A 72089-nucleotide genomic window follows, 5' to 3' on the forward strand; every position below is an offset into this window, starting at 1 on the left:
TGTCTTAAAGTGACAGCTATCAAAGCCAAGATGAATAATTATATATATATATATATATATATATATATATATATAATATGCTAGTACACACAGGTAAAGTAGGGGTCTAGCAACCAGATTAGTATGGGGTGCGTATACAGTGTGTATCGGTTGCCGATGGAGAGCAGTCCACTGGGCACATAGGATCAAAACCTGAACAATACCAAAATAAGGGTTTATGGGCTAGAGTGCAAATGAGTTCTGAATCCGTAATCAGCAGCCAAGAGACATTGCAGCACGTAAGACAGGAGTGTCCTATCTGCTTATATCTTTATTAAGGTTACTATTACATTGGCAAGATAAAAGCTAGATAGGAACAAGTCTAATACCTGTGATTTAGGTTTCGCTATTCTCAAACCTCCGTTGGTTTAGCTGTGTACTCAACACTTTATTTACCAAAGGTTATTCTCTTAGTCAAGACTTGTCTATTTTAACAAAGCTTATCCTATTGCTCAAGACTTGATTAGTTTAGCATTTACGGTAATATTATCTTTCATACTCAAGGACCCGGTTAACCTTCTAATCTTCCAACAAGTTAACTTAAAGACAAATCTTTTTAAAGGGGAACTGTTAGTATAACGCTTGTTATCATAACCAGACTTGTTAATCAAAACTACCTATAGCTTGTGCTGTTTGCCGATGAGTACACTTTTTAAGATGTGATCTGCTTGTGGTGGGGCCACCATTATCTAATCTAATCTTTTAGAGCGTGGAATATTCTGTTACATTATAATTCATTATACCTACATATGCCATATTAGCCATTTTTTTGAGGAACGCACATATATATGTCACATATTGTTGTTCTGACCAGCACATGTAAAGTGCCCTGTAATATGTGGGATGTATAACTAAATAATTAATTCCCTTCTTTACACATCCGACTTTCTGCAGGAGAGCCCTTGCCAGCAAAGTGTGAAATGTGCATGTGTTCCTCTGAAAGGAGCCAACATGGAAACCCTAGTTATATTCCTCCCATATAAATGTCCTTAAGGGCCCAAGGAGACAGACAGCTGAATGTAACAGGGTGGGGTTGGGTTGCTGGACGGCTAGCAGGACCCGCAGTGACCTTCTATACAAAACACACATTTCATTATCACGGAATAATCAGGATTGGCTGTGTCGGTTGTGCCAGCTGTGCCAGCATCCACTGGGTATAAATCGGATTTGGGTATTAACTGAGCCCTACGTGCCACCTGCATTGTAATACTGGAACTAAGGTGGAATAATTTCAGGAACACATAAAATTGCATGGTGCAGAATTTTATATTTTAGCACAATTGTCTATTGTTGGGTAACTGATCTCTTTTCATATATACATATAATTGAACAACACTATGTACTAAAGTTCCCCATCAAACCAAATCTTTGACACTTTTGAAACTTGATGGGTGCCTGAGAGCAGTGTGTCTGGCCAAATGTGATCTGTGTGGCTGATAGCGACGTGTGTGTTTGAATATGATCTGTACAGGCTAGTGTGGTAGGTGTGAAAGGGGTGTCTGAGAGTTTTGATTTGACAAAAGTGGTCTGCAGAACTTCACCTACACTAACACAGTACAAATACTGTTCACACAAACACACAGCACACATACATACATCCAGCTTTTTTCTGGCAGCTACAGCGCTCACTTATACTGTCACTCTTGGTAAATCTGAACAAATGCTGTGAAAAATTGTCTTTATTGTTTAACCCTTTGATCTCTAAAAATTCTCTGCTTTCATGGATCTCAAACAATGTGTCCAGGTTGAGTTTGGTTTTGCATAAGAGTAGAGACTTTTTTCTTGAATCTCTTCCTAACATTTTGTGGTGATGTAGGTGATGTTGGATTGTAGTTTTGGAGACTTTCTGACCCCAAGACACAACTAACTTCTACAATTGTTTTGGATGCTTTCCAATAAAGCCTTTCTTCAATTGTTGAACTGCTCCAAATTATGTGAATATAAATGTACGTGCACGGAGAGAGAAATAAGACACACGACACACTCTGGGTCAGGTCCAAAATCACTCTGCTTTATTTTGTTTATATTATAGATTATATAGTGTCCGGAAATAGGGACGTCAGGTTACGTAAAGCTTATTAAATGGTTAATCCTGAAACTATGCGGAAATAGGGAAAAAGGCAGAAAACAGTTAGATACTTTCCTGCAACTAGATATAGTCAGGATTGCGCTTGCGGTTAGTAAAACATAGATAATTGAATACACTGCTACTTGCGTCTCCCATGTATCTGCGTGAGGTGTAACCCTTTATTGGTCGAGGCCAGCTTATATTCATTAAAGCAATAAGCGTTTCTTGCTGATATATAGTGGTTCCATAACAGACAATATAGACGCACAGGTTAATTCATAACATTTCCAGTTGACTGCGACTTTCTAATTATTCCCCTGATGGTGTAAATGGGCTTTTTCAATGGTTTTTCTATTTTCTTACATCCACTTCCCATTTTGTGAAGCTCAACAACATTTTCTCGCACATGAAAACTATTTTCCTTGGTCTTACCCATTGTGATCAATGACTAAAGGCATTTAGCCTATGTGTTACCTAGTATTTATACCCCTGTAAAACAGGAAGTCATAGTTAAACAATTTCCTGTTCCTAGTGACCCAGGTGTACTAAAACTATAAAATGGGAATGGGAGTATGCTTAAAATATATTTTTTTTGGATAAACCTGGGTTGTGTTGTCACTTGGTTGATATCCACGAGACCAGAGTATTTTTGTGTATTTTTTAAAGAATAGATCAAAGGGTTGAACAATAACGTTAATTTTTCACAGTATTCTTTGCCCATATTTACCAAGTGTGCCAGCATAAATGGAGGACGCAATATGGATGTGGATAAACAAATTGCATTATTAAAAATGTAACAATTTAACAATAAAGACCTCATATGTTACGCTTCCTTAAAGTAATATTAACAAAACAATGCTAAAATCCCAAAAAAGTGGGCTTTTGATTTTAAAACAAACCATGTCATGTGTATCGCATGCATTTTATTTATTCATTTTGCATCAGTATTACTAATGTAGGACCATCACTGAGTAACCATGAAAGATTTATCCAATTTGAAATATTAGTCTCTAATCGTGGTGCTCTTCTGGAAGCATTTCCGTTACTTTCCTGTCATTAAATCGTCTGAAATTTAACTGCATCATAATGATTATCTAATTTTCTGACAGACATGGGATTCCTAGCAGGCCTCGTTCTTCCATTTGTTTGGCATTCACAATGTTCATTATTGCATTTTTATTACTTTCCAAAGCATCCAAACCTATTTAACTCTTTTAGGGTCAGAAGATGAGGCAATTTATAGGAAAATTGTGTATTTAAAGGAAACAAAGAGCACATTACTGCCCCAGCCACTGACTGGGCAAGTGAATGATCAGGTTCCCACTTACTGTTGACTACAAGGGCTCAGGGGGAAATGTACACAGAATATATTCGGCGGCTGCTACATGTATTAGCCGGGGATGGAATCAGAGGCAAGTGACAATATGTTAGCATTAACCAGTTCCTCACCCTAAATGCCACCCATACTCTCTGACCATAATGCGTTAACATAACTAGCCTAAGCTGGCCCAGGCTGGCCATCAGATACACCCAGTGGCCAGTAGGTCCACAAATTAACAGATACTAAATTAGCAGGTCCAACAGTGTGCAGCCACTGGCAGAATACATGCTGCCGCACCCTACGTCTATGGATGGCGGCTGGCCATAAGGTGCCAGGGCCGTTTAGTCATCCCCAGCTGGCCCTGGTCCTAAGTATCCGTATGATATACCCATCCTCAACTTTATTATTAAACGTGACTTAAAGAAAGCTTCCTCAAAGATCCCTAAATATTGATTTGTTTTATTTTAAAACTTTTTTGCCACTCTTTAAGTCAACTGACTAACAAATCAGAGCTCCATGGTGGTGGTGATTTAAATCCCCAGAAGATAGAATCAATCAAATAAAAGGAAATATGGAATTTACTGGTGTGTATCTGATTGTGGAGAAAGGAAAGGAATGAAAAAGGAAAAGCAGGTGGAGAGTTCAAAAGATACAACTGAGGCTTCAAGTGTGTACATCACCGGGGGACATCCACTGTTGCCACTCCTTAAGTCAACTGACTATTTTCAATATAGGCAGTAAATGTTATGAAGCATAATTTTTACCGTGTATTTTTTCATTTTTGGACAACCCATACCTATTTGCTATCACTGGTGCATGTAGAATAATCTAGAAGGAATGAAGTTCCTCTTACTTTTGGCAACACTCAACAGGATATTATCAGTATTGCCTTCCTTGTCTAGCAAGAATGTCTTTGCCCACGTTACCCACAATTCACATGCAGAATATTTAGTTATTTTGGTGCTACATGGACCTCTGTAAGTGATGACCATCATTGAAAGTTGGAGTTCCTGGTGGACGGGTCACTCTTTTTACAAACCCTCTATGTTCTTTAAGCTGTGGATTCTGTGTGGCAAAAAAAACATACTTTCCCCACTAAACGACATTATGCAAGTGTTTGCATTTTAAATATAATGCTCTTAGACAAAACATTAATTGTGCTCTCTAGTATGTTTAGTAAATAAATTCAAGATCGTCATTTTATTCTTTCCTCTGTTTAATCACATGAAACAATAACTAGAAGCTTTTTCGGTGTCTAGGACAACAATAATCTGCCTGCTTTTTGTGTCACATAAGTCTTCCTGGCAACAGTTTAAAAAAAGTTGTGAAATAAGAAAAAAAAATGTAAGTGTTATATTTATTAGAGTAAGTGGAACAGCACCTTAACAGACAGTAGACTTAATGTCTTAAATGGGCATCACCCTTTTCTCCAGCAGACACAGAGTTAATCAATATATTCTCACCCAGTGTTTGTATGTACAGTAGCTGACAGGCATAGCAGAGATTCCGGAGTATCATTAAACCTTCCTTCCTTAAACTGATATTTCAAGAATTCCAAGACATGGCATCCTGTGTTCTCACACACATTTCAGCGACTCGTGTTTAAAGGCTTCAAATTAAGTAAATGGGTATTTTGGGAAACGTTGGAATGCAAACTTGAAGGCAGAAGTTATGTTGATGCAACAGTTTTTTAAGATGTGTTATCAATACTAAACCAGATTGCAAGAAGTTATGTTTTAGGGTCATGCTATATTTTAAGATATACAGTTCATCGGCAGTGATTGTTTAAAAAAAAAAAATTGCAAAAGTGACACAAAAATGTGCTCTGATGTCCTGAATTTTCAAAATGAGCCCCATGCATTCTTCTGCAACAATACCCCCATGTACCATAACATCCTACCTCTGCTTACACTTTTCATTTGGGTATCATGACTTAACCATATGGAGGATCAGTGTTACAAGAAAAGCTTAATGCATGCTGGAACCATGGCCCTGGTCCAAGAACATTGAATACTAGAGCTACAATGTATCAGTAAATACGATACATATATGGGGAGATGAAACATTATGTTTGGCAAATAATTCCTCCGACAACTTGCTTTGGGGCTGATGATTATATTCACACTTGTCTAAAGATTTGTCTTCTCGGTATGGATGATTAATAACAAAGCACAACATGCTTACATTCTCTTCAATTACAGTTTTATATTATAGGACCCAAAACCAATCTGAGTATACATTTAAAAATGGAACAGTTAAACTGATATTCAACTGTGCTAAATACAACAGTAGAAATCGAAACTTCTTGAGGTTTGGTGGTGCGGCGGTTCTAGATTCCTTTTTGTTCTAGTGAGGATAAGAAGATTCTACTGCAGTCTTAGGTCGCGTTAGTAAAATGTCCAAGCAAATGCTTTCTAGTCTGACAGTCTTTAAGACACCAAAGCCTTAGTTTGACTAGTAATCAACACAGGGTAAACCCACAATTGTGTTTATTCATGCATATTACATTTCCTAAATTGATTAAAGTATTAAGACAGATAACATTTTTACTTTAAAGAACATCTATAGGAGTCAGACAAGTTACCTTCAGATACTTTAGCTTAGTTTCTGGTTTTTAAGAAACTCTATAAACATAGACCACTTAAAGGTGCACTCAAGTCATATGTAGTTTAAATTGTTTTCCTACAAAATGGATAAAGGGAATCTTCATGGATGTCACAACACTACCTGAAACTTAATCTTTCTAAAACTGAACTCATCTTCCCTCCCTCCATCTCCACTCCACTACCTGAATTCTCTATCACCATTAACAACATGACTATCTCTCCTCTAACCAGACCCGATGCCTTGGGGTCATCCTTGACTCAAACCTCTCCTTCATCCCGCACATTCAGCCCCTCGCCAGATCCTGCCGCTTGCACCTAAAAAACATCTCTCGTGTCTGCCCATTCCTCACCCAAGAATCCACAAAAACTCTGGTTCATTCACTTATTTCCCGTCTTGACTACTGCAACACTCTTCTGGTCGGCATTCCATGGTCTCGACTCTCTCATCTACAGTCTGTCCTAAATGCTGCTGCTAGGCTTATCTTCCTTGCACGTCGCTCCTCTTCTGCTTCCCACTTCTATGAAACCCTCCACTGGCTCCCAATTACCTTTAGAAATAAATGTAAAATCTTGGCACTAACATATAAGGCCCTCCATAATACTGCTCCTCTATACTTTTTTGCCCTCATAAGCAAATACTCTCCTACTCGATCCCTAGATTCTTCCCATGGGCTAAGGCTCCTCTCCTCACTTATCACCTCTTAAATTTCCAGTCTACAAGATTTCACTCGAGTTGCCCCATATCTCTGGAATCCACTTACACTGAACCTTCAGCATTCACCCTCCCTCCATCCCAACATTCATGAAACATCTAAAAACCCACTTCTTCGGAGAAGCTTAGCTGCTAGAACTTCCTTGTCATCGATACAACCACCACACTACCTCTCACTATTTCTCTGTGTCTTATGTTTGTCACCCCATTCCCTCAAGATTGTAAGCTTGCGAGCAGGGCTCTCTCCACCTAATGTATCTGTTGGTCTTAGTCTGTCAATTCTTGTCATACCCCTTAAATATACATATTGTATTAATCTTCAGAATCCTTTACGTAGATTTGCCTCTTTCTCCACATCCCAGTTATTTGCCTGGTGTGTACGCAAGAGATGCTCCACTCCATCTAGCTCCAGCACTGACTTATACAAAAGCTCCCTGTACTAAAGGTACTTTCTTCTTTTAGGTAGAAGAACGTAAAATAAAATGCATTGATTATTGATGGGGCACCAAAAAAAACCAACAAAAAACATCCTGTTCCATCACCCTCTGAGATGTTTAAAATTCCTCCCGCTGACCATAAACCCCCTCCTTTAAACACTCCTATTAAATCTGAATACAAACCGTGCAGGAGGACTTGTATTAAAAAGTGTCTTCTGCATTCCCCAATTACTCTTCACTTTTGTAAGGCTTGCAATCGCCTTTATTATTACCATATGCTGCTTCCTGCAAAAAAAAAAAAAACACCAGCAGGCAGGCAATAAGCCTAAAGTACTATAATTTTGTCCCTTTTGGATTCTGTGCCTTATTAATTGTCTGATTATTCTTTAAAAAAAGGAAATAACTGGTTTTGATGTTGAACTGTTTACTTGCAGTGTTTATTTTGTCTGTCAGAGGCAAAAAAATGATAACATAGTAATATATGCTGAAAACCCCCCAACAGAATTACAAATTATGCATTAAAAAGAAGTTCTGACTCCATATCTCACCGTAATCATGCCTGTGTTAACATTCATAATGTGTATGTATTTTGCTTTACATAAAAGGCATCCGTTGAATTTGATAGCACATGGTAAATGCCATATCTTTACTGTTAACCAGTTATATAATCATTTGTGTATTATGTTATAAAACGGACAATACAAACCTCTTCCTTAACAGCACTGTATACATACACACACGCATATATATATATATATATATATATATATATATATATATATATATATATATATATATATATACACACACCATAATACAAAGATTATATATTTCCCTATATGCCCTTTGTCTAAAATATCTGGCATACTCTAATTCAAAAATTCATATTCCATATATATATATATAAATATATATAATCCAAAGCCTATCCCCCCACCCATAGTTATCCACCCTCCTTGTATCAGAGCCAACAAAGTGTCCACTTACACATAAAACAATTTCATCGCGCAAATAAGCAGAGAGAACAGGGTGATTTGTAACATTTTATATACATTTATGGCTTCATACAACAGATTACTCTTGTGTCTGTAAGTACATCAGGCACTTGTCTGCAAATAATGAATCATGATGTATTTATAAAGGAACATGACGATTCCGCTATAACAATAATAATAAAAAAAATAGCAGTTTTTACATGCTATTAACAATATTGCAGGTTTATTGTATCTATGGAAAATGTATGCTGGTTGATAAGACACAAATTACTTTTTTGCTTGCATGAACCACTATAACCTCTATTTCATATACACGATTAATTAAAATCAGTCATAAATTAAGGGATATAACAACTGTATCAGGAAAACATGATATCAGCTAAAGCACGGATACCATTTCCAGTGGTTTCACAAGTGCAAATGTTACACACAAATTTAAAATTTGGTCCAGTCTACAACGTTCACCACTAATTTAAAGAGGAATGCATCTTTTTAAGCGTGTATGCAGTTAGGACTTTGCCGGAACTCTTAGCGATGCAAATGATTCAGACGGTGTCACAAAGCAGGTCTGGCCATTTTAAAGCCATTTCTACTCCTATAACACCAATGGACTGTAAATACACAGCCCTCTGTTCCGTTACATTCTCCAAAAACATACCCGCGTCTGTGTTATCAAATATGTATATATTTGGCTGCGTGGTATTAAACTGGAGAGCGTAAAGAGTTTATAGATACCACATCAAATACCGCCGTAACTGCCTTCACAATACAACTTATTAAAAACATTCCATGACATTAAAAATGATACACTTACATTAAGAAAAATAAATTCTGGAACACAACAGCATTATAGAAAAGGGATGCAGGGTACAGATATATATTATATATATATATATATATATATATATATTCACCTACACATTTTACAGGGAAATCTGTTACAATTATCCAGTAATATTTATGGATGGGACAATGAAATGTATATTATATAGGGGATTAATATGGTATTGAACACTTAAATAATAGTCCTTGTAGTATGACACTCAATGAGAATGCTGCGCATGCCCACTGGCAAGCAGGAGACATGTTTAGCCAAACTAATCTCCTTTAAGAAGGAGCTGGGGCATGTGGGAATAATGCAAAATAACGCATGGGGGTTCTAATCAAATCTTTCACATATTTGCAAGTGGAAAAAACGGCTATCATATATATGGAAATGTATATGATGGCATATTATATATATATATATCACACACACACACACACACACTCCCCCTATGCATGCGCTCCAATGACTAATCAGAGTTGTAAACACCGTATATACACCACGTATGGTGAATGAAAAGGAAACCAAAGCAACAAAAATAGAAACTAACCCAACTACGTGAAATGATAAGCGTGGAAATGTGAACCAGGTCATAAAGGGAACTGTGAACAAACCACTCAGATTTTGGTTTCAGGCGTTTACTTGTCTTATTTGAAAATTCAAACCCCTTTATATAAGCAGGGAATGTGATTATGCATCTAAAAACATGTTTATCTGCGTTGATTAGGGGAAGTATTCATCTATTTAAGGTAAAATCATACAATAAAGTAACTATTGCTCCTTTAAATGACATACTCGGGTCTTGTGTTTTGAATCTTGCATTAAGATGTGAAGTGTTACCCTGTTACCCCTTTCATTTTTGCTGTTGCCTTCAGCGACACCTTCCATTGAGCAAGGGATGCCAATAAAACATGTTGTGTTTCCATAAAGGGACAGGGGGGAAAAGTTCTAACACACAAATTAAAAAGGTAACCCTAACCAAGCATGGATTATCGACCAGTACATAGCTATAATCTTAGTATAGGCTTACTACAAAACTACATGATACTACACGTACACAAACCTTTTTCAGGACAGATTCCCTTTAAAAGGAAGGAAAAATGAAAACTATGAGACCTGCATTAATATTACATTGCGGAACCTCTAGAAAATAAATAGAACCTGTACTGTGTGACGGTGCGCGGCCGGTAATGATTTATTCTACGATGCATTACTGGCCGTGCCGCAGAGGGGGGGGCTTAGCGTCATACAAGCAATCAAGGCATCATAAACACTTTACGGTATAGAAAGCTTGTCGGGGGGGGGGGACACAGAGTCTCAGGAATCTCCTAAGATGCAGATAAGAACATTTATACATACATTTTAAGGCAAAAGGAAGAAAGTTTGCTTCTTATTTACATTTATCCTCCATTTTCCGTTAACAATGTTCATGAAAAAAAAAGTTAACCATAAAAGCCCACAAATCCAGTAAAAAGCACATGATAAACTGGATATCGAGCGTTTCTGTGCCTTTTTTTTTTTTTTTTAACCCCTTCATGACAATGCATTGTTTTTAATGGGTTTAAGGACAACCCATTGTCCTTAAGGGGTTAAACTGTATAATGATGCTGGTTTAAAACCATTAAAGTGAAAAACTACATTTGGGATAAGTGCGCAGAGGTCAAAAGTATTTCTATATTGTGCTAAAAACCAAGAACAGGTCTTTAAAATCAAGACGCTCCAATTGTTTCAGGTCTGACCTTGTATGCAAATAGTTACAGATTTGAATACGAGGCCACATTAGGACAGCAATACTACCAAACTGAGAGCGAATGTCTCTTGATATATATCTGTAAGCACTACGCATAAACTGCTCCCTGCTCCACACATCTGTATCAAGAAATCTGGTCTCGGGTTCACTATATGTAACAAGGTATAACATAACCCTGTTTGTCTCCGTAACTAAGCTTTGTGTATTCATTTATAATACAATCCTTTTGCAACTCTGACATAAAGTGATCCAAAGTGGTGTTCATTTGTATACAAAATGCGTACACTACTCTCAGTTTTGAGCATATATTTGATATCTATATATCTATATCTATTTATAGCTATAGATATATATATAAAAAGTAATTTCGATAAAATGTTTATCTGGGGAAACAAAATCCCATTAAGATACAAAAACAACCTGGTTAGCACCAACTTAGCATGATTTTAATGCTGGGCCAACAACATACATTTGGTAGTCACTGAATTACACACAAAAAACACCTCTGATGTTAGCACTGGTTCTTGAGTCCACTTGGTTGGAAAAGTTTTTGCAATGCCTTTAGAAAGCCATGATGTTCAACAGATGCAAGCATCAATGCAAGCAGATGAAAATGTCGCCTGGGGGCCGGTAGGAGATGCATTGGTAAAGCTGCGAGGGACACCGATTATCCATTCCTGATCCAAGCGGTTTTCCCCACTCTGTTTTGTATCAGGTTTGGCACTTCGTAGCGAAGAGAGTTCCAAGATCATCAAAACTTGTATACATCAAGGAACATCCTTTAGGAGAAATCCATATTATATGTTAAGTTTGAGAAAAAGAAACGGTTCCGTGAAAATATAATCTGTAGAAGGGCATCTTTGGACTTTCTTCTTCTGCTCACCGCTATGACACTAATACCACCTAAATGGGGAAAAAATAAAAAAACAAAAATGAAATCACCTAACAGAAGGTTTACCTTCAATTAACGTTTTCTATGCATTCTGCTGGATGAGCAGGTCTCGGGTGCAGGCTTTAGTATTTTCAAATACAAATATTGCCTTTTCTAAGGTGAATTACACAAGTATCAAGGGTGATTAAACAAAGACTAAACAGAGTATGTGCCAGAAACATACAAGTGAAAATTAGCCCAAACAGTCAAAAATTTGTATTTCAAATCATTTTTAAATATAAACAGAACATTGCCCTATTCTGCCCAAACTATTATTTATTATCTGTGCAACATTTTTCAGGCTTTGCTTATACAATGTAAAATGGAAAGTATGTTGGATATCGCGGTGTGAAAGAAATGGGGTCACTTAACTCTTTTCACGGAAAACAAGGACATTACTAGCTGTTATAAATACAAAAGGGTTTTCTAATGATCAATTAGCCTTTTAAACGTAATCTTGGATTAGCAAAGGACCATTAAAACACAGGAGCGATGGTTGCTGGAATACTGATAATAGGCCTCTGTATGCCAATGAAGATATTACGTGTGTGTGTGTGTGTGTGTGTGTGTGTGTGTGTGTGTGTGTGTGTGTGTGTGTGTGTGTGTATATATATATATATATATATATATATATATACACACATATACACACACACACATAATTATATATACACACACAGTGTATTATATATGTGCACACATGTATTCCAAGGAGGTTTAAATTGTGCTTACCAATTTCCAGCCTTTATCCAGATACCCAACTATGTGTGGTGGTTGTTACACTGTGAGGAAAACTTTGGTTGGGTAATATGCTATCAAAGTTAAAATCTGCTTCATCCTCCATGAGGTGGTCATTGCGGATAATAGACTCCACGTCACAGTCCAAACTTTCAATAAGCATGTCATCTAGGTCACTAGGAAGCATCTCCTGGTGAATGGAGACAATGCCAACTCTTCCATAGCCATTGCAGCTGTTAACAGGATATGGACCCATTCCTGACATCTGAATAGGCTGACCCATAGGCACTTGTAAAGAATGTTTCACTGCTGACAAGTGGTTAATGCCAGATCCGTGCGTCATGGCACCCACTGTATTGGGCAAGGCACGACCATTGATTGACGTCTGCTGGCTATGTGGCTGATGCGAGTGGGAAAAAGTCATTTTGCTGTGAGATGACTGACTGCCATATGCTGGCATTAAAGAACTGGTCACCATCATCGAATTCTTACACACTCTGCCACTGGCCTGTGAAACTGCAGGGTCCACCGGGGTCAAAATATCATTATGGGGTGGTGAATCTGATGTAAGAAGTTCCTTTAAAAGTCCAGGAACAGAATATGGACCAACAGCTCTATACGATGGTTTACTGTCAGGTACTGTTTGCATAGGCATCTGAGAGATTGAGTTCATACTAGCTTGAACATAACTATATTTTCTGTAGTCAGGGTTGGGTGATCCCATACTCGTGTTAGGCGACGTTAATAAATAACCAGACTGCTGCATCATTGAGGCAGGTGAGGACTGTGTAGAAACAGTCAGTGAGGTGTTTGGCGACAAGAGGTTCAGGTTATCTAGCAGATTTTCCATGTTTTCAGAGTTTCCCAATTCTGAAAGGCTTGGCAAAGTAGAAGTCAGCTTGGTTGATGATGTAGGGTACACCAGACTATGCACATCAGCATCCCCAAGATCGTCCTGCTCCGGCATGATCGGAGAAAGCCTCCCACTGATTGTACTTGCGTTGGAACTTGTTCTGGGTCGGAATGTGTTCCATGCTTCAAAGTCATCATTGCTGTGTGAATTTGGACTTCCAGGCCACTTGGAGAACTGTGATCCAGGGCTATCCCCGTTGCCGTCTTGGCTTGACTGGAGGGAGGCTTTTTTCTTGGCAGCTCTTCCTCTGCTTTTGGCAAATTTACTGTTATTGTCCATAGAAACAGCTCTTCGTCGGGGCGATTTCCCATTTTTCCCCCCTTCAGGGTTGAGGATCCACCATGAACTTTTACCTGTTCCTTCATTTTGCACTCTCACAAATTTGCTGTGAAGGGATAGGTTATGCCGAATGGAGTTCTGAAAGGCAACAAAACAATGTATTAAAATCCCATTCATTCACTCTTTGTGCATGTATAACATATGTGTATCTTTCAGAATAAATACTTAAAATGCAACAAATTATTGCCCTTTTCCTCCTCCTTTCTCCTTACACTCAAAAAACACTGCTTCCACTGGAGAAAACAAAGAAATAATGGAATAATCATGATCAGCAAAAGACATAAAACGTACACACTCACGCTAACACCCTTAAAAATTCTTAAACATAGACACTCAATGACATATGATGGGTGAAGCGTCACTTTAAATGCAACCTTCTGCCTTAATGCCCAATTACTTCGCAAAAAGTGATACCACATCTATATATCTAAATGGCTCAAAACAAATCCTCCTACGTCCAATATGTAAACGTGCTGTGCCAGTAGACCATGAAGCATTTCATTGTTCCATAAAAAGATGCTACATATTTTCAGCAACTTTCTTACTCATCAAAAATATCCTAAACTGGTGCTATTGTAACAAGGACATCTGAGGTCACACGGAGATACTTAATCTCCAGCCAAAAACACACACACAAAGTAAATTTCCTAACAGGAAAATAGTCTGCTGGCTAGTTACACAAATTCCTGTTTTTACTTGCAGCAATCAAGGGGGGAAAATGGATTTAATAAAACACGGAGAGAAAATCCTTACCAAAGAGAAAACAAATAAAGAAAAAAATAAATTAACGTTGAAAAGAGAAGAGACGAGTCCAGCGTTTTGTTTAAAGGGACTCGCTTTGCGCAGTTAGACCCATAAAAAGCTTTTTGCTATTTACAAGAAACGATTTTCAAGATTCCTGCCTCGTGGAGAGACGTTCGTGCTACCCCCTAACACAATTTATAAGAGGGGTGCCTGATTTGCTAAATACCTCAAGGAACTGGAAGTTTTCCCACATGCCTCCCCGTCCAGCTCTATATGATGGAGGGAGGAAGTAGATGCACAAAAAAGGGATTTAAGTCTCCAAAAATAACAGCACTTATTAAGCTCATAATATCCGAGAGGCTCAGCAGAATACATTAAGAACCGATACACTGAATATTTTTACACTTTATTCGGATTCTTTAGAAAGACCACTAATCCGATGCTTGGGATACTGGGCAAAAGTTGTGTAAATTGCAAAAATAGGCATTTTAGTTTATTTTTCTCATTCAACAAAATGCACAAAAATGAACAGAAATCAATATTTGGTGTGAAAAGTGATCTACTTAGTAAATTTCCTCAGCAAAGTTCTATAAGGATGATTTATTTAATCATTACTAAGTTCTTTTATGAATTTAGCATTTTTGCATTCCGATGCCGTATAGCATTGCCCATGCATTTGTCATTTTAGGTCAGTAGCCTGATAAACATATCCGATCTGTACTGCATTTCTATGAGGCCTACCAAACAGGTGTAAGCATGCTGCAAAAACAGTGTATTGGCTGTACAATGTATACAAAAAACAAAAACTGTCTGCGCTTCTTACCCTAATATAGTTGGCAACAAATATATAAACATAATATAAATGAGAGGTTTTGGTTATATGAATTGGCCAAAGCATAATTAAGCTCACCCGCCACGTCAAGGCACACTCTCAATAGGGTGAGAACCTACGCTCACCTCCTACATAGTGGACACACAAAGCAGTTTATATTGCTACCAAAACCTTATTAATGTGTTGGAGGAGGTGCAATTAAACCTCCTCCCTATTAACCCCTGGACAGCAAGCTGCAACCAGACTAATGAGGAGCCAACAACCTCAAATATGTGCAAACAGGGAAAAGAAAAAATGTCGGTGCGCTAAGCTAGTCTCAGGCTCAAATAATACAAATGTATAATACGAGGCCTACCAAACAGGTGTAAGACATTTTTTCTTTTCCCTGTTTGCACATATTTGAGGTTGTTGGCTCCTCATTAGTCTGGTTGCAGCTTGCTGTCCAGGGGTTCATAGGGAGGAGGTTTAATTGCACCTCCTCCAACACATTAATCTGGTTTTGGTAGCAGTATAAACTGCTTTGTGTGCCCACTATGTAGGAGGTGAGAGCAGGTTCTCACCCTATTGAGAGTGTGCCTTGACGTGGCGGGTGAGCTTAATTATGCTTTGGCCAATTCATATAACCAAAACCTCTCATTTATATTATGTTTATATATTTGTTGCCAACTATATTAGGGTAAGAAGCGCAGACAGTTTTTGTTTTTTGTCTGCATTTCTATGAAACAGAAAAAAAAAAAACAAAAAGGAACAAAAAAGTCTTAATTTTCTAAAACAAACAAAAAGATAGCTCAGAGATAAAAAGAAACGTATATTGATTTATGAAAATGAAACGGCATGTATTGCCAGTATAAACACCTACACCTCATGCCACTGGGGCAGATAACAGCCTCGGGCGACCACGATTGATTCCAATGAATGCAGCGCACTAGGCTATAGCAGTAAATAGTAAATAAGCATACATTGGGCATTTATTTTCAGGGCTGTTATAGAGGTGCCTCTTTATATCGATGTATATTCATCGCAGTGAACAACAATTCTGATAGTAATTGGTGATAACTACAAAACTATCGGCTGCAATATGCTTCTGTTAATTCTTCTAACTTACTGGCTGTTCCACCAACTATACTGAATGAGTCTGTAGAAAGCTCATTTTTGGTACTGGCCTGCATCCAAAAGCCTTCCCCAGAAGTAACTCTAATTGTGTAAAAATTTGCCCCATTTATATTTTATCCAAGAACATTGAATTGTCGTGCAACACAAAAAGCAGGCTCACATGGGTTGTTGCCATAGAAACTGAAAAGGCTTCCCAAAAGTTTGTGATGTTTCTATACGAGTAAACCCTTAGAGGAACAAAATAAATGACAGACCTGCATATAAGGTTGTTTGCTTAGACAGAACATTATTCACATTCTGTAGCAGTGGGACAGCACCTTTACATGCACACTACACTAACGTGTTATTCTGCCGTTCTGTGAATTGGATCAAATTGGTTAATCCCAGAGGGTGGCACTTCTTTTACGAACAAGCATTTATTCTTTTGCATTCGGGAAAAAAAGAGAAAAGAACAAGAAGCCTCCAGAGAAAGTCTTCACCATGCATTTAAATGTCTGGAAGGGGCAGCACGTAATTAAGAATATAACTAGTACATTTACAGGCGCCGATTTATTCGCAGGGCAAGGTATGGCTGGTGATTTCGCTCTGGAATGCGTGAAAGAACTGGGTAAGATGTAGAATATAAATACAGCCTTCAGCCTGTGAAGGTAGTTATCAGTAGCCAAGCTGTTAACCCTTCCTGTTAACCAAGAATGTGTTGCCATGAATCAAACGTCTGTATAACACGGGGAGGAAAAGGGGAGGGTTGGTGCCGCCTCCTCAAACTCACTTTTAACCCCTAGAGTGGCAACGAAAAGGGCTGCAATTCACCTGTTTTGGAATGAGCCTTTTGCTCGCGACTAAAGGGTTAACAGGCAACCCACAAAAGTTAAAGGCAACTTCTGTAATTAGAAGACTTAACTGTTTTGGCACCAGACAAGGAACCTGTAACCAAAAGGGTTAAACGCGCATCCAACTAGACACAGAAAAATGGCACCACACAAGGAACCTGTCACCAAAAGGGTTAAACGCGCATCCAACTAGAGACAGAAAAATGGCACAAAACCAGGTTAGTGATGTAATCATTCCTGTTACATAACGAGCTCATTACTTTAACCCTTCGAAAGCATTCAGCTACTGCCCCTCTTTCACAGCAACAGGTTGAAGTGCTTAATAATTTAGGGCTCTGTCACAGGCCACGCACATAGCTAGGCATGGGTGTAAGCCGGGTTTATATACTGATTTATAACGCACGTTCCCGGGAAGGATACGTCGAGATTTATGGTTTTCTTTGCTTGGCCGCAGAATAGTTGCGCAGGGATACGGATCGGACATTTGCAATACACCAAAGTTACTTGTTTCTATGGCATATTCTGCGCAGTCTAATCTAAAAGCACATAGGAGGAGGACTGTTGTACAGAGGTCAGAAAGCACACAACAGTAAAAATCACACCCTTCCTGTTCAACTTCATGGTGGATTCACCTTTGTGACTCTTCAAACATGGCCAGCACCACCCACGCTCCATCGCATGCACTGCAAAGGTAATTAAGCGATTAGCAGTTACAGCATGAACAATACGAAACATCAAGAATCGCATTAAAGATCATGATAAATTAACCGGCTGCAGCCATAATTAGTCACAACAGTGGTCTTCAGAAGTGCTTTTGTTTGGGTGCTTCAAAGACAAAACGACAATGCTGCATTAGAACGGTCACATACAGAAACCGGAAAGTGCCTTTTAACCAAAGACAAGGTCTAAAAGGCAGTCCAAGACCCCGAGATCGCCACTGTTCTGGTTTGTAGAATGAAGACGTATCTGCGCCTAGAAGCAGACCCTTTTGTAGGTTATGCTAAAGTCATGTTCTTGCAGGAAATTCCTGTGTCGCAGGAAGCAGCTCACATCTTAAAGGAAAGTTTAAACAAGCTGCAAGATAAAGACCAGCACCGACGGATGTCCTGAAAAGGGAGACGTCACCGCGCTATTCAATGCCGTCCCCAAAATCAAACAAAAAAAACAGTAACGCTGGGGAAAAGTTAAACAGGGGGAGAAAGGCATAGAGCTACATGAAGAAGTGCTTAGATCTGGGCTTCAAACATGTCACATGTACGCTGGGGCAGCTCTTTACGTCTTTAACCTACTTCTTAATCTAGGCTGATTACAGTGACGTAACATTATTATGAGTCAGTCACACTTTCCTGGATAGTTTCATTAGAAAATATATATGGCGCATTTACTGCGCATACGCAGCGGGGGGTTTGTTAGGCCTCCCCAAAACGCTCGCCGAGCAAGTGAAGGAACTGGTGGTAAATATAGTATGTGTCAGGAGACGGCAGCGCAGGAGAGATGTTCATCTGTAGACAACTACTGAGGAGCAAACACGCAAGGAGGTATTCTGCAGAACCCAGAAATGTAAAAAGATCACTCATCTCACAAGAATTAAAGTGCATATGATGGCTGGATTGTCCATTTAACACCGATCCTAACTAATTGTAGAACAATTTTTTTTAATTAGTCCTTCCGGTGTTGGAGATGGATGAACCAGCCAGACCCTGAGACAGGACATCAAGCTCACCCTCTAAACACACAGGTCAAGGACGTGTACAAGGAGGAAGAGGAAGGTGTTTGGCCAAATCGCTGGCGCACCCCTGCTCTCCTGGATAGTCCAGCTCTATGGACATACAGTCTTGGGGTCCTGATCCTTCCCATCTTCTGTGTCACGCAAAGCATGACAGCAGAGCAGGGTTCTGGCAACGTGTTACCACTCGCTAAAGCATTTCATCTTCATGTGTGCAGACTTAAACAAATTAAGTAGTTTGACTTCTGAACGTGCTGCAGCACTTACACACCGACTTTTACAGCAAACAAAGCACGTCCTACAAACTAACCAGGGCCATTTTCTCCAGGCCTCCTCCTCATACATTATGATCAATGTTCCATCTAATTTTTCTTAGGTTGTGTGCGCAGAAAATTTCTCTTGTGCAAAAATTTTCCCAGAGCCAAAATTATGTGCGCACAATATCCGCACCACAAAAAGTATCAAAAAAATATATATATTTTTTTTATTGGGAAAAACTGTTGTGCGCGCAATTTTTGGACGTGTGCGCTCTCTAAAACTACTATGTTTACAGCTTAGAGGGAACACTGATTATGACAGTTTGATGTTAGCTCCAATGAAACCCCAAATGAATGCCTTGCATCATTCTCTGATTGTAAGATGATGAATGCCTGTCCTACTAAGGACAAAAAAATAGGAAGCGGACGGGGTGATGATTATCATGACTGATCCGCTGGAATAATGAGATTGCTTTCAAAGCCAACTGATCATGTACCCACCAGCCCAATGTAATAAGGTAGGACTTTCTAGGTATCCATTAGTGGATCATATAATAGACATGTGGGTTAGTAAATGGGTTTATATTTTTCCAGGAAGCAACGCCAAACAACCAAGGGAAGCTACACCACTTTTGGGAAGCTTCAGAAAATCCCCCAGCCTTTTTCTTGTACGTATTTAGTAAAAGAATCCTAACAAAGGGCCCTTCCTTAACAGATTTCACCTGATATATGTCAGACGAAATGAAAGCACAACTACTCTCAGCCTACCTGAAAAACTGGATTACAATTTTAAAAAGGTTAAAAAAAAAAAAAAAATAAGTTATAAAAGCAAAATATATATAAAAAAAATCCCTTAATAAAAGCAGCATTCTTAGTTTACTGCAAAAAAAAAAAAGTGTGCATGATGAGAATACACTGCTTTGTGAGCCTGAACGTAGATGTTTTTAAGATTGCTTAGTGCCACCCAAACATTAACAGCCAAGGCTGTAGAACAAATGGAAATAAGTGTGAATGTGCTTTAATGCGAGCCTCTATATCCACCGATCTGAAGAGCCCTAACAGAAGTAAAAAAACAAAACAGAAGATGTATTATCCCTACAGACACAATGTGCTTTGATGTGTAGACATTTATATAGGCCAGGATGGGCAGAGGAAAGCAGGTGTACAAATAATAATGATGGGATATTGGCAAGGCACAGGAACGCACTGGTATGGAATACTTACTCCATATAATTTCCTATAAAATAAGTTGTTTTTTTTAAACTATAAATATGTGACGCTACTTCTACGCACTTGACCAAATAACCACATCATAGCAGAGAGAGCAATAAGAAAAGCTGTGATAATAGCCTCTATAAGAAGAGATATTGGTGGAAAATGCATTGATACTGCTTCATGGACCACTGATGGGATCTTATTTAGAAGATGGTGTCTAGTTTTGGTGACCATGGTTCAAGTCCAATAATTCAAAAGGCCACCTAATGGTTAATGGTCTTAAAACCTTAATAGTTATACCAAGGGGAAGACATGATAGAAACATTAAGTCAAGGAATCAAGAGGAAAAAAATCCAGGAAGGAATCATCTCTATACATATAAAAAGCACAGGACAGACAGGGCTTACAGCAAATGTACGATCATAGGGGACTTGTTGCTTCGTGCCCTGCTCAGCGTCGTGCCTCATGTCTTTTTGGGGTGGTACAGACTGTTTGATTATAGCGTTGAGGATGACCGATAATATTAAGCAACGATGGTACGTACACACTTGACAGACTCTCCGGTGCTGCATGGTGAGATTAAGACGCAGCCATTGCGTTGGGGTTGTTTTTGAAGAATGTGATAGGTGGTGAAGGGGGAAAAAAGGAGAAATCAGGGAATTTTGGAAGTGTTGGTAGATAACCAAAAAAATTTACAAGGCAAAATGAGTGCTTCATCTTAAGACAGGCGCTTACTAGTTTTTAATAAAAACACAGGGGTGCAAGAGTTGAAGGACGCGACGTTGGATTATGGAAGATGGAACTGTAATAAAGCACCAAGACACCAGCACACACAGTAGGCTGACACTTTCGGAAAAATATATACTTTGCCATTAGAAGTACAAATTTTCAGTTGCGTAACAGACCATGTTATAGCAAATTACACAAAAGAAGCGGTTTTATACCAGAATAGAAATCTCCCAGCAGTGTATGCTATCCCAGATCTTTCCATGGCTTTGTCAAATATTCCTAATTACAAAAAATGTCCTGAGATGACTCCAAGTATAATGAGTCCATTCGCTCATAAAAGTCTCCGTGGAAAGTGCCAAAGGGACATAATATACAACAGGACCTGCACGTACCTTGAGGGGGTAATATGAAACAAATATGCAGAGACCAATAGTCTTGATGAACTCCCCATAAGACAACTGAGGAGATACATCCTGAATAAACACAGATGCATCCTGGCCATGATGTTAGGTTATGAAACATTGTGGAAAAGTCTACAGAGATAAACGTGATGGAAGACACCTTTCATAAAAAAATAACACATTAGCAGGGGCGTACCTAGAGTATTTGGCACACAGGGCGGATTCTGTATTTAACCCCACACACTGTTTCTGTGTCCCTGTCTCCTTTCCCGTAGCTGCACTTCTTCTCCTGCCTTATCTTGTTTTTTTGTTTTTTTTTCTTATGTCTTCTTCTGCTCCCCCCCCATGTCTTCTTTCTTCGCCCCCTTCTCCATGAACCAGGCCTCCTGGAGCATTTCCACAGAAGGATGGAACCTCCAGGTACATCCCCTCATGCAAATAGAGAAAAGGGAAGAGGCTGCCCCATTCCTCCAATTGGATAAGAGGGTGTGTCCAGAGGCTCCACCTCTTCGCAGAAGCACTCTGGGAGGTCTGGTTCATGGAGAAGGGGACGAAGAAAGAGGACATCTGGAGACGCTCAGGACGACAAAAGAACAAAAAGAGGCAAGAGAAGAAGCAGAGCTGGGAGATAGGAGACAGGGACATGGAAGCGGTCAGTGGAGAAGGTAGGGAGATATTGAGAGAGAGGGAATTTATGGGAGACTTGGCTCCTCTGAGTGCCAGGTGGCAACTGCCTGATAAGTGGCACCCGGAGCAGACTTCTAATGGGAGTTAACTCTATACATACAGCTGTAAGCCAGACATATCATCATACTTCCTCATCTATATATGCCAAATTGAATGATAATAAAGCTGAATAATGACATATGATCCAATATATATACTTGTTGTACATATATGTATATTTCATATGAAGCCCACATAAGTAACAGACCACAACATAGCACAGGGTAGCCATCACTATTTGTGATATTTCAGTTTTATTATTTGGGAGGTCAAGTGCATCTGGGACAACAAAATGTCAGAGCAGCTTGTCAGCAACAATTGCCAACGTGCAGGGATCAAACAAAAGAAGATCAGCTGCCCGCAAATAGGAACAGTAAGTTTTTACCATGTAGTTACCATGGTTACAGGCATCTATACTGGGCTGCCAGTTACAAGCACTGATCCCTGCGTCCAAACAGATACGATCTTTATTTTAAACTGCAAAGAAGCTGTGGATCATCATCGGCAAATCAGTAAAGTTTCCAGGACAAAGTCTTTACATGTAAATGTAAACGCAAGACATAATAAATGATGTGTTATAGGGGAGGATGCAAGCTCTTGTTTATGGGAATGGCATACATGGCAGGCACCCAAAGAGTTAAACATATGGGTCACAGTTATAAACAGCATGCATATTAAAAAGCTATGTGCATTCATTCTCCGGCACCGTCCACAGCGAACTGCAAATTAGAACTAAACAGAAGAGCAATCCACGCTGCGTGGCAACATTTACGTCTCGTTAAGATGATTTAATGCAAGTCGTGCAAGAAGAAGCCCTCGCTTGTACCCATGATTGAAAGAAAATACTACACGAGTCCACCTCCAAGTTCACTTATCTTCCACATTTCAGCGTTAGACAGCTGGACACGGTAGGGGGAAAAAAAGCCTGCAGGTGTGAATAAAGCTGCTGTAAACAGGAACAAGAGAACTACATTATCGGATTGTCAAGAAAGAGTTTCCTTGTTAATGGGAAAATAGTGCTTATATACCACAGGCTTTATTATCCAGTGTATGTGCGCGTGCGTGCGTGTGTATGTATGTATGTATGTGTGTATGTATGTGTATGTGTGTATGTATGTGTATTCAGCCAGTGGTATGTTAGCCCTTTGCATGTGCCCTAGATCTGTATCGTAGTCCATTATTCTAGACAAAACACCCTTTTCTCCCTGTCGTACTGCCTGTGGTAAACAATACAATGGCTGACCCTCTGACCAATGAAGAAGGGAGAAGAGGACTTCATTAGTATTGCCGTAAAGAGTCAGCTCAGTGTGGTGTTTCAGCAGAGAAAGCCACCCAAAAGATCACAAATGACAACACTGTCCGCCTCCGGGTGTGCGGATAAAAGAATAGCCTTGAAGAAAACTTTGATTTAGTGTTTGCAGGTAGTGATTCTGAAACTATGCACCAACATGAAAGCTTGACGTGTTCAGGACTCCATGTAATTATAACAATTGTCAAGAACCAATGGCAAGCTTTGAAATGAGAAATACATTGTTCTCTAGTATGTTACATACATAAACCATAGTAAGATCTGTAATTTTATGCTTTCCACTGGATTGATCGCATTACAAACACACTTAACAAAAGCGTTTTTGTCTGTAACTATGGCAACAACCTATCATTGCCTCTGTGTAACATAATGAAACATTTTCTGAAAAGAAAAAAAAAAATATGAATGAGGCAAAATGTTAGATCTCAACAATACTAGCAATGTGTATAACCGCATTATTAGAAGGTGTTATATTCAGCTAACTAGTTGGAAGAACATAATCATTATTATACTTTGTGTATATACACTTTTTTTTAACTCTGCTCCTCAAAGAGTTAAAATAATAACCCAACCAAAAGTTTTAAATTGGCGTATCCCTATTGATCTGATAAATAAGGAATACATTTAGTCCCATCCCTTCCGGGACTGATTTTAAAGGTTAGCAGGGAGCTAAAAGCCTTACGGAGCAACTTACATCCAGTATGTGTCACTCCATTCCCAAGTCAACTTCTTGGACAAAATCTATTTCCTTGAGCATTCCAGACTAAATTGATCTTCTTTCAAGGATGGAAGGAACAATATTTTTAAGCACAGTTAAGATGTTTTAAAGAAACTTTAGTTTACTTTGAGTAGAGCGTTCAGGATTGAGATTACAATCTAGACAATGTGGCCAAACGCTGCACCTATGCTTGGAGAAGAAGTCAACTTCCAGAAACTCTGGGTAAACCTAGAGTTCCCAGGTATGCCTATTGTATGCAACATGTTTCCGTCTTTGGTTAGTCTACTAAGCTAGGAGAGTATCAGCCAACATGTAATTAGGATTGCTGTAGGCCCTATGAAAACAATTATGGATTATATATGTTACTGTACCACAGTTTGGGTCTCCACTCCGTCTCTGAGCATTTTCTTGGTTTATGTCATATTTGTGAAATAATCCTGCTAATACCTTGCTGAATTTGGTGCAGTACAGTACATTTTACTGGACACTGGTTTTATGGATTTTTTAATCAATGCGTGTTATAGGTATATTATATAATAGGTATATAGGTAATAGGTATGTGATGTTCTGCCATCAGCTGTGTGAGCAGAACCTCTGCTCCTCCGCGTCCCCCCTCTAAACCTACACACATACTGAAACCGGTTAACGTAGACACATCAGTTTAAAAACACTTGTGGCTTTTGGGTGTGCAGCCTGAAACTCCCAAGTGCAGCCATCATAAGTGTTTAATCAAAGACCACCATCAGCAGAAACCACAGGAGGAGGGCCGGCTCATGCAAAACTAAAGGTGCTGTTCCACTATATAATAATTATGCTAAGTAAAGCTTAGCAGATCTGTAATTTTATTCTTTCCTTTGAAGGTTTCCATGGCCTAAAAAAAGAACGTGCCTGTCTCTGCATTTGTATCACATGACAATTAGATGTACCTAATTGCTTCCAACAGAGGTAGAGACTCTTCCAGCTTCAGAGGTTAAGACAAAACCATTAAAAAGTAATACAATTCCAAAAAACGGGAAGGAAAGGATTCTCTGACGTACACTTTATTCAAAGTTTGTTTTCGCTTTTGCGGAAATCGGGAGATCAACATGTTTTTTTCAACTACCTAAACATTGCAAAATCTGTCCAGGCATAGTCCACTCAAACAGATCGAGAAAAGAACACGGAGAAATACAGTAACGTAAAACACAAAGAGAATCAATAATACCCCAGAGCACAAACCTGGACATATTACCAAAAACATAATACACAGCCATCACCCAGCCCAAACTCTTCACAAACGCATCAGAACGGTTGCTGAAACCCATTTGGGAGCAGTCGCTGGACAGGTGGGTTTGCTAGCTTCACTATACATTTGGAGTGATATGAGCTTCTCCTGCTGATGGCCACATTCCTGATGTTCTCCACGTGCCTCGCCGATGATTCCTCATAAGATTTGTTGCAATATCACAAGTTATGAATGAACCCCATGAAGACTCTGTCCAAGATTTGGCAACCTAGGACAGACCATAAGGCACACCTCACATGACTCCAAATACAAGTGATTGACATTCAAGACCTGAGACGAGCTGCAGCTCTATCAATCCTTCATCTGACCCCATCCAACATTTTTTTTTCTTTTCCAAAACTTTCCCTCGAACGTAATCTGTCTATATTTGTGTTAACATTTTGTGATACATCACACTGTATTTGTTTTTTTAATATTAATAACTTGTGCTAGCATCTCCCGTGTCTTCTACCAAGAACGTGATAATTCAAAGCATGCAAGTGGCTGTGACTTTAAATATTTGTACTACACATAGCTGGACACAAATTAAACCGGCTTCACCAGGCTAGTTAGTAGTTATTGTTGTTTCCACCGGTCTCGTTGTTTTCCTAAAAGACAACAGACAGGTTGCAATGCATACACTGAGCAGAAACCACTGGGAAATATCACAAAGGATTGTATTATATGTATAGGGCCAGCAGATACTGTAGCGCTACTACAAAAGGGGGACAGTAAAAACCAACATTGACTGGTGCAGAAGGAAAAGATGGCTCTGCTCTAGTGAGCTTACAATCTCATGTAGACATCACTCTTTGAAGTAAAGGTACTTTACCTTAAAATTGTTTTTTGTAAACCAAAGTGAACCTCCGCAGCAGGACAGCATCTTACTTCTGTGTTAATCTTAGGACTCGTGGAACGGGACCTTTAATGATTTTTGTGACTCACCCAAAACTCACAAATCTGATCCCTTTTTATTAAAACTTGGCTTTTAAAGAGCAGTGAGCAAAGTGGTAGTAATCACCGCTCAACAATCAGGACTGGTGAGTAAGACCATTCTGTTTTACTATGACAAAACATGGAAAATCGCCCAATTAGTCACCCTTAAAGTTTAGATTTAAGAATCAACGTGTGTTTTTTTTTTGTTTTTTTTTACTTTTTATTTAACCATAAATATAATAGGCTGAGTTTTGTCATTAAAAAGCAGGCAACTAGTAGATGTAGCCGGTCAACTCAGGTTGTGTTGGTGTCAAAGGAAAATCACAGATCCTCCAGCCGTATCGGGAGTAATATTTCAAACTGTACGACGACAGTTCATTATTATAACACTGTTTTAAGGTTGGAAGAAGGGCTTCAAACGCTCCCAGTTCCAGGGAATTATAAAAGTAAACCAAATCTCAAAAATCACACACAATTTAAAGCAAGGGATCTGAACAAACATTCAGAAAATCTTGCATATTTCTAGTTAACGAAACATTGTTCCAAGTCCCTTGCAGTTAAAGTTCACTTTGAACAGTTGTCAAAAAGTATTTACTTCAAGGCGTTCTCTATTATTGTCCTTTGACAATAGGCAGCGGTAGCAGAAGGAAAACAAAGCCATGAAAAGGCACGGGTTTTGTGCGAGGCTACGGCGTTCGCAGCAGGCGGTTCTTACGTTCTGCACAATATTCTCTTCTATTTTTCCTGAACATATTTGTAACAACGAGACAAGTATATGGGGTAAAAGTGTACCATCCGGTTGGAAATCATGTTATTTCTATTAGGAATATTTATATTTGTCCCACTCACCAATGCTATACAGCTAAGATGGCACACACTTTACTTACATGCTACTTGTGTGACGTTGGCATGTTGTACAATGCGTAACCTGCTAACATACCGTCACAGCACATTTTATAGCCTTCCATAAGCAGATTTAGCCAAGCCCTGAGTTACAATATTTCTGATCAGTCCAAGCATAAAATAATTAAAAAAGGGTCCCTAGATTTAACATGGGAATTATTATATCCGACTATGCCGTCATTAAAAAGATGCACCTAAAATTCTTTGTTTTTACTCTCTCGGCCATGCACCTGGTGGCATAACATGGCATTTGTCATCATTTTTGCCAATACAGATGTCAGACCTAAACCCAGACAGCCGACGCATCCGCCTCTATGAACTTACGTGAATCCCATTACACAGACAACCTGAATCCAAAACACAGTTTGCCACGCAGACTAACATCGAAATGGAACGCTAAACGGGACGGCAAGTACCTTACTCTTAAGCTTTGCCCAGTTTGACCGGCAATTCCCCAGTTAAGAGAAGCTAAAATTTTAGCGTTCTATGTTCTTTCACATTACTGCAACTTAACTGCGAATAATATCTACCAAGGTAAGTCGGCAAGCCTAGATTAAGGCCTTCAAAACAATGTGTAGCTTGTGTGCATGACCTTATGATGTAGTTTTATATTTTACTCAGAAGTAGCAAATATCTTTCATATTACCATAAACGTAAATCAAAGTTCTATTAATATTGCATCATAACCACATTCCAGGGAAAACACGAAATCCATCACAAGAGCATCGTGCCTTTTAGTGAGCGGTGGGCACCTCCAACTGGTTGCTGGTGGAGAAAACTGAGGCAGTCCGGTGGGAACCAAGAGCGCTCTTACTGTTCCTTCTAAATTCTTGTGATCAGAGAATCACAACAATCGCTTTTCAATCACCCGTGTATTTTTGTTTCTTTTAGTTAGTTATATGTTACGAGGAGTGGAAACGGCCATGTTCAAATGTTCTACCACTTCTGCTGGGAGACTGTTCCACTAATCCATCACCCGGTTGGTCAAAGTGATCACAAGCAAAAAACTCTGATCAACCCATGCTTATCAAAAGTCACCTTCCCTTCATATAGGCCTCTATTTTTAATATAAAAGGGACATATAGATTCATATTACCTTAAGTAATCTGGGTTCAAGACCGAGTTCAGGGCTGGAAGGAAGGAAATCTGATGATTTGATTGGCTGCTGTTTCCAAAAGGCCCTCTCCAGCAGGATATCATCTTGATAACAAGCGAAGGGTCAACAAATTCTACTACTGTTTTGTCGTCGAACTGCCAAGGGGGTTTCCCATACACATGCACAAATAGGAAAATATATATTGTCCAAGAGTTCAAACGTGCAGAACTACCACATAATGAGTCTTTATAAGTAAGGACAACAAAACGGAGGCGATTACAAGAGCATAATAATATAGTCTGGAAACAAAAACAAGCCAGGAGAAGCTTGGAAGCAAAACCGGACAACTTAAATATAAAAAACTATAAAGTTCCTCTCCTTAGGTGGAAAAATGTGTCAACCACTAAACAAGATGTTAACTAGCCAGCAAGAACGATGAGAGGTGGCATTCATTAGCAACAAAACATAAAGGGGTTAAAAAAGGTGTATAGAGAGGAGATCATACTCTAGATAGACTTGTCATGTGAGAAAGTATTTCTTTCTTCTATGAAAGGGTTAATAAGTGGGATATAGCCCACAGCACAGGTGTTGAGTGTAATAGCGAGTATGAGGCTGTACAGGCAGACTGTTACTCGCCACCAGGCTCCATGCGCGGAGTACGCTCACAAAGAACTGTGTTGTGGTTGCGAGCAGAACTCGGACGAAATCCATTCACTCAACTCAGACGTTGCCAGTGTAAACTTACATTGGTTCAGTCAAGTCGCTGACAAAGCTGCTCAGTGCAAACCAGAACACAACTTTCAACCCGACATCACGTGCACAAATCACTGTTTAGTTAATAAGCCCCAAGGTAAATTAGTCTGACACAAAATAATCAAGCAAGCATTTAAGAAATGTGAACTTTCCACATGCGTGGACTGGGTGGGATTCGGTTACTTCTCTACCGTCTTATATCACGCAAGCAGGTGGCCCTTGGGGAATATTTTCGTCCGTTTCACATGGGGGGTCAGTACATTAAACACGATGATTCAGGCCTCTACTTAATTGACAAATTAATACCCCTGCATTTTAGGGCTATAAGCCCATCAATGGCCCTGACCGGGAGGTGATGTCACAACAGGGCCAAATGGGCAACGCTGCAGCTACACCAAACTATACACAGGGGTGTAAAGAGTTACGAACGCAATGCTCCAAATATTATATAGAATTATTATCGTCATACCCCAGTCATGCCTACATGCCCTTCTTGTTCTATTCCAGGAAAGCTGCCGTCACTAGCATTTATTTTCTAGAAGGGGTCAAGGTGCACGAAAACATTAAAACATATTAACGAAAGGTTCCCGCTCTGTCCCAATACTGATTCTTTGGTCTTCATCTCTGAAGCGTGTGTGAAACGCTGTCCGCGTTGTATTTATTCCGTCTCTACGCGGTGGGAAGTGTACAGATACAGATAGAAATATTAGGGCCTCTACCTTAGCTTTTCCGTTATTTGTCTTAAGGATTTGGGCACATTTCCTTCCATTAAGGGGGGAGGTGCTTTTCTCGTTAAAGGGTTAAGACTGCGAGACTCTTCTCCATTCCCGTGTGTTGGAAGCCACAGTTTCAATCTTAGTAGTGCAGAGTATCTACCGGAGGGGATATGAGAGGTTTCTATTGTGTTTAATCCACTTCCTATTCTATGCATTTATTACAATGATTTTTTTGCATTTCTTATATTTGTAGAAATTAAAACACTTAAAACAACCATGCCTTCCTCTGTCTATAACTCTTCAGGTTTAATCATAAATACATACCACTGTGGCTTCCAGCTGGAAAACGAAGAAAAACCGGTGGACAGACGGCCGACGGCAATACAAACTCAGCATGCGGCTGGATACGCAGCCACATAACCTGCCATTGGCCATTCTTACATCACATGGCCACTGGCCTTAAAGTGCCAGGGCCGCCCTTTCATTGCCAGCTTTTGGGCCAACTCTGTATACAGAAGATCTACTGCTACAACTTAACAATATACATTATTATCACAAACACAAATCCCATGTGCCCACCTTGTGGCGCTCTGGGGGGGTCCCTTCCGGTAAGCCTGATGGGTGACCGTGACCAGACTTCCATGCGAGTATAAAACCATTTCTGATTTTTCATACAAAGAGAAGCCGTGTCCTAAATCGGCCTTATGTACTGTACTTTGATCACACATAAATGAGATTATTAGCAGTTAAAACGGAGTAATTGTCACTGCTGGGGGGGGATTTATGTTTGACAAACAGTTCGGCAATTTTTGCTCTACATTTTTTCAATGGGACGTCTCTGATCCAGCGAGTGAGTCACGGCGTAAGTGATTTAGGATGGTTATAAAATGGGTCTTGCTCACGGGTGAACAGAAGCACCGTGTGACACGAAAATGGAGGTGACTCCTATCTATAAATCGTTGGTTGGCTTGTATAGTGACTATTTCAGAATTATTAACATGTTCCCATCTTTAAAGGGACACTCCAGCCACGGTATGCACTTTACAGGAGATGTTTCTGGCCGAACGGATCTCCTGCACATCTCAGGGCACACGCGCAGTCTACTTACCACTAGCAGATAAAGCACTTTAATATGCATAACGTAACATAATATGCATCGGTGTGGCTGTAGGGGGCGTTACGGGTCCCCTCCAAATGATTTTGGTACATAAACACAGCCAAAAAAAAGAAAACATACCCGCCTTGTGTCACTTTTTCACATGGCCAGAGGTCAGACATCTCATGCCAGATTTATAACAAACAACTAATGGAGAAAGGGGTCAGCTCATCTGCTAGAGGAAGAACATATTATTTCTAACCTAAGTATGACACAAACCTGAAAGGCCAATGCCCCCTTCTCTGGACAGTCTGCCCTTTGCAAGGCCAGGGCAGTCACACAAACAAAAAGTCAACGCAGTGGGCATACATAGCGGAAGAATTGCCCCATCTTATGTCGCGGTTTTCCCCTATACATTATAAAGGAAAAGCCCCAGTGGGTTCCCCCTGCAGAAAGGTCCGAGCAGCCCTTGCTATATCTATAAGCAACATGGAAGCTCCTTAAAACTCTCATCACCGATCCAGCGTTTGATTATACCGGACCAGCTCAGCCCTTCCCGCAGGAGTATTTTAAATGGCATCGATGTACCGCCATGGCAAGCGAAGAATCCATGTCCAGCTGCACACTCCATGCACTCCGACACACATGTGACGGTAACGGGCAACGATCCAAATGTGGAAGAGAAGATAGACATGTATGGGAGCTTCTCACACCAAAGCAACGTGATGTTTGAAAGTGTTCATGGGGGAAAATGGGAACTCCATCGGCCTGAAGAATGATGATAGCACACACTGTCCATGATAGATCACGGCAGGTACTTCTGTTCAGAGACCCGATGATCCACCGACAAAATAAATCAAATTATACTTAAAAATATGCTACAAATCGAAATGATTTTATTGCCAAACAGAGGTACATTGCGGGTTCCAACACAAAAGCAATCCTCAAACGTTGTGGATGTATTGCATACTGAGAGACCAACGGTTTAGTAATTATAAGGAGCTGCATGCTTGCTTTGCTTCTTTAAACATTCTTAGGATACAGAATCCCGGCACCAGCACAAAAAAGGTTAAGAATTACCTGTAAACAGCAGTGCCAACATACTCTAACACACACACACTATATACACACACACTATATACACACACACACGCGCGCATACAGCACGAGAAGGCCTCGTTAAATGCTTCAACACCTAATTAACATTTGTTACCGTTCCCTAAAAAGTGGGTTCTCACATAAACATTCCGAGACTTGATCTCATCGTCCAACCCTCAAACTTTGCGGCAGCACAACCGGCCGCTGACTTATATCACCATTATGCAACCACATTCCTGGCAAATGCCTTAATCGTTACACTTCTATAGTCAGCACGTGCCGCGCTCAAACGTACTCGGCGCACCAAAAAAAAAAAAAAGGAGAAGAGAAGAAAAGGGCATGAAAGGGTAATGTGAAGATCGCTGCCGGCCTTCAAACTACCCAGGACCGCTTGAAGAATAAAAAGACATAATACATAAGTAACACTTAAAGGGACACTCCAGACATCACTTTAATGCAAATGACAGCTGCACGGTCCCATTAAATTTCCGTGGTGTTGCTATTACGAATACATGGGGGGGGATATTAGGCATTTGCCCCTTTCCTCAACCACACAGTTAAAGGATGTGAAGACCCTTTAAAAGCAGGTCCTAAAAGATAAGGCCGTCTCCATCGGCAGCAACTAAACCATAAGAAAAGTGCACAACCAGGACACCAAATACGAGCAGAAAAAGTACTTGATCAGTAAAACTATGTATATAATAAGCAAGCCATCTCCAGACCTGGCGGCTTCCACACTTCTGTCCTAAGCTGCTCCGTATTATTATTATTATAACGTAACACATCCCAGTGTCAGCAGGTTCATGGCGAGTAGGAGCTATAATAATAAATGGCCCATTTTCCGTGCTCGCGGAGGAAATACATCACAGCTCATTGTGGACCGGTTTTCGGGGCTGTTTTCACAGGAAAGTGTAAAAATAACCAGGTCATTCCGCTTTGCTGCTTTTATTTTTTGATTAGCGCGGCCGCCACCGAAATCAACTTAATAATAAAGAGGAACGTGTTTTCAGGACGGGGCTGGAAAAAACAATGCTCGGCGCAAGCAGGAGAGAAGCATGAAAAACACACAAAAACTGGCATAAACACCTCGAAAGAAAAATGGAAAGAAGGGGGGGGGACAAATATGCAAGGGTTCCAAAAACGAATTTAATTGATCGGTACAGTAACAAAACAACTGCTATTTTTGTTATGGAATAAAAACCATAATTAGCGTGAAATGTGCGATTGTATCTTAATGTTATTCTTCAAGACTGCTTCAATAACCGTTCAAATAAAAGTTGTTTTGGTGTGAAAGGTCCGTAAAAAGTCTTAGAGGTTCTTCATACAGAATCGACATAGATGTTTCATAGATTTTTCTTCTTAGTAATACTTAAACTATTTGTTCATAGATCATATATTGGTGACCCATAAGGGACAGTTTAATGTTTCTGACACCCCCATTAAAAAAGAATGCACAATAAACTACTTAAAAATTTAAAAAACACTTCACTGACCTACAAGCTGCCATCCTCCATGGTCCAACAATTCCAGACACTGATTGGCTGCTTAAAGTAGCCAATCAGTGGCAAGAAAGCGCTCCTATTCAAGCCTGCGCTGGAGCTGACTGGAGGCAAGTATATCACACGCTGGGAGATGTATGCAGCCGAGTGGGGTGGGTATAGTCATGCTAAGCGACATTTTTGCCACTTTTAAACTTGTAGCGACTTCTACGATGTACTTCGGATAAATCCTTATTTGTTTCTGCAATCTAATAGCACCATACACCGCATCAGTTAAATAGTCGGGGGGGGGATACATGAACCTTTAGTCTAGATCTCCTGGGCGCCGTGTTGTTTGCACTACATACCAGTATACAGCAGGTCAGCCTCAGCCGAGAAGAGACACAGCTGGTGAAAACACGCAAAGACTACATCAGCAGCCGAGTGTGACCAAGTGTCAAGTAAGGGCACTTTAAACTGGGCATTCCCCGCGCATGGATGCTCTGCAGCTTCCACCAAAAACTAGACGCTTTCTATTAGGTCAGAATTATGTCCAATAGTTTATTGTGACCCTGCCAAATAAAAAAAAAAAAGTTAAAAAAGGTATTTTGTGCCCCTTGCTCACCCCCCAAAAAATTGTCTTTTGTCCACCAATCAATGGGACGATTCCTGCTCCTGACTGAAAGCTTAAGCATCCAATCAGTGGCAGGAAAGTAATCCCATTGAAAACCATGAGAAGACTCTGGGAGAGTACATCATGTGCAGGGAGACGCATTTGGCTGGGGTGGGAAAAGGTTCTAATGCTTTTGGGGGGTTTCTGCAGAACCCCTCCCCCGTGTATTTGCAAAATGTGCCCCACGAAAATGTAGAGGCCATATGTTGGCTGAAGCGTCCCTTCAACCATAGAGATTTTACAGCATTTTTCATGGATCTGATGAAACTTAAACAAGAATGGGACAGACATAGGACAATCCTGAATCTAACAAGACTACGGGGATAAATAGGCTGACTAGATGGGCCAAATGGGTCTTATGTGCTGTCAAATTCTATGCTTCCAATACTCCAGTAATAAATATTGTATCATACAGTATTTATTGTACAAATTCTCCACAAAATAAGTAAATAAGACGGGAGATACGGGAATATGTAGCTTGAGTCAGCTGGTGTTTTTACGAGTTCCCAGAAGACGAAACGTAGACTCGTCACTTTAACAAACAAGAAACTGGCGCTAACATTAGCACAATATGTTTTGCACATCATGTAAATACTTTAAAAAGTTACAATTTTCTGCGATTCACTGCAAGTTAATAAGTGACTGTCCCAGTGCCAAAGTTCAGCTCCAAAGCTACTATCTTAACACGTTACTTAAAGGGAAACATCCCCAAAACATGCAACTATATTTCAACGCAATCTGGCTCCGTGCCGGGGCATGGGGGGGGGGGGTCCTTCCTTATTCTTTTCTATATGCCACCCCCGAGGATGACTATGTATATGTATATAGAGTTAAGTAGCTGAAAATAGTAGGTGAATAACCTAGCGGTATATGCAACCTGGGTTTTAGCATAGATTTCAGGGTCAGATGTAACAAGTAATTTCACTATTCACCAAGCAGTATTTGCTATACCGGGTAGTAGAAGTATTATTAAATACTCATCTACAGACACCAGACGGCTTGTTTTTCCTCACCTCATGGTGCTGCCACAACCACAAAGGATTCTGGGTAGGCACATGCAAATAAGGTCAACAATGATCACCTTTACCTCTATATCCACTTTATACATGGATCTCTTAATAGAGGGTAGAGTCAGCTCGGGAGGAACTTCTAAGACGAGAAAAGGCAGCAGAGAATTCTCGAACGGACCATAGAATGATCCAAAATACTTAAGGAACCTGCCAAAATTTACACCCAACTGTCAGAGACTTGGGTCATAAATTATAATAGGGCCACCTCAAGATGTACTGAACAAACCCCATTGCTGAACAGATGAAGTCTTTAGCGCAGTAATAGCAGGGGAAAGAAAAGCCGTCCTATACAGGATATATCTACTTAGAATAGTCATAAAAGTCAACTATATTTAAAGAAACGATACAAGAATAAACACAAACACTGGCATGAACTTTCACATACGCTGATTAGGTTTGAAGGTTGCTTCTCGATCCCTGAAAATGTTTAACCTATAGAACAAGCAAACAGCTAAAGAGGACAGAGGTTACAAAAATATTTTCAGCCGCAGACTGCTTTTCCGCCATACGCTATAAGGCAGCGTCCGCGAAGGGGAGTAAAGACCATGGCTGCTCTCGCCAGCAGAGGACCTCCTCTATCACGTCTCCAAGAAGCTAACAGACGGGGTTAAAGGTTTCAATTACGCTAGAGTATACCGATATATCCCTCGTGCCTCCATATAGCTTTTAATGGAGCCTATTACCCAACGGAAAAATAAGTAGTTCTTACGTAAATTACACCTCGTTTCAGAGAACGCTCTCAGCCCAGCAGATTTGCAGCAAAAAACACTTTAAGAACGCTCAATTTGCATAGATTGCAGTACGTCTTCTCAACAACGCAGCAATTTTTTGCTTTCTGTAAAAATATACTCTTGTTCCATGAAAACCATTCAATTCTTAAAAAAAAAATGTAAAAAAAAAAAAACATAAAAAAAACATTAGCTTTTGCTAACACTGCAAGATCAAATGTACCAATTATAATTGGATAATAACTATACTGATGAGTAATTACTGTCTGTTAAACTTTGCAATGTGCGGAGGTAACGCGCTTCATAACTGCAAAGTTATTCATTACAGGGCAAACTAAACAGATTTGGACTGAGACTAGCAATTAATTTCACACACATTAGGATCCCTATCTCATTATAAACCGATTTTGGCTTCTCGGGACAAACGACTTGGTAATTATACGACAATTACATCAATTATTAAATATGCTTGCCGCGAGTAAACTCCAGGCACATGCCCATAGATGCCCCTAATAATTGCAGTTCACATGACGTTGGTGAATATAGCAGACTAGTCACCAAAAATCTAAAACCTAGCCAGACCCAGAAACCGGACGATGATATACCGTACCAAGAAAATGTTGTTTAAGAAGACGGCACCGTGGAGTCAAGAAGGAATTTTTCTCCCCTGATGGCAGAATTCGAAGTAGCTTAATTAGGGGGTTTTTGCCTTCTTTTGGATCAAGAATAGGAAGGTTAGGTAGAAGGGTTGAACTTGATGGACTTAGGTCTTTTTTCAACCTTATGAACTATGTAACTATATGTAAAGACCCCGGGGGTTACCCGTTATTAGAATTACAACAGCAGATTTTACCAAATTTCTGCTGTGGTCGCGATATTTATTTTTTATTTTATTTTATTGCAACATCTTCCTCCAATCCTCCTTCCATGTCCGTCTCTACTGAAAACAGGAAGAGTAGAATTAACCAACTCAATCCGTTGGCTGGCGTAGAGGTCAGTGGCCGCCATTACTCCCGTTAACTTTAATGGGCACGAGCCGTGAGCTCACCGGTTCAGTATGGAGAGCCAAGGCTGGTATCTGTTCTGAGAGCTCTATAGGTCCCATCACGTTGTTTATTTGGTGACTGTGAACTGTACAAGTTGTGGTTAGCAACGCCACTTACACAACAGCAAGCCACCAATTACCTCGTCTGGCAATGCTGTCAAAGCTCAGCTGCCCCGAGGGGTAGATGGTGTACGGGCGTGCTTACGTAACTCGTTCAATAATACCCTTATAACACCATTAGCATTGAAATGTGACACGGGCGGTCACATGAGTCCTGTGTTTAAACACAGACTAGACAACCATGTCATCTTGCTTAGTTAGCAAGAATAGTTGCCAATTTTAACAGAAATGTAGTTGAAAAAAGGGTGAGAAAATTATCAGAGCATGAAATGTAAGAAGGGAACCGACGACCTGAAGGCGTATGGGAGCAGGTCATTAACACACCGGATTATCTATACCAGGTGGATGAACGTAATAAAACGTACGGAGACACGCAATGCCGAGCGCTGGCAGCCGTAGAAGCCTGCTCTGGTATGTAGAACTAGCGCTGTGTTGGACCAACCACAGCAGAGGTTACCGAATTCAGATTTTCGGCAAACTCAAACGAGGTCTTACACCATTATGAGGTTTCCTCCACTTCTGTAATGCTCCATCACCATGCTAACTTGGGCTGCATAAGGAGGGTGGGGCCAAAAGTGGGAGGAGTTATGTGATGCTGGGTGGCTTCTCCTGACTTTAGGCTCCACCTTTTCTAACTTTATTTTCATGTTGCCGTCTTCTCTTTTCATTCTCTTCACCTTCATATACTTCATTCTTTACCCGTCGCATTCTGATGTTTGAAATCGACCAGCAAACACTTTACCAGATGTACAGAGAGGATACACAAAATATTGACACACACAAAGTAAACGGTGCATAATGTTAAAGAAAAGGGGCATCTGAAATAAAAAAGGGGGGGCATGCAAATTATATGTTGGCTTTAAAGGCCTTTTCCTTTACCGATAACTGAAGTTTGAGGAGGTTCAATTCTATTTAAGTAAATACGGTATTTGGGATCTGCTTCTAGTTTTGAGGTTGAATACCAGCATAATCAGAGCCAAAGAAAAAATAAAAGCCGCTGTATTTCTGCTAAGCAAACACAGAACACCCGGGTTACATGTAGCTTACTGCTGAAACGGCCAATGTTAGCCATTGTACAGCGCTGCGGAATATGATGGCGCTATGTTGAAGAACATTGTGCCTTTCTGCCCAACAAGCAACATGCACATATATCAACCAATGTTCATGTACAGCGGTCTCAACCCCCCATAAAAAAGTTTTCTACAGGCATTAAGGTTTCCTCCAATAAGACCCCCTGAGTTTTATTTTGTATAACATTGGCGTTCTGCGAGCCATTAACCCTTTGTGTATTGAAATGAAACAGGTGTGAGAGGAGGGAAGCAGATGTATAAAAGCAGGTAAAGTGATGGGAGCGTGTGAGTAAGGGAGTAGGAGTCGGGGCACACCTATGTGACATGCTGGGTTTCACCCGAAATCGTCAATTCACAGGAACCGGCTGACTCACGGCGAGTCACTTGCCTGGGCGTATAAAAGAATATCCAGCACACAAAGAGTGCCTCGAGCCAGTGACAGGGGACCTGCCTACTCAACGGCACGCGCGTTTGTGTTGATTGATACACGACATACATGGATTTAATATATTATTTATATACCGGTATATTGAGAACGGCAGGATTTGGGAATGGGCCGTGTCACCTTAAAGCAAACATCATAGAAAATAAGTGGATTAGCGATGGGATACAACCCAATAAACCTATCATACGGGTTCCTGATAAAAATGATTAAAAGCCACCCGTGTACAGCGTGGGAGACGTGATCGCTGGCGTTTGTACGATTATCAGATAAACCCAGGAGAACGTAATAAGGAGAGGACGGGCAGGGAAAAAAAAAAGGGGTCATAATCTAGGACTAGAAGAGCAGAGGTTTAAGGAAGTTTTACATAACAGAGTGATTCATAAGTGGAACAGCCTCCCAGCAGATGTGGCAAAAGCGAATACAGAGAGGGAGTTTAAACACGGATGGGACAGGTATCTAAGACGAGACCAACGACTGACTAAGCTCAGAGTGTCTACATCAGGATAAATGGGCTGAATGGGTCTTATTCTGTGCTTCTATGAAATAGTTCTCCATGTTTAGCTTATTGTGGAGGTGACAAGATGTATAGGGGGTTTAATTGAAACACACAGTAAGGGTAGCCAGGTGAGCATTATGGGAGTGGTGGTTCCAATGTAGCAGGAATGCTTCACGCTGGCACAGAAAGTAAAGATTGCGGCGTGTAGCAGTTAAAGCCCTTCATCCCTTCGCTTGCGCTGTGAATGCTCGTGTGCGTCCTTGATCGAATGAAGAGTTCCTGGAGAATTTACACGTGCGGCTCCACAAGGAGAAAATATTTGCTTACAGATTTTTTCCAGGTATTACATAATGTCTTACAGTGAAAACAGGAATTTAAACATAGACTTCCCCACCGAATCAGAAGGAAGTGATTTATGGTCAATTTCCACTATCCACACAGAAAAACATATCCTGTGTGTGGGACTGACGTGGGAGCAAAGCATCCAGCCGCCAGCGTGCGCACCGACGACCGCTTCCTTTGGCAGCAATGGCAACCGGGTCTTAAAGGCACAGCCCAGCTGTCACGCCGGTGATTGGCTGCTCTAATCCTTACGTTACAGGTAAAGAACATACATTAAGGAGCTCACAAAGTAATATGCATTCATCGTTGGTGGGGCTGTATGGTCACTTTAAATCATGGATCACTTGATTTACTTCTTCACCAGTACTTGCGCAGTAAAATATATCACTATAAATGCAGCAGGATTAGAAAAGATATTCTCATGTTGTAGACATAGTTAGACAGGTTGTGTGTTTCAGGGATAAAAGGTCTTAAAGATAATATTTTTGACTATTCATGTGCTTCCAGCGGTCACGCCGCCTAGTAACCTGGCCCAGGGCTGAACTTAATGGAAACGGGGCACACGTCACTAGTACACGTCTGATGAACATGCCAATGCGGCTGATCATGGAAGGGGAAACACTCCGCAGGGCACCTTGAGTCGGGGGAGGGGGGTTCAATCTGTAGGTAAAAGGACCGGTCATATCAATCAAGGGATGTTCATTTAGGCCGATGAAAACATTACCTCCATGATCTGCTTTAATGCTTCTTATAGCATGTAATGTTTTATGCTTGTTGTGACATTCTCTTAATCCTCGGGACACATATCCAAAACAAAATGCTGGCCTAGACGTCTGCCGATTTTTATGTATACGTATAATATATATATATATATATAATGCCCCCAGAGCGAGAGCATTCTCAAGTTGAGACGGGTTCATTAGGGGAACCCAAAAGTATATGGGTGAAAAGAATATACAACAGCAATAAACAAAAGAGACACTTCCTCTGGGCTAATTAACACAACGGCGTACCACCTAAAATTAAACATGTAAATGTAACAAAGCACCGTGAAGCACGCCATCTGTTTCATGTTTACGAAGGAGAGCGTGTTGTTTTTGATGTGACCAAAGCTTTATTATTATTGTTATAGGAGCCGAAGCTGACTGCCAGAACAGCTAGAAAACGATTGCTAGCTCTTTGGCTGTACTGCGGTGCTTTGTATTACAGAAGTATCACTCTATCGACACTGATCTCAATCGCCTACATTTGCTTGTCCTTTGGCCCCAAGGTCAGATTAACTAAATAACGGGGGAAAGAGACAGTCCGTAGAGGATGTCATACGTGCACCTAGCATGATGTAAACCAGCGGCGGTTACAATACCTGCATCTCTTCACACAACAGTTGGAGTGGAAATATCATCATCAGCGAGAGAATGCAGCCATTTACAGAGATCAGAGAAGCGGAGATGATCAGGGCTAATTAGTAGCACCGGGTCTGAGAGCTCCTTATTTATAGGTTATACAGAGCACGTGGCTTATCACGGAATGTAAATATGTCATTGAACTCTCATCCCTGCTCCCTACACGCATTCACAGCCCTTAATAAGGACCACGGAAGCGTTTAGGTGGCGTAGAGAGCCGTGAGAGACGTATGAAACTTAGTCATATTACCAGCAAAGCTACTGCTATTCACATCTGTTACTTCTGCGGCTTTTTGGCAGTCTGCTCCACCCCAGCTATTTCCTCTACCGAAAAAGGCACGGCCACCTAAACCTGCTTCTTCTAACCCTTTCGTTAAAAAAAAAAAACTTCCACCTGAGAACAGAAGAAAATACCAGCTGGTGATTTATTCTCAAAAAAAAAAAATAAAAAAAAATCATCCATTAACATACACATTAACAAAACCGGTGACGGGGGGGGGGGGCATGAAAGGGTTATGCATTGTATGTGGTATACGGGTAAATCTATGATGGGCATGCGGACCACTGGAGACAGGTATAAGGATATAGTATGACTGACACGCGGACCACTGGAGACGAGGATACGGCCCGGCTCATTTCACATTCTGTTAGAACCATTTAATACGTAATGTAGGAAGATGGGCTCAGAACGCCAGCCGCCCGCTGACAGGACATGTCCATCCGTTAGAAACTAGGAAAATGCTAGGCAAGCGACCAAAGGTCATCTACAACACGTGTCTGAGAACTGTACATGCGCAGGAGAACGCACGCTGGAGGGAATGACAGCAACAAGTTACATACACGCGCACACATATATAATATATATATATATATATATATATATATATATATATATATATATATATATATATACACACACACACACTTATAGATCGTACAGGTAATGTCTAATTACTACGTCATTCGCTGTAAATGTTAAAATCTTTTAGTGCCAGTAGGGTTTTTTTTATTTATTTTTTTTTAACTTTGTTGTTACTTAAAATGTTCAAGTTATCACCAAACAAGTATGGGTGTCTATCAACTACAATGTGGCAACGGGCCACTTTTAAATAAGACAGAAGTTACAAAGTCCACAATTAACAAGACAAAAGGTGTCAAATAATAAAAGGCAATCAAGTCCCTCGAAAAAAAAAAAGGCTACCTGCCTGCAACTCTATATTATTACCCGCTGATTAGAATAAAGCAAGGGTATTTGTAAGAAGTATGCACATTGCCGCACACAGTGACACGTTACTATTCTAATGGTGTCTGAATGCAAAAAAAAAAAACAAAAAAAACACTCCCATCACGCCCAGGCATTTCTCAGGAATATGCGCTCGGTCAGTTTAGGAAAGGATTGTGGGGTTTGTGGAGCACAAGAGCCGGGCAGCAATCAGACGACGTTTGCTTACAGACCTCCATCCAAAGTAAATCAATTACCAACAGGCCCCAAGAGCGGTTATAAATCTCCTCCATGCAAACGGTGCCGGGTACACGACGCACAGGTGGAAGCAGCCGGTTCAGGGCCAGCCATGGACTCTGTCTATCTTATATCACAATCCATTAAAAGGAATAAACCTTTCCTACTCATCACATCATCCAACGCACGCTATACCAGGACTGCTCTATACGAAGCGTTAAACGGAATGGTTTCCGCGTTTATAACCCAAAAAAGCCATGAGGATGCGTTCTCAATAGGCAGCCCATACTGGGACTTAACCCTTTGCAAACCAGAGGTCAAAAACAATCAGGCACTGGCATTTCAATACAATATTTTAATGTATAACAACAATATTTAGTACAAAACATAGCAATGACTACAGTACTGAAATACACCGCTGGCAACCTAACCACAGCGGTGTAACAAAACACTACCTAGGAAGATACTTGGACTAATAAACATTTTGCCAACATGCTAAAATCGGCTGTAACCTGTATAAAGCCGGGGAGGAGCGCTGCTGCCCAATCATACAACATACACAATGTGCCCAATGCATGCCATTACTTCACACAAAGGGTTAATTACGATGCAGGGATCGGGGATATAAAAGTCACTAATCATATTTTTATGATCGTTATTTGCATGCAGGGCAATTATTTTCCAGTTACGATCTCATTATTTTTACAATACATTTTTCATCGCAGCGATTGTTCTCCGCGCCATTAAAACCTCCCCGCAAGCCTTAGCCTCACTTTATGGGCTGAGTTTTATGATGTGATTTGCACACACACCAGAAAATCAAGTCATTACAGGTCGCAACGCTGACAAAATTATTTCATTATTCTTCATTTGGCAGCAAAGGAATTGCCCTGTAAAGCACAGCTGACCCTTTTGGCAATGAAACGGTTAGCACACAATTTGCTTTTTGTCTTTGGGATGGCGTGTGAAGTTTAATCCCCGGAGGAATGTGGAGGAACTTTGGTACCAAGATCAGGCGTATTTCCCTAGGAGACGCGCTCGGCTCGGTTAACCGGTGGGATTTCTGGTTGGCACTTCCCAAATAACTCATCGGGAAGTAGGCTACCGAGCCCGGGGGCAGCTCTCGTCATTTTTAGGCCCACGTCTCAAACACAAGCAATAAAAACTCAGGTTTATAGGGACAACCTGAGCCTCGCCCCTACCATGTCCACTGAAGGGACCCAGTAGGACCCCTAGGCAGCTACCCAATGGGTCTACATGGTGGCAGCACTTGAAGGCTGGACATGGACACGACAGATTCACCAAAAGCCCGTAGCCTTCAGCTGCTCTGAAAATAATTTCCTATGACTCATTGTAATGCAAGGCTGCTGAGAACGCGTAACAGGAGGAATCCATTTTTCTGAGCAAGCGGCAGTAATAGCAACCGTTGCATATGAAAAGCAATTAACATCGGAAATTAAGCAGGTATTGATGAGAACGGCAGGAAACAGGGCCCATGGGTGCTACCATCTAACCTAGTTTTGCTGTGACTTCACTACTTTGAGGCGAGATGTTTAAACCATTAATGAAACGCAAAGAGAGAAAAAGAGAAAAGTATAATTTCAGATGGAAAGTTGGTGATGCTTGAAAAACAGATTCATAATTTTGTCGCTGACCTCAGCAAAAAAAGCGCCCACACAAAGCCTAATATGAGTAACTTCTGAGAGGCATCACCTGGCCTGTGCTCATTATAAAAGGGGGAAATATTGATTCACCGTATTTTCCAAAACCAATCTCAAGAGTTTCTCAGATTATTTCATTCTATAAAACAAAATGTGACAAATCCCGGTCACTCTGTGGCTAACTTTCCCCGTCTTTCCAGCAGCATTGAGTTAGATTTAGAAAAAGCTTACTGACAATCCAACTACTGGCTAACGGCAGTAGCTGCAAGGACTCTTTGGAAAAGCCAGCTTCCTGGGGATGCCATTGTGATCATACATTTAAAAAACGGCCCATTTATGATGAGTTTTATGACTCTTTAGTGAGGTGACCCATGATGGGCATAATTTTCAAAAGAGCAGCTAACTAAAGAAGAAGCCAAAATGCCAAGACCCAAAAACTGGCAAACATGAAAGCCACCCCAGATGATTTGAGCGCTCCGGGTTGAGGTGTCAACAAGTAACATTAAGAAGCAAACTTTTCAGAGCAGCAAAATTATCAATACAAGGAACCACCAAGAGAAACCCCCATCTGTTGCATAAGGTGCTTTCTTTTTCGATCCAAATGAAGTAAGATACTAATGTTTCTTGGCATGGTTACACAGAGACTACTGGTGAAAAGTGGGAGGTGGTAACAGAATTTTGCATGAGTAAGAATGAAAGAATCACATTAAAAACACACTCGCAGTGTAATGTCCAAGGAGATCTGAACACTTCGGCATTCTCAATTGTCTATTGTATGTAATGTATTAAGTTTAACCGGAGGATATGGTCTTCCTCAGGATGCACTCAAGAGGAAATCGACAGTGGAGGGAATTTGTCACTACATACAATGCACCATTGAGGGGTCACCATGAGGCCCACCATCCACATGCTCTCATCTAGTTAGAACTTTAAATCACTCAAGTGTGAAATTACATAACAGAGGTAACAAAAACTCCCAGGAGTCTTGTTAAATTACACCCAGTAACACCATGGGGGCAGCTACTGTAATCAACCCTGAAGCCTGTCTGGTAGGTGAACAGATGCTGCTGTCCCAAATGCATCATCATCATCATCCAACACATCTCATAACCAATTCCCTTGGCTTGTCTGCAGCCAGATCTAAAGGCTTAAGACCCAGAGGCAACACCTTGCTGGCCAACTCCATATATGATGACCGCTGCGCAGCTCTACACCTTAAATTAGTCTGTAAAGCATCATAGGATCGAATTCTTAATTGAAGCTAAGAGGCCAGAATGTAACAAGCACCAACTTCAAGATTCTTAAGTAAAGCCTTTGCATGATCAATGTACACAGAATGCTGAAGACAAGGAACCTGGTCTACTGAAGCCACCACAGACCCACCTTCCATCCAGCCGAGCTGTTGCTGTCACCCTTGTCCTTGAAGTAGGGGACGCTCTTAACCATCCAGTCGTAGATCTGGGACAGGGTGAGTCTCTTCTCGGGAGAGCTCTCTATGGCCTGGCTGATGAGGTCGGCGTAGGACAGGTTGCCCCAGGCATTGCGGCGGGAGGAGCTGCTCTTGCGGGGCTGTTGGGCTCCCAGGGGGGACGGGGAGGAGGCCGGTGACAGAGCCGGCAGGGCAGGTGACACATGCAGCGGGCCGGCCTGGGGGTGCTGTTGCTGATGAGGGTGCTGCAGCTGGCGCAGGTCCCCACACGGGAAGTCACCGCAAACTCCCAGAGCCTCGGCCGGGTCATAGTCCTCGCTCTCCTCCAGCAGGCTCAGGTTGTTCATAAAGTCCACATTGCCGGCCGCTGGGTCCGGTTGTAAGGAAGGGGCTGGGGACGAGTTTGCCGAACTACTCGGGTTAAAGTCAGGACGGGGTAAGGGCCAGGTACAAGACCTGGGCCGGGCTAGAGGTTCAAAATCCGGGTCTATCTCCACCACTGGCGGAGGGGGCTGCGGTGCTTCAGCCATGGCACCCTACTTACCCCCTGTACCGGGACAGTTAAGCCGGAGAGCGGGTCACAGTAGCCGGGGAACACCAGTAAACTGCCCGCAAACACCACACAAAGTTTCAGTCACTTCATGAGCTCCTGGCTAAGGTCCTGCGGCCGCACCGAGGTGACTGGGAACGGACACTCTCCGAGGTTCCAAAAACCAGCGTTGCCCGCAGAGTTCGGAGCCCCGCTCTGCTCGGCAGCCGCCTGTTGAATGTCTAAGAAACTCCGAGCGGCCCCCGGCAACAAGCAGCAGTTTACTGGAACACAGCATGCATGTCACGCGACGGCCCCTCCTACCACCTTTAAACAGTGGGCGGGGCCTCCATGTCTGTGCAGGGCTAGGGCTCGTCCAATAGGAGCCCTGTCTGTCAGTCCCCTCCCTACTTAAGCCACTGTGTGGGCGGTAACGAGCGGTAGAGTTGAAGTGAGGCTTTCTACGCACCCTTATGCTCCTGGGCGCTAAAAGTTATTCTGGCCGTGGCCGGACTGCAACTCCCATCATCCGACTGGCCACTGCATTGGAGGCAGCGTACCTGCAGTAGCACGCAGCCATCAGCTGAACGGCCCTATGACGAATGGCGATGCCACGCTTTGTTGATGCCCCCAGCCGTGAAATGGTTAGCGGCCGCTATGGGTGGCTCTCTGTAGTAATCCCGTCAGGTTTGTTTATACTCCTGCGTGTTGGTGTCTGACGTGGAGCGTGTAGCAAACTCCACTACTCATCATCACAACACACGGCGGGAAAACAAACAGAGCGGTTTGTGTCATAAACCCTCAGCCCTGGAGTCAGAGTGTCGGCATCAGCCGCAGGCAGCGAACGAGCGCGGAGGGGAATGACACCGGCGGATAACAACACGTCGGTGTTTATGTGCCTGCTTCGTGTGGAGACTTACCCCTCACCTCATGTCTGCCCTTCAGTCCGTGCTGAATAAAGCAAACTTTGGCTTCTATTATTATTCTTTAATTATTAAGCACCAACATAGTCCACAGCGCAGTACAATTTAAATACGGGGTGGTTAACACGCAAAGTAACTGACTATGTTGCCATTAAATGCCGGGCCAAGTGCTGGAAGCATCATATAGCCCCCCAGGCACCATGCCACGTCTCTCTATACATTTAGGGTGTCAGTATAGACATAGACCTCTTGTAGATGTGCTGCTTGTTATGTGGAGGCTTCCACTGCGCCTCAACGTCTACACGTTTAGGGCACAGTTTCTGGCGGTCTGGGCCCTAGACCGGCATGAACACCAGCCCTGGTAGCCGACATGAAATGATAAATATAATCAATAAATCAAAAAGTTGTTAGATCTGCTGTACAACCTGTTGGAAAATAGACCTGATACTTTTCACCCTTTGTGGTCCCATCAGCGAACTAGAATTAGGTGCCAACATTGCTCATGGTGGACATTTACTGGGGTCTGGTGGACAATTTAATGATGTTCTATAGACCTTGCCACGGATGGACACTTGGCCGGTCCCAGTACTGAAGGAATCAGTTAATCCATTGACAGGGTTCCTTTCCATTGCTCCTGCTGCAGGTTGCCTGCCCTGGCCATTGTGATGAACAAGTGACCCCCTATGGTGTTCTGGATCATTACATTCATATCAGCCGTGGCCACCAGTGTCTCCTCCAGCCTCCCCGTCGCCTCTGAGCATGACGTTGTTGCCCCAAAAATATTGTGCAACGTTATCAGGAAATTTCAGCATTTATCTCATCATGTTTAGATACTATAAAGTGGACATTATCTCCTATGTAAGTATGGGAGGGGTAGGGAAAGATGTTACAATTGTTTATAGAGTGCCTATAAAACATAGGAACATAAAAACATAGAATTTGAAGGCAGATAAGACCCATTTGGCTAATTTTTCCTGACGTAAAGACCTTAGCCAGTCCTTGGTCTTGTCATATGCCTGTCCCAGTGTCTTTATGTCCTTTAGTTAATGTTGCTGGTTTTGGTTATGTTTGGAATAATCTGGGAATACTTTTCCCTCACCCTCCCTGGGTCACAGCCAACTTTACTTTGATGAATATTCCGACTAATCTTTTTTGGCTTTCCGTCCAGTGCTTATCTCATCTGTAGTCCTCATGCGATCTGATAGCCTGTTATAAAGACCCCAAAACTGAACTGGTACTGAAACGCAAATAACTCATAGACCAGCTGGCCCAGAACATATGTGTCAACATTATGTCATACACGGTTGTAGTGATGTCATCACTTGGAAGAGTTGTGGTATAATTTCCATATTATGTGGCAGCAACATGATGTCACACAGCACAACCCAACTTTCTTATGCCAAGCAGTGCAGGACAAATGAGACTAACTGTCAGGACTCTCTTGCTCAAATCAGGACAGCCAGCAAATATGCTAGACAATCGCACACATATCGATTCGTATGGGAGTTCGGCACATTGATTTACCGTGAAGCCTCACTTGGAATAATTTGTAAACTTGTACAGAAAGCAGGGGCGTACCTAGAGTATTTGGCACCTGGGGCGGATCCTGTATGTGGCACCCCCCCACACACACTTTAAAACTGCATAGCTTCTACCGTTATATACCGGCGCAGACACTGAAGGTGGTACAGCATAACACTTACTGTTATCATTATATACTGAGGCAGACATTGACGGTGGTACAGCATAACACCTACCACTATATACTGAGGCAGACAATGACGGTGGTACAACATAACACCTATCACTATATACTGAGGCACACATTGACGGTGGTACAGCGTAATCCCTATCACTATACATTGAGCCAGACATTGACAATAGTGCAGCATAACTCCTATCACTATATACTAAGCCAAACATTGATGTGGTGTAGGCCTACCACTTCATTAGCAGTAGGGATGCACCGAAACGAATTCTGGACTGAAACCGAAAATGCTAACACTTTTATTTCAAGTAAGTAACACTCCAAAATAGGACAAAACAATTAAATAACAATATTAATATATATATATATATATATATATATATATATATATATATATATATATGATTGTTAACAGCAATCACATTTCTATCATGCCCAGGCATACCCAGATTCCAGGATGTACTCGCAGACTTGGCATGATTGGAGTATGATTGCCCTATCTACCCCTTCTCACTCCCTTTTGTCCTACCTACCCCTTCTCACTCCCTTCTCCCTATCCCCCCATCTCACTCTCTTCTCCCTATCTACCCCCTCCTAATTATCTACCCTCTCCCACTTTGAAGTTCACTTACCTTTCAGGAGTCCTGCGGTGGGGGTGCAAGGCCTCTGTCTCCCAGCTCTGCCACTGTATGGAACAGTATAGAGTGATGGGAGTTATGATGTTCTAGAGCATAATTATATAATGAAAAATACATTGGAAATGGTACAGCATAACACCCATCACTCTCACACACTTACCAATCCGCACATATACCTATCTACACACATACCAATCCACACACACACCAATCCACACACATATACCAATCCACACATATACCAATCCACACATACCAATCCACACACATACCAATCCACACACATACCAACCCACACGCATACCAATCCACACGCATACCAATCCACACATATACCAATCCAGACATATACCAATCCAGATATATACTAATCCACACATACCAATCCGCACATATACCAATCCACACATACACCAATCCACACACATACACCAATCCACACACATACACCAATCCACACATATACCAATCCACACATATACCGTATCGGCTCGAATATAGGCTGCACTTTTTCCCCCCACTTTAAGTTTTTAAAGTGGGGGTGCGGCCTATATTCGATGTCTAGCGCCCGACGCCCGGGACATGCAGTCCCGGGCGCCGGGCAGGCAGCGGGGTTTGGATACAGATCCCCCGCAGCGGAGCAAGGGACCTAATCCGCGATACGCTCAGACAGCCTCCCCTGCCAGCACTTCCCACGGGGGGGGGGGGTGCCGGCACGGGAGATTGTCTAAGTGCATCGTGCGGACCGTCCAGACGATGCGTTTAACCTCTGCCCCCCCCCGACTTACCGGAGCAGACTCCCGGGTGTCTTGCGGGGCTGGCGGGGGACATCTACGCAATACACGTATACAACTTCCGGTGCCGGCCCCCCGCTAGGTACGCTACTGACAGAAAGTAACAATTGTGCATTTATAGTATTGTATATATTGTATAATATCTGCTGTTCTTAGGAAGCACAAAACACTTTATTTTGTAAACCCAAGAGTATTGAGGACACAAAACATAATCCTAAAAATAATTTAAAAAAAATTCAGTGCCATGTGTACTGGTTTTGCTATATAAGATTATAAATGCTGAAAAGTAACCAGTCTGCAATACCAAGCAATATAGACATATGACTATCATGAATCTAAGACGAGACCAAGGACTGATTAAGGTCCAAGCTTTTCAAGCAGGAAGATCAGGCAGACCAAATGGCCAGAAAAGGTTCTTATCTGGTGTCACATTCTATGTTCTGTAATAAAGCTACAGATAAAATGGATTCATTCATTAGCTTCTACCTGTCCTACAAATAGTTTTGGTTGAGCCAAATGGCTCTCCTGGGAGAAGGCTCTTCTCACACTAACAAACCTCCTTAACTGACCAGTCTAACGTCCTTATCTAAAGGAGAATGCATATTCATTGAGAGTACTTTAATATACATGCCAAAAATAAAATGAATGTAAAGCTTATCTAACACAGAAGAGGTTTCCCTGTAGCAGCAGTGTCAGGAAAGAGCTCTCATTGAACTCAATGGCAGCCCTTTCCACACATGTGCCCGGGGGTCTTAACAGATCCCTGCACACAGCGCTGGAGATGACTGGCGTTGAATATATCACGTGCAAGGAGATCGGTCAGGCATATAGGGCATTTAGCTGCAGGGTTTGGGGAGAAGCAAATGCATATGAGGGGATTCGGCAGAATCCCCCATGCATTTTTGCAAAATGGACCACATGAAAATTTAAAGGGACCACGTACCTATCATTTGCATTAGACTTGGGCACCAGGGGGCTCATTTAACTAATTGAACAGGGAGGGAGACCAGTGGCATCTGCAGGGTAAGTTGCAGCATTGGGGTTTTAAAACCCCAATGCTGCAACTTACCCGGCACATCCCACTGGTCTCCCTCCCTGTTCAACAATTAGTTAAATGTCCGTACGAGCGACCAATAAAGGTAATAAATTTAACCTGGCACAGACTAACTAATTGAACAAGGAGGGAGACCAGTGGGATGTGCCGGGTAAGTTGCAGCATTGAGGTTTTAAAACACCAATGCTGCAACTTACCCTGCAGATGCCACTGGTCTCCCTCCCTGTGCATTTGATGGCTGGAGTGTCCCTTTAAGACCAATATAACACTAGCTGCAGTGGACCGGCTTTAAAACATACTAATTGCTTTTCCAGTCTGTATTTCATAATTCCTTGGACAGGTTTAAGGAACATACATTGGCCAAACATTTTAAGAACTATGGGTCTACCTCGGTCTACTTGCCTGAGTGGTTGGCACAACATAGGGGGTGACAGCTGCACAAGTCATATATTCGGGGGGGAAATGAAAAGGGTGGAACTCTGTATTCCTCTCCTTAACTGTTATATCCATCAATAATCTAAGACTCTGGGAATGGTCAGCGGTAGGATCTTGACTCTACAAAGTGTACCTATGGCCACAGAGTCCTTGGGTATGAAAATATTTTGTGTGCCCTGTTTTCGATGGAGCCAACATTCTGTTTGTGGAGAACACCATGTGAAGTTTGCATTAACCCATCTATTGGTAGGTGTCAGTATATTGCCAACATAAGGTATAGTGCGGTATTCTTTCATTAGTTTTTGTTATAACCATCGGCGTGCTAAAGTAGTGTGCAAAAAAAATCACAAAAAGGACTTAAAATCAAATGTTTGCTACATAGTCATTAAATAATGGAAATATATTGTATTTTTCATGAGGATCAGTTGATTACAGACACAGCCCCTTCTTGAAATTCTTTAAAAAAGATGTGTCTGTACACATTTGAAAAAATGCTTACTGGCAACTATGCCACAATAATATATAATTTTTTTAAAGAATATTATGCAGACGTGTAGCATTCCATAAATATTTTTATGGCATTACAGTTCTACACTATCCTACTCACCCCGGGTATATTAGATACAAAAAGTTGTAAAAGGCAATATAAAATCAGAATATCAGAACACTACTCTTATATAATGGTAACAAATACATAACAAATATACATTTACACATACAGACACTGTGGACCCTGTCTGTGAGCTTGTTATCTGGCCTTATGATACTTTTATACAGGAATGGTGGGCTTTTGAGAGCCCCGCTCAAGAGCTTACAATCCAAAAGAGTTAAATGGGTAATTGAAACAAATGGAGGGGCAAAAAACTAAAATAGTAGCTCGCTTGTAGCAGTAATTGGGGCTAAGTGGCTTAAGGATGCAAAAGAGAATACTTAGGGCACTTTCTGTCCCAAAATGGTATAAAGAGTAGCTGTAGCTGGTAGGAAGCTGTATTTGCGAAGTATGTGCACATATTATCAAGATAAAGGTGAGGATTTTTATAAAATGATGTACCCACTAAAATGCCTGAAGACAAATTTTTCATTTTGTTTTGGGCCATTCTTGAAGTGGAAATGAGCCAAAAACGATTCAGACAGTTACGTACCCTGCCCATTCAGTTTGACCGAATATTAATGGTCATTTTTAATTGGGGAAGGGAATTTGTTGCCTGTTGCCCATGTTCACTCTCCCTCACGCTCTCATTCTCGCTCTCTCATTCTCTCTCTCACTATCTTCTCTGCCAACCACTTCTGCTTCTGCCGACCACTTCCGCTTCCCCATCTTGTTCTTCATATTTTATCTTCTCACTTCTCTTCTCTCTTCTAAGTTCAATCTGCTACCTTTAATGTTCTATATTCACCCGCATTTCTGCGGACATAACCAGACGGGAACTTCCACCGTAGTACCATGATGATACTTCACAGGATGGAAAAGACGTCACTGTAAGCACCATCCGCGGTAGTGGAATTCGAAGATGGCCGCACGTGCAGCGGCCATCTTTGAATATTTTTTTTTATAAATTTTGTTTTGGATTTTATAATCAACTTATTTTCCCTCAGCCCATTTTCCCCACTATATCCTTTATCCCCCCCATACAGCACCTATCCCCTCCACTACACTACCTATCGCCCCCACTACAGCACCTGTCCCCCCACAGTGGGGGGGGGCAGTGGCGGTAGTGGGGGGAATAGAGGCTAGTAGTGGGGGGAACAGGGCTAGTGGGCCCTCCACTACAAGCCCCCTTTCCCCCCCACTACAAGCCCCTGTCTATCCCCCCACTTCAAGCCCTGTCCCCCCACCTACAGCCCCTGTACTACCCACTACAGCACCTCCCCCCCACTTCATGACAGGAGGGGGGGGCACCATTATATTGTTTGCCCAGGGCCCACCAGAGCCTTGAATCGGCCCTGGACGTCACCGAAGGTACTGTTATTTTGCCCTAACTCTAACTCAGGGCAATATGGCTTCCCCTGACGTCCTCTCCCCAACCCTCTTATCTGAAACATGCAAATTTCATTAAAATTCATATGAATCCGAATGCACAAGTCTACTGACTACATTATCTCATACTGTAGGTCTTTTAAAGTCCAAAAATACTTGCCAAAAAGAGCAAAGAGACACCTTTCAGTAAGGTGTGTATTCAGGTAACATTCCTAATCCATCCGAGGAAGTTTGCAGAATCTTTCACCGAAAGATAGATGTCACCAGTGATTGTCACCTTTCAGAAGTCACTTTTGTGCAGGTTCACAAAGCAGAAAAACCTGTTTTGTTAGTATTGCTACTAAAGCCTAAATTGAGATGTTATAAACACCATGAATGGGCCTCAACTTTACTTGTGAAAAGAACTTTTTATTGTGACCTTGTGTACAATATACCCTCAAAGGAGTGTCTTTGTGTCATATGTCACAGAATGCCACATTTGCTGCCTGCCCTGTATGACCTTTGCTTTCATATGTTAGTGTTTTGTTGCACGTTACATTCATAGTGATGAGTTAAACAGCAAACCATAGAACTGAAACCATTAAAGATACAGTATATATATATCAGGGATGGCGAACAGGAAGGGAATTAGTTAAGAACTATTTTACTTAAGTATACACCCAAAGCCAAAGAGGAGAAGGCTATACTCATAGCATATACTGATGCAGCCAGGGCCGGCCTTAGGGGTGTGCGACCTGTGCGAAGGGAGCGCCAGAGGAGTAGTCCGCACAGGCCGCCAGAACGCTTAAGGCCGGCTCTGGATGCAGCAGATTGGATATTGCAGTGTACAGCTGCCGACTGGATAAAAATGCAACGTGCCGCTGCGCATGTCCATACCTGGGAACTCTCCGGGTCACTAAGGGGAAACTCTGGGTTGTGGAAGCGCCCCACTTAGCGTGTCCAACAATGACGACGGGGCCACATGCTGACGTCAGAGGGACCTCCTACCCACATCACACAAGAGGGTCTCAGGGTAGCCGGAACCAGAAAGCTCCCAGGTATGCGAATCTCTAGCCGGCGGATGATCTTTTGTTATTTGTCGGCAGCTGGAGATTAAGTACCAGAGCTAGTAATGGGGAGAAGTCTCAGTCAGAGTATTGTACAGCGGAAACCCAGACACTGGGTCATTCTACAGCAGAGGAAACCTATGTGATTATATGTTACGTCCACAAGTCCTCTTCACACTGAGAAGAACAGTATGTGACATTTTTTTTTTTACCAGAAAGTCACGGACAATTTATTCACAGGATACGAGAGCCAGCTGGCAAACTCCTAGGACTGCTTCACACAGATAGGGCTTTCATAGAAGGCCTCTGGTTCCACTTGTGGCTGAAGTTACTCGCTGAAGTCAGACCGTGTAAACTCACTCCTGTCATAACTGGCAACGGAAAACGCACGCAGAGGAGAGCTATATCAAAATGCGGCCTGCCCCGGCCAGCAGAGCCATGACTCTGCATATATTTCATTTCCCAGCAACAGCTAACATTGATTTAACAAAATGCAAGCGGAACACAGAACGCTGTCAACATTCAATACATATTTCTTTCATAATTCTATATCATTTTCTAAAAAGAAATAGTAAATTATTGAAGCTTCTGAAGAATAATAACATTCAGGCCCAGACTGGCCATCAGGCAAATATGGCAAATGCTCCATGACACCTCCCTCATACCATCTTTATATACATTTATATATAAATTGTATCTGCTTCTGGCCTTAAACTGCCAAAGCCGATTTATTTCCCCAGTCCTACCCCGCTAACATTAAAAGATATATGCGCACAATACGAATGTATCTCTCGCCCAGATTTTTATGCCATATTCTCCAATCAGAACCACTATAAAGGCCAGATGAAATGACTGATTGTTAAAGTGGTGTTTCATCTGCCCTGCTGAATTTATCATCAGAAATATCATTCCTGGTATTGTTGATTGCCCAAATTATGAAAAAAAATTGAGCAATTCAGATTTTTTTGCCGGGTATACCTAATTGTGACACGAAAACAGCCACGATTGGCTGTTGCGAAATAAACCGACGCTTCTTAAAATTGTTGTTTTTGATGATTAAGTATTATGAGGAAAAAAAAGAATACAATGACATATCTGCTAAAATGTATTTGCTTAACATATATTTATGTATACGTAGCCTCTGCCCGAGATCTCTCTTCAGGTCTCTTGGTCTAGCTCTGCCCACCCATCCAAGGTGACAATAACAGTCCATGGTGAATATAGTCCTGTTATAGACTTAGTATCTGCTCAGGTTTTTTTTTCTAGCATTAGCCAAATTAAGCATTAACTTCAGTTAATATTATACAAAATGAAGTAGTGATCAAAAAATAGCATACTAACAACTGTTCGCAGATCCTAAATTAATCTTTAGATTGAATCACTTATACATATTATGACTGATATGTGGTAAACAGTGATACATATTCCTAGAAACTACATATAGGTTATTGACCGTTCTAAGAAGTTCCTTCTTTGTTTTGATGTTTTCATTTCATTTCCTAGATTAACGTCTAGGGTCCTCGTTAGCTGGCTGGTGACCCATGCACGCTAAGTTCTCATGCATGCTTAGGAGGACCTTTCATTATTTAGCTGGGCTGCGGAGAAAGATGTTGATGTCCTTCAAATGTGTGTGAAATCTGAATTGTCCCATTAATGTCTTTACAATAAGAAATTCAGATAAAACCAAGAGTGAAGAGAGTATTATAGAGATAAGAAGCAAATAAGATAATACTTAGGGTAAGTATGGAGTTCATTCTAAACAAACAGTAGTGAGGGTATGGTGTTGACTTATAAGATACTGCGTGATTCCTATACTGTGATAGTTGAATTCAACATTAATGAAAGGCTTGTGATATTATGTGAGATGCTCAGAGCGGAGTCATATTGAAAATGGATATAGAATAATAATAATAATAATAGTAAAACAAATTTTTTGGTGAAGGCAACATTTTAATTAAGTTTTAAAGTATGTATCCATTCAAAAACAATATAATATCAGTCGTAATTCAATATAACATACAATATTCCCTTTAGAGGTAATACATTTGTACCAACAAACCAGGTAGGACATGAGAAACATCCGCAGGTAAAGTTAATGAGTGGTGATTCTGATAAAAAACACAACTTTTTTCCCCAAAAACTCCCATTGATGACTCGAAATGATAGCTCTTGCTCACAATTGACTCACTTCTTGGTGATATCAGAAATAATGTGTAAACTCCTCAGAATGTGGTCGAAAGCTGTTTGTCTTCTCAGGAGATACTTGCCCTATTGTTTGTATGACCTATTGCTTAATTGGGAGCCAAGGCAAAATAAGGTAAGATGAAAGAAGGAGGAAGCAAAGAAAGACGAGCTAAAACTTGGTAAGACAAGGCAAAGGAGACCACGACAGTAGTAGTTAAATGTTTAATAATGATCAGTGGTTATGATGGGCTGGATAAAACGGAGAGCACTTATCTCCCCCCACGGACCCATTAACGTTTTAGAGGGCTACGCCGAGTCCTCCATAGTTTCCTTCCACCCCGCGCTTCCTTTAAAACTGGAACACCAGGATATGACATCATATACCAACGGCCACTAGGAAGCCCAGATGCGCGAAGGGGGAGGCAAATGGCGCTGCTGTGGGTTAGGTCTGTGGCAGCTCTGACATCAATATCCCAAAGATTAGGATCATTATCTGTTTTTCGAATTTGTATTATGTGTTATAATTACAAATAAAAAAATGCTAATTCAGTGCCTATCAGTACGTAACGGAAATCTCAACTGTCACGATACCTTCCTGTGATCGAGGTGACGGCATGTCTCCAGTCAAGTTTCTTTGGCTGTGTATTAACTCAGATGCTTCAATTTGTAACACATAGTACCATTTTCTACTGAAAAGCTATTTACCAGCCAGTCCAGTTAACAATTATATATATATATGTGTGTGGTGGTGTGTGTATGCGTGCGTGCATGTGTGTGTGCGTGTGTGTGTGCGTGCGTGAGAAGCTGGCCCCTTTAAATCTGTCTATGGAGTTATGGGGCTGTGTTAGACCCGTCCAGTGCATGGAAAAGCTTATCATCGCTTGGCCTGGCTGGAAAACACCTCAGTGGCTATTGCTTTACAGGACATGCTGTCCAAGGACAGCTTTCAGCCAGAGGAAAATATTTGCATGAGGCAAAAGGTCAGCTGGATCTGAACGGCCACAAGCCTGGCCTAAGCCCCATATTGATAATAATATGAAGACAAGAAAACAGTAACCTAATGTGGGAAGTATCAATGATATTTAAAACAATGGAACCTAAATCAGTTGCAGATCCAAACTCACATGGTTTCTACTTTACTAAGAGGGTGGTAGATATGTGGAACAGCCTCCCAGCAGAAGTGTTATTGGCTAATACAGTGAGAAAATTTAAACATGCATGGGATAGGCATTAATGAGTAACTGGTATTTGCTCCCACTCCTGAGCCAACAAAGGTAGCCTATGGGGAGGAGGTATTGGGGTGGGAGAGGGGAAAAATAGGAAGGATATTTTGCCCCCCCCCCGAAAATATCTGGCAGACACCCATGCCAGTGTTATTCCCTCTTTTGAATTTGAGAATGACCTCTGCAGTCTTGTAACCCTTGGGGCATTCACTTATTAGGCAGCCTATGATGGTAGGAGCGGCAGACAGACAGAGCTGAGTATCTCTGCAGAGTATTTCACATAAAAAATGTCACTAGGCACAGGGAGCCTGTGGATATTGTTTTAGGCGAGTCAGCCTCGGCCACAATACGCTCCTTCTTGGGGATCTAAGGGCACCCAGGGGTTCCTCCTACCACAAGGGCTGCAGGGATCTGTTGTAATTACTTGTTGAAATGCTTGCCTCCCACTCACTTTCAGGCATTAGGCGAAACCAACATGTCAGTCCAGAAACCCAGCCATGTTTGTGAATGTGTCAGCCTGCATGCTCACATGAGGATCAGAAACGTGCATGCGCTCCTGGACTACTACCCCTGGAGGCAGATTTTTGGTATTGACCCCAACAGGCTCTCTGCATACCAACAGCACATAAGCCTGTAAAACAGGCTCAAGTGCTTACGTGTGCGCTAACCACAGACCACTGTCAACAATCCATAAGCACAAATCAAATCTTTAATCTGAATGGGGACGGCTCCTTTAAATCTAGACATGGAAACTCATTCTATCTCATTCTGCTGCCTGGGAATGAGCCGTATGACGTTATTACAAGAGACACACTCCTTTATGTTCTAACTTTATTAGTTTTCACAATCTTTACCATCTATCATAACTCCCTGTCGACAGGTCATTTTGTTTGGCTTCTCACCTTTAACCATTTTTTTGCAGCCTTCAAATGAATGTACTTTTGACAATCTTGAGCTAAATGTTAAATCCATTTAATCAGTAAATTCAATTAATGATGGTATGAGTGCTATCATAAGAAAGTTAAATGAAGTTTGAAAAAGGTTCATAAATAGAGAAACTAAAACATGGAAAAATCAGATAAAAAATTCTAAATGACTAAAACTTTAATTAAATATATATATTGACAGGTATTTATGAATTTTCCAGTGTTAAATGTAACACATAATGTATGTCTGGAGGAATTACTAATTAAGAAATTTTAAAAAATACCTCTGTAGCCTCAAGTAGGAATTCCCTTAAGGCCCATCCTCCAAATATGCAAAAAGTGTCTTCTCCACACCATATGAAGATGTCATTATGAATAAATGAATGTTCGAGGAATCATGTTAAGATACACCTTTGACCAGGGCTATCAGTTGGCAAATGCACCAGCCAGGGCCGGCCTTAGGGGTGTGTGACCTGTGCGACCGCAAAGGGCGCCATGGTTGCAGGGGCGCCTGACCGGGACTTAGATTAAAGCATCGGGTTTTTTTTGTGTGTTTTTTTTTAAAACTTTATTTAACATCATTCATGTTAAATAAAGTTTAAAAAAAAAAACGATGCTTAAATCTAAGTCCCGGTCAGGGGCGCCGAGTGGTTGCTCGTGAAGTTCTCGGCAACCGCTCGGCGCCCCTTACTCTCCGTGACTCCGTCGCTGTGCCGGCATCTCATGTTGAGCGCCGGACTATTCCGGCTCTCAGCATGAAATGCCGGCACCGCGGCAGAGCGAGAAGACGGATGCCTCCCGCTCTCACCGCAGGACTCCGGCAACAAGGTAAGTGTGTGGGGGGGTGTAGTTTGAAGGGGCAGAGGGGGGGGTGTAGTTTGAAGGGGCAGAGGGGGGGTGTAGTTTGAAGGGGCAGGGGGGGTGTAGTTTGAAGGGGCAGGGGGGGTGTAGTTTGAAGGGGCAGAGGGGGGGTGTAGTTTGAAGGGGCAGAGGGGGGGTGTAGTTTGAAGGGGCAGAGGGGGGTGTAGTTTGAAGGGACAGGGGGGGTGTAGTTTGAAGGGGCAGAGGGGGGTGTAGTTTGAAGGGACAGGGGGGGTGTAGTTTGAAGGGACAGGGGGGGTGTAGTTTGAAGGGGCAGAGGGGAGGGGTAGTTTGAAGGGGCATGGGGGGGTAGTTTGAAGGGGCAGAGAGGGCGGGTAGTTTGAAGGGGCAGAGAGGGGGGGTAGTGAGGGGGGGCACCAGAGGAGTAGTCCGCACAGGGCGCCACAACGCCTAAGGCCGGCTCTGGCACCAGCTCGGTGTCTTACCAGCTCAGTCCCCAAAGGCACGTAACTAGAAACCACAGGGCACTAATGCGAAAATTCCCCCCGAGCCCCCCAACTTTAACAGCTAGTCTGTGCCTTCTTTGCCCCTTGCGCCACCGCCTTCCAACATAAAACATATGTAAACACACAAATTACACACACTTACTCATATCCACTAACATACACTCCATCTCACCCCACTTACACATCCATGCTCACACACAAATACACACCCATGCTCAAACACGCACAGGTACACACCCATGCTCACACACAAAAGTACACATCCATGCTCACACACACACAAAAGTACACATCCATGCTCACACACACAAAAGTACACATCCATTCTCACACACACACACATAGGGTACACATCCATGTAATGGCCTGGTGGTACGCATTAATACAGCGAGGGAGTATACCTTGAATATATCTTATTGTGATCCCTCCCAGGTTCCCCAAGTACATCCATCCCAAGGCTTCCCTTACTCCCCACAACGTCTTATCAAACCTGAATAGGTCGGGCGTGAGAAAGAGGCAACTGACACAGGTAACCAGGTTTACCAGGAGAATCCAGATCAAACACACTCTACTTACTTGGGTGTTGTGAACAAGAACACATTGATTACCTGAGACGAGAGAAACGTTGCATATATTAATAAACAGGGGTAGGCCACAACATTTTTTGTGAAGGACATTTGACTAAATGGCGCATAAAGAACAGTGACTTCCTCAAGGCTTATCATGGACACTGGTATATAGATACTTTATAAACAGATTGCTAGTAAGTATACACATTAGGGTTGATTTAGCAATAGATAGACATTGGAGAAGTAGAAAGTATTACTCATGTAGATATTTTTTAATTACTAAAATAATAATATACTTAATAATTCAACTCTGGCTGTCCAGTGTCTGTTTTAACATTATGCTCATGTTTTGCTCTAGGAAATGGACCACAAGCTCGTTGTTTTGTTGTGTTTGACACTAAGTACGCAGAAGTGATTGTGGATTGATTGCTAATCTCCCCATTTTTTGCTTTTATCAAACAGCACAAACCTGTTATTTCCACACTTTCTTCTTCAGCTGATGTTTAACATGGCAACAGTAATCACAAGTACGGATATCTGCCGAAGGATGAAACAGAAAGCTTCAAGGATTAGTGCATGTTAGTCTGGCTAAAATTCCCAGCTTCTTAAATAACAAAAGCTGTCTGCCTTCTGGCTGATTCTACAAAGATGAAGAAGATAAAGTACTTAATTCTATTTTATTTGACATTCTGTAATTTCATTTTACTCATTGACTGCTTAATTAAAATAATATTGTTGCTTAGCAGATTAAGTTTAATTTTATTGTTTATTAAATAAAGATATTAAAATGGATTATTTTATATGAGCTGTCATTGAAACATGTTATGTTTTTGATGGAAGCTACAGCCCAGTTACTTATTTGGTAGATTCCAGACGATCAGTACAAAAAAAAATAATAATAACCCCCTGTCACCCATAACACCCCCTCAACAAGAAAAAAAGGAATTCCTCCTAAATCCCCTCCCCATCAACATTTGTCTGGAGTCGCCCATTCACCCCATTCTCAATTATGTTAGTAGAGAGCAAATTCTGTATTTTGGATTCCAAGGGGCAGGTCACACAGTGACTTCTCTTAATTATTTCATCACTTCAGTTGGACTAAGAAGTGGAATTAAACCTGATACAAAATGTACTAACTGCACAAGACAGAATGTTGGCCGAGGAACCTTGGACTATATTGATAATGTCATTAGAAATCAGATATCCAGCCGATCTCTTGGCTACGCTGCTAGGCTTTCTCAGTTATTGGCACATAGCTACACTGCCAGCACCGACGATGATGGCATTAATGCCTCGATACTCTTGGCATGACCGCCGAAATGTATGTATCTGTTATAGGAGGATTCAGTCAACCTTTGTTAAGGGACGAGCCATCCTTGGAGACCCTAATCTGTTTGGGTTTTTTAAAACATCTACATGACTCATTTATATATTGTTTTTATTTGCCGTAGACACATCTTAACATTTTTTGACATAGCTACAATGACAGGCCCACTAAGCTTATATTGTTTGGCATAGTAGGGTGAGGCAGTTTCAAATCTAAAAACAGGTGTGTCCAGTTTGTGAAGCTCTTAAAGAGTGAAAACTTGTAATCCAATCGTTTTACAAAGGACCCCAAACCAAAAATAAATAAAAATGTATTTTATCAAATGTGACTACATAACAATCCTATATATTTTATTACATTATTGTATATAAATTGGCATTTTGCCATTCAGACTGATATTTCACTTTTTGTAGTCTTCCTATAGGGTCATATTGTTTTAGAGCCAATCAATAAATTAACTTAATTGCTGCATCAGTATTATGATGATGGCCATGATCTGATCTTAGCAGGGGCGTACCTAGAGTATTTGGCACCTGGGGCGGATCCTGTATGTGGCACCCCCCCACACACACACACACTTTAAAACTGCATAGCTTCTATCGTTATATACTGGCGCAGACACTGAAGGTGGTACAGCATTACTGTTATTATTATATACTGAGGCAGACATTGACGGTGGTACAGCATAACACCTATCACTATATAATGAGGCAGACAATGACGGTGGTACAGCATAACACCTATCACTATATACAGAGGCAGACAATGATGGTGACACAGCATAACACCTATCACTATATACTGAGGCAGACATTGACGGTGGTACAGCATAACACCTATCAATATATACTGAGGTAGACATTGACGGTGGTACAGCATAACACCTATCACTATATACTGAGGCAGACATTGATGGTGGTACAGCATAACACCTACCACTATATACTGAGGCAGACAATGATGGTGGTACAGCGTAATCCCTATCACTATACATTGAGCCAGACATTGACAATAGAGCAGCATATCTCTTATCACTATATAGTAAGCCAAACATTGATGTGGTGTAGGCCTACCACTTCATTGTCTGGGTTAGTAGTAGGGATGCACAGAAACAAATTCTGGACTGAAACCGAAAATGCAGCATTTACCTGGCCGAAACCGAATATGACCCCCCACCATAAAAAAAAAATCTCACACTTTTATTTAAAGTAAGTAACACACCAAAATAGGACAAAAAAATGTAATAACAATATTACTATATATATATATATATATATATATATATATATATATGATTGTTAACAGAAATCACACTCCTATCATGCCCAGGCATACCCAGATTCCTGCATGTACTAGCTGGCTTGGCATGATAGGAGTATGATTGCTAACAATGCATTCTCACAAACTCATTAATTTTATCCCTCAGTCAGACAATTCATCCATTCTCTCACTCATTCTCACAATGCATCCACACATTCATTTATTCTCTCACTCATTCTCACTGTTTATTTATTCCAATATACTTTCTTCCCCCCTCCCTTCTCACTCTCTACCCCCCTCCCCCTGAATTCTTTCCTACCTTTCCTCCTCTTTGATCTCCTTCTTCTGTCTTCTCTGTCTTCTTCCGGTTCAGAGGGCACGGACGGCGGTGGGCGCGGCTTCAGTGTTGTGCGCCGAGATCTAACAACAAACCCCGGCGCACAGCAGCAGTTGCCGCGCGCATCGCAAGGGAGCGGTAATGGAGGTCTTTAACAGACCTCCGGCTCCCTTGAGTGATTTTAAGCCGGTTAAAGGGAGATCCTTGATCCTTGATCTCCCCAACCGAGCTTGCTCCTCCAGCGGCGGACATTACTGTCCGTCTCTGGAGGGGTGCCCGGTGCCGGCAAGTTGGCACCCCCCTGATGAGCGGCACCCGGTGCGGACCGCCCCCCCCCCCGCCCCCCGCTAGGTACGCCACTGGGTTAGGATTATGTTTCTTGCTGGCCTGCTGTTTTAGTGAATGAGGGCTCCTATAATGTGATCCTATAGAAAGCGACATCATCTGAGGTCTCGATTTTGTTGTATTTTTATTTTAGACTATAGAGAAATGCCCATCCCTTACCACGGGGTAAGGGAAACAAGTAGTGATTGTGTCTGCTCTTTTGCAGTAGAAAGTATGGCCTTGTTTTACTCTGACATGCCATTTTTAATCTGTGACATTTATATGAAGTAGTGATCATGTGCGGGTTTCGGGGCTTTAAATGTTTTGTCATTCTGGATCCCACTTGACACTGGATTCCAATGACACATTGGAATTTTTCTACATAATAGTTACAGGATGAACATTATTATTATGGAACACGCACAGCTGCTTTTTTCCTGGAAAAAAGAATCATCCACAATTTATATGTCTACCAAAGGTCACTGTCTCATCTTACCTCTCAACGATCCTGTTTTCCGTAGGGCAGTCCCACTTTTGTGGACATTTCTAAGGGCCGGTCGTGACATAAACCTGTAAAAGTTGTAAAAATCCACCAATACTGGTAAAAAAAAAAATAAAAAAAATACTGCTACTTCTCTGAACCACCTTTGCAAAAAGAAATACTCTCGACTTTTACTTTTTGACACTTCTTAGGTGGAACAATAAAGCAGGATTATACAAGCACAAAAATAAACACGTAAAGCACTCCACCAAATATAAAAAAAATTACAAAAAATAATCAATGTTTAATAGTGCAGGAGTTATACCTGAGATAAATTTCCACAATTATCTCGATCAGTGACTCAGGTAGATCAAATAGAAACACAAACATTTTAAAAATAAATATCCTTACATATGCCTTGTTTGAAGACAAAACCTCACTTGCGGCCACAAATTATATTAAACAATGAAAGATAGAGAAATAATAGCATAGTATGATAGCTTAACGTTAATCTAATATTAAAATAGGAGAGCCACTTACTCTATAGAGAGCAATCAATGCTCTGGTAATCTCTCTGGTCAGCGTCCACTTTCAGTTTCCTCGGTCGCTCAGTAAGTGGAAGTCTGGAGGTTAAAATAATAATAGCTTTTAATAAATTCAAAAACAGTAACCTTACATTAAATCCCGGGGAAAGAGTCCTCTACAGTCCAAAAATTAACAGCTCAGGTCGCCGTAGCGTTGCTGCTGTGTATGCAGTTCTTACGTTGTGCTCCCGTGTGTGGCTCCTCACGTGAATACGCAAAACGGGGAATCAATATAACCCAAAAATAAACTAACTAAAGCCGCTTTACAGACTAAACCAGGTCTGTAAAGCGCATTGATTCCAACTATGCCCACCTCCTAGCTCTGTCAAGGTTATTGATTAATTATGGAGGCCTCATATTATCAAAAGACCTTATTTTCCGCAATATGCAGCCTCACACTGTGCAGTGGCGGAACTAATGTTCTAAGCGCCCAGCAACATCCTCTATTGTTCCTCCCCTGGGTGTATGGTATCATCAGAGGAAAGTCTCTGTTGGCATAATGGTCAGACGCCCCAATAGTTTTGTCCATACAGTGTATATATATATGTAAATCAATAAGGGACCATGCACACAGCCCTAATACTGCATGCATCCTCCAACAAAACAGAATAAGTGAAAAAATATGTATGTAACATTACATGTGTTTTAAAGAGTAAAAATTCATCCATTACAACAAACCCTTTCACTACCAGGGAGACGAGTGTGCAGTTGGAACACAAATAGTTACTACATCTCTACAGTTAATTAGAAATTTGTAAATGCCATCAGTACATGTCAAACATGTGCTGTCAATTCCTTGCTAAAAAATAGTAAACAGCGGTGTTGGCACAGATACACCAGCGGAGAGATGAGTAGTTATCAAGTTACAGGTTACGGTAAACTGTAAGGCTCCGGCGGGTGTTACTATGAAGCACACGGAACAAACACATGAACACAGGTGTCAGGTTATATTTTGTTGTAAAATGTAAAAACTAAAACAATACAGTCATAAAACACAACTTCATTCTTCTTCATGTGCCTGTTTATGATGTTTCTCAGAAGCTAACCTTCTACTTTATTGCTACTTTTTATATAATGGAAATGACGATTTGGTAGGTTTTGCAAATGTATCTTTGCATGCCAACCTGTTTCAATATCTTAAAGTGAAACAGTACCGTTGCTTTCAAGCGAAGTCCCATCCCATTTTACCAAAAGATGCATTGGGAGCTCAGTCAGTCAAGAAAGGCTAGGAGAAATCGATAATCAAAGCCAAGGTCGTGATGCCAGAAATTGGATAATTGAATGCCAAAGCCATTGCACTTGCAATCTAAAAGGTGGTTGATTGGGACGTGAGACAATAGAAGAGGACTGCTTCGATGGGAATGAGTTGATAGGGTCTGGATGATCTGTACAGATTGTTAGTCATTCAGATGGTTTGATCACGATGATGGCTGAGAGTGTTAGGTGGAATAGTTGTATACTTCTCAAAACAGCTGGGTTTTCAGAGAGTTTTTGAAAGTTGTGTATGAGGCCCAACAAGCGGCCCGGTAAGAGAGATCATAGGTTCTTTCTTCATTGGTGTAATGGAAGCTCCTGCATTGCGCCCACTGGCTTACTGAGTCTGAGCACCAGGATCTGATTGTGAGGATAGAAAAGGAAAACCAAGAGAGAGCTGTCACTAGCTGGTGGACTGCCCCTCCTAAGGCAAAAGTGTTTGTGTAAGTATGTTAGTGTGCATGTGTGTGTATGTGTAAGTATGTTGATGTGTATGTGTGTAAGTATGTTTGTGTAGGTGTCTTAGTGTATGTGGAAAAGGATAAGCAAGTGTTAAAAATGTTTTTTTTTAATGTAATGTATTTAGAATTGTGTTTATTGCAAAATAAATTGGGAGGTTGGGGGCTACTCTTGACACCATAGTTTAAATGTCCCAAGCTGCAGTTTACAGGCACCCTAGTGTGGTCCTCAATTTACCTTGGAGATGTTGGCCTGTGTACCAAACCCAGGGTTTTTTTTCTACCTGTCCTGTGTACCAAGAAATGCATCCTGGGACTGTCCACTTAGTGCAGGTATCTGTCCTTCTTTGCAGTTGATTTGCCACTCTACCACATAGTCTCTACAGTAATAGCCTTCTACACTCTTGGACTCATCTAAGTCCTTGGCAATTCTAGCTTGGGGCTCAGCCCTTGGGTAGTTTGTCAGGGTAAATAACACCCATGGGTTCAGGCATATTGTGGCTCTTCTGTGTTGTGCCATATATATGGGATTATATACAGTGATTCTGTTCAAGGCTTCTCTGGAACTGGCTTACTATGAGTTAGTGAAGTACCAATAAACAGCCAGTCAAAAGAAGGGGATACCATCTTCCATCACATGTGCTGCCAATCAGCAGCCAACCTTGTATGTTCACTAACTGTCTGAATTATTTTATTTAAGGTTCTGAGTGCCAGTTAGCATCTTAGTTAAGTTGTTGCCCCCCCAAAAAGTAATTCTTATGTGAAGCAGTGTATGTGATGGAGTTACCATAGAAATCAATGGATGAATTAATTTTTTTGTGTATAGCGCCACTCTGCTCAAATAAACCACCCACAGTGACTCGGAAAAAGTTGGGACAGGAGAACTAATGAGACCCCGGGCGCGTGCATGGAAAGTATTCCCGTTGATTTCAGGCAGCCAATCAGTGGTCAGAATCAACCAATCACATATGAGAAGGGAGCTGCAGCTTCCTCCTAATATAAGTATTTTTGTTACATTTTAAATTATGCATGTTAAAGTACTCATAAAATACTTTCATATGCATTCTTCTTTGGTGATGCTGCCTAGGACATTAAACTGTCCCTTTAAGAGATTTTATATGAATGGCTTAAGTATTCAGGTATAGATGTTTACCAGTGTCTCCCGGTGTCTGTTTGTTTCATATGTATCTAATCTCCAAGGCAATTTCTCAGAAGTTGTTTAATCATTGGTGACCTGCCACAGGGAAACAGTGTTTTTAAAGTTTAATGACCACAATATGCAACAATATAAGCCTCCACACCCCTCAAATGAAGTCAAAGGTGATGCAATGTATGTACCAAGACTAGGTTCAAACTACACCGTTTAAAAAGGACACTAACAGTACTTTTGTGTTTAGAATTAAGACCCCTCCACATAAAAAAATGGTTGTGCATGTAATAGATCTACAGCACCAGGGGGCAAGTGTGGATGTGTTCTAAACAAAAATACCTTCTCATCTACTCAGAAATAAGTTTCCATAATGTTTTGGAACATTGTAACAGTATCCTATTACTCTTCTTTCTCTTATACATAGATCAGTCATCAAGATTTATGTATGAAGGAGTTATACCCCTTTGATTAGTGCCGAGGGAGCATGAGTAGTGTGCAAGAAATGACACATATTATTTCTTATTACGCCTTTCGGTGCAGTGCCCTGTACAATCTCTATATATATCTCTATATATCATCCTTCTCTGTCCCGCTACGAGACCCGCAGTGTGGCATAGGAGAAATTAGACAGGGTAGGGTTGGCACACATCTCCATTTCTATCCAATTACCATAAGCATAATGAGACCCTTTCCCTACAACAAAGCATAGTTAGACAGGAAGGGGTCTCAAAGTATTTTTTTAATTGTGTGTTTATGGTTGTATATGTGAGTGTATCAATATATTTTGTGCCAACGTGGGGACTTTAGGCCCAGATAGCACACAGCGAGACTATTGTCTATCAAATGTGTATTGCGCTAACACAGCTCTCACATCAGATCATCAAGAGCTTTGGCATGTGTTGGCCCAAGCTCAGCTTTAAAATGCCTTGGATGATTATGTCACACTTGAAGCCAGTTGTCAATCAAGTCTTCAATTTGTATTGCTACAGCCATATTGTATAACATGGTTATTCTGTCCCTTATAAATAAATAATAGCAAATCCATAAGAAACGTGTTTGTTCTAGTATAACTGATGAAGCACGGATGAAATTTATACAATAGGCAAATCAAAAATCATGGGATTTAAATGTTTTTTAAGCAATAGTATTAACCATTATAGAGCAACAAGAGAGGACAGAGCATAAGCTCCAAGTGGTTCTTATCCAGGACTGGTCTGGCGCTGAAAATCGGCCCTGGCACTTTAAGGCCAGCAGTGGATAAATGGCATGTGTCTGCTGGATACACATGGCTGCATGCCACTTTTAGGTTAACCAAACATTCTAAAGCAGGCAATACAGCCGTCCCAGCCAACAAGCAAGTGAGGACTACTCATGCTTTTTTCTCATATATGACTTGCAATTCCACATTCAGCCATCAGGGCATCTAGAGAAACATAAAATTAAGACATACCGTATTGGCTCGCATATAGGCCGCACCCGAATATAGGCCGCACCCGAATATAGGCCGCACCCTTAAAGTTAGGTGCTTTTTTAAGGAAACATTTTTCTTAGTTAAAAAAAACGTAGAATAGATATGCTGCCACTCTGCCCTCCACCCGATATATACAGCCACTCTGCCCTCCACCCGATATATACTCCCACTCTGCCTTCCACCCGATATATACTGCCACTCTGCCCTCCACCCGATATATACAGCCACTCTGCCCTCCACCCGATATATACTCCCACTCTGCCTTCCACCCGATATATACTGCCACTCTGCCCTCCACCCGATATATACTGCCACTCTGCCCCCCCCCCGAGATACGCTGCCACTCTGCCCCCAAGATGCCGGGCAGGCAGCAGGGTTAGGATACAGATCCCCGCAGCGGTGCAGGGGACCTGCATCCTACTCTCCGATACGCTCAGACAGCCTCCCCTGTCGGCACTTTCCACGGGGGGAGTGCCGGCACGGGAGATTGTCTAAGCGCATCGTGTAGACGTTCACCGGCTGCGGCGATGCGCGTAAACGACCTCCGCTGCCGGCATGTCTGCACGATGTGCTTTAACAATCTCCCTTGCCGGGACTCCCCTCGTGGGAGATCGGAGAGTAGGATACGGGTCCCCTGCACCGCTGCGGGGGATCTGTATCCTAACCCTGCTGCCTGCCCGGCGCCCGGAACTGCATGTTCCGGGCGTCGGGCGCTAGACCCCGAATATAGGCCGCACCCCCACTTTAAAGACTTAAAGTGGGGGGAAAAAGTGCTGCCTATATTTTTATTACTTTACACCTTTGCTGTGCCTTTTTTAAAGTTTTCCAAGCATTCTCTCTCAGTGAATGTATGTAGTGCAGAATGAAAGTGCTCAGCATGCCAATTAGTTTTGGGCTTTTTATGATTGGGCCAATTGGATAATATTATCCCCCAGGCAAGCCCTCCTTGCTGTGCAAACTAAAATATCATTTTAGAAGAAGAAAATGCACAATGCTGCTAAGAATGAAACAGATTAAGGCTTACAAGTCTTGTAATTTTGCTTCTAAGAATAATATAAATCAATTTTGGTGTTAAAGAGATCGGAGTAAAACACATCCCTTTGTCTTTCTCAACTAGGAGAGATTTGTTAAATTATGTCAACAGGAGTCCTATTGGATTTCTTATTTAGACTCAGTCAAGCCTGCTGTTTCAATTGGAAAATGAAATATTTTCACTTTTCTATGTAATGGCAAACATTTCATTTTATTTTCAATTTTAAAGATTTCTTCTGCAGTGTTTTCCGTTAACCCATTCAGCACATTTTTTTTCCTATTAATAAATTGCTGGCTATGTTAACTACATTATACAAATAGCTATGTGCATGAACAGTAATCAAAGTAAAAAGTAATCAAATAATAGGAGGAAGATAACAGTTGTCCATATAATAGAAACATGGGAAAATGTATGTATGCTTATTGTCAATTTTATGTTTCAATGTTACCTGACCCATTGTCCAATGTCCACACAAACCTAAGATTTCCACCATTGGGGAGAGTGGTTGCTGTAGAGAAGACCTGCTCTATGTCTTGATGCATGCTATGATATTTTATGTTTATCTGCACTGAACACCATCTGTGAGTGTAGACACCAGGGTCACGCTGCGTGAGTTCTGACACATATGCAAACAATTTCCAAAACAGGTGTCAACCCAACGCTACAATGTATGACGGCATTCAGTCAGGACTGTTTTTCTGAGGGCAATTTCCTGATCAGGGCCACAATGTCCTAATGATTTTGACTTGACAAATGACTAAGTGGAATCACCCTCAGTTGAGCAAGTTACAGTTAGTATTAGTCAGCTACAGCTCCGTGTCTGTAACCTGAATAAGATTTTTTTCTGAAAACGTTTACTGGTATGTAAAGTGCACAACCGTCAAGCTGTCATGAAGTCACAGAAAATATGTCATTTTAGACATCAGAAAGCTGACATTTAGATGTAGATTAAGTTGAAAAGACTTTAGAACTATGAATGGAATCTGTTTGAACTTAGGCATTGTCAGTAGATAAGCATTTTGTATGGGGAAGTCTCATGGGAGAACAAATATTTTTCTGTGGGCATTAAATATACTACCGTATACAGTGCTATAGTTCAGTAATGGAGAAAACCTGGTTTTATTTAATTTTATTCCAATAAACTTCCTTTATCTGAAGACCTGGAGGCAGCCATTGTTGTCAGTCATGTGATACGTGGTGTGACGCTTCCTGCCAAACACCACACCGAGATGACTGTTTACATTAATGCTGTTTGGCCAATGAAATCTTTTGCTCCATTGATAATTTGGACCAAGCCGCCCTATTATTCACCACAAGGCAGTATCATAAGACGTTAGGATGTTTGTCTTGCAGATTGGGCTAAAATAGCAAAATTAGAATACATACAAATGGCTAATATGCAGCTTATGTAGAAACAAGAAATGTGAAAAAATAAATAAAAACTACTGTTAAAAACTAATTTTTAATGTGATATTAGTAATACAAAAATAGTTGGGATTCTCCTTTAATATTCTTACTC

At 41.4% G+C, this 72089-nt stretch overlaps 1 protein-coding gene across 1 annotated transcript; it reads right to left on the reverse strand.

The window, feature by feature from the left end:
- Positions 1-12430: 12430 nt before the first annotated feature.
- LOC149286483 (forkhead box protein O1-like) lies at positions 12431-46086 on the reverse strand. Its single transcript, XM_089494006.1, has 2 exons — positions 45511-46086; positions 12431-13753 (listed from the first exon to the last, which is right to left on the reverse strand). Exons 1-2 carry the CDS (start codon positions 46084-46086, stop codon positions 12431-12433), a joined length of 1899 nt encoding a protein of 632 aa, XP_089350132.1.
- Between the last annotated feature and the right edge of the window lie 26003 nt (positions 46087-72089).

This window comes from Sceloporus occidentalis, unplaced genomic scaffold (assembly GCF_023333645.1).
Source record: "Sceloporus occidentalis isolate IW3139 unplaced genomic scaffold, rSceOcc1.0.p SCAF_68, whole genome shotgun sequence".
Classification (NCBI taxonomy): Eukaryota; Metazoa; Chordata; class Lepidosauria; order Squamata; family Phrynosomatidae; genus Sceloporus; species Sceloporus occidentalis.

Coding starts and splice junctions, on each gene's coding strand:
- LOC149286483 (XM_089494006.1), bottom strand. CDS start 46,086: ATGGCTGAAGCACCGCAGCCCCCTCCGCCAGTGGTGGAGATAGACCCG. Junction 13,754..45,510: donor ACAGCTCGGCTGGATGGAAG/GTGGGTCTGTGG, acceptor GTTGCCTTTCAG/AACTCCATTCGGCATAACCT.